This window comes from Pelodiscus sinensis, chromosome 1 (assembly GCF_049634645.1).
Source record: "Pelodiscus sinensis isolate JC-2024 chromosome 1, ASM4963464v1, whole genome shotgun sequence".
In the NCBI taxonomy this organism is placed as follows: domain Eukaryota; kingdom Metazoa; phylum Chordata; order Testudines; family Trionychidae; genus Pelodiscus; species Pelodiscus sinensis.
In genome coordinates, this window is record NC_134711.1 from 135,443,082 (window position 1) to 135,496,883 (window position 53,802).

The window sequence follows — 53,802 nt, forward strand, 5'->3', positions numbered from 1 at the left end:
CCAGCTATGTATCAAATAGATTAAGAGAGAAAGAGGAACTTTCTAAAAGTGCTAGAGACTTACAAGCCAGTGGAAAGTGCTGCACCAACCTCCCATTCCCAGGTCCTGTTCGCTGCATTATGGGATAATCCAATCCACAAGTGACATGACAATACTTTGAACCCCTGTATGGGAACAAATACTATGTCGCTTCAGGTCCATCCCAGGTCATTTCCTGTTAAAATGTCTGAACAACCAAACATGCAAGAAGTTTTGCAATTGATTTATTAAAAATCATGTTCCCCCCTATTTTAAGACACACTCCTTCCCGAGCAGCTCACATTACAGCTACAGCCCTTCTGCCAATGGCTACCTGAAGACTGGCTGGGATTCCTCTGGCTAACGTTAATGAGCAGCCATAGGGCATGAGTGCTTTTGGCCTTTGCTGCTCCTAGGAGAGTGAGATTCCCACATCTCTCATGCGGCCGTGCAAAGCACTGGTCTGCAGAACCTTCCGCAGTGCTTTGCCATTGATTCCTTGAGACAATTGTAAAATGTTTTATTACCTTCTCTAATGTAATGCATGGCCTGCCAAGTTCCCCTAGACTAGAATGCATGGATGGTGTCCCCTTAGGAGTGGCATTATGAGCATGCAATGTAACGCTTGCACCTGTTGCTGCCCCCCCCCCCCCCCCGCTCTATAGCAGCGTTTCCCAAACTATGGTCTGCGGCCCGCTACCGGGCGGCGGGAAAAAAAGGCCGGGCCGCAGCGAATCCTTAGGCCGACTCGACCCATTCACCCCGGAAGAGCCGGGCCCTGCTCCAGCGCTCTGCGGGGCTGGGTCTCTCCCCCGCTCTGCCTGGAGCGGGCCCCGCCCCCAGAGCGTCCCCCTCGGTCCCGGACGTCCCTGCCGCGCATGCGCGGTGTTGCACGTGGGCGGGGAGGACGTAACATCACAGCCCGGGGTTTTGAAGCCCGCGCGAGGCACGTGGTGGGGCCTGGCTGGCTCCGGGTTCGGCCTCCGGGGCCTGAGCGCGGCCCCCGGCCCCGCCCCGTGAAAAGAGAAGGTGGGAACCGGCTCGTGCGGCGGCGAGGAGAGGAGGGGCGAGGCGGTGGGAGGAGAAGGGTCGGGGTGCGGGAGAGACAAATCCCAGGGGGCTAAGTGCAGACTATGAGGGAAAGGGCAGGGGGGGCGATGTCAGTGGGGGGGGACAGGGGGATGCTGGGAGAGGGGAAGGGCACTGGGGGCTGGAGGGGGAGGTGCTGGGAGGAGGCTTGAAAGAAGAGGGGGCACGAGCAAGGTCAGGATGGAGCAAATCGTGTGTGAGGGCTCAGAGGGGCAGGAGGGGAATGGGGCAGAGACTGGTGGGGGGGGTATTAGGGAGAGAGGGCAAAGGGAGGCACCAGGAGGGTGCAGGGCTAAGGGGTGGTGCAGGTGCCAGGGGATTCTGGGGTGGGGAGGAGGGGAGAGCTGGCCACCGGAAGCAGAACTGGACGGGGGAATCAGGGCAGGCTGGGGAGATTGGGGGGCTGGTGGAAGCAGGGCTGCCGGAGGGTGTGAGGTTGGGGGCAGGGAGCTGGCCGGGGAAGATGTAGGCGGGTGGGAGAAGCGGCCGCTGGAAGGAGGGCTGGACGCAGGCAGCTGGGCTGGCCAAGGGAGATTGGGAGGAGAAGTGGGGGAGAATTGGCTGCCCGAGAGGGGGTTGGGGGAAGTGGGGCTGGCCTGAGGCACAGCAAGGGGAGCAGGGGGGAGGAATGAATCAGCCTGCAGGGGGTGGGACTGACCCGACCCGTTCCCCTCTCTACCCCTCCCCCACAAAGCACGAGTTAATCCGGCACAGGGATTCTACTGTCCCTCCGTTTCCCCCTCTCCCCCCCCCCCCACACACACCCCTCGAGTAGTTGTGAACTATCTGGCTGGTAGACACACTCATGCAGCCTGAGCACATTTACCAGCCAGGCAGTTCGAAACTACAAACTGATACATCTAGTAATAATACAACTTACCTACTGAGAAAATACCAGACATGTTATATGTCTGGTATTTTCTCAGTTTGTTTTTCATGTGTTTATATTTTTGGGCTGCAAAAAGCAGAACTGAAAAAAAAGGGTTCCAATTAAAGTAAAAAGTTTGGGAAACCCTGGTCTCACCAGCTTTCTATCTGTTTTACAGCCCATTTATCCAATCCATATTCCTTAACTTGCTGGCAAGAATATTGTGGGTGACCATATCAAAAGCTTTGCTAAAGCTGGCACTGGGAGATTTGAGAGGACCAGAAACAACTTTTTTGAATATTCATCGTTTGATTAATGAATATGCAAATAAACATTACTGATCCTCCAAAAGTTCGTGAATGGATTTACTGGTCCCTGTGTCAAAAAGTTTGGGATCCCCTAATATATAGTAAGACTACAGCTATACTGGCAGTTTTTGCAGCAGAAAATATGCTAATGAGGGGCTCATTTGCATGAATTGTGATCTCATGTGCATGTTTTCTCCTGCAAAAACTGGCAGTGTAGGTGTAGCCAAAGTGAAGAAGGAAAAGAATCATGGGGCTGGAAGAGAGCTCAGGAGACTTTAGCAAGGCTTTTGATACGGTCTCCCACAATATTCTTGCAAGTTAAGGGATTGTGTATGATTAATGTAATGATTGTGTAAGGTTAATGGATTGTGTAAGATGGATAGAAAGATGGCTAGAAGGCCGGGCCCAGCGGGTAGTGATCAATGGTTCGATGTCAGGATGGCGGTCGGTTTCTAGCGGAGTGCCCCAAGGTTCGGTTCTAGGACCAGTTTTGTTCAATATCTTTATTAATGATCAGGATGAGGGGATGGATTGCACCCTCAGCAAGTTTGCAGATGACACTAAGCTGGGGGGAGAGGTAGATACGCTTAAGGGCAGAAATAGGGTACAGAATGACTTAGACAAATTGGAGGATTGGGCCACAAGAAATCTGATGAGGTTCAACAAGGACAAGTGTAAAGTCCTGCACTTTGGACGGAAGAATCCCAAGCATAGTTACAAGCTGGGGACCAACCGGTTAAGTAGTAGTTCTGCAGAAAAGGACCTGGGGGTTACAGTGGATGAGAAGCTAGATATGAGTCAACAGTGTGCCCTTGTAGCCAAGAAGGCTAATGGCATATTCGGTTGCATTAAGAGGAGCATTGCCAGCAGATCCAGAGATGTCATCATTCCACTTTATTCGGCTTTGGTGAGGCCGCATCTGGAGTATTGTGTCCAGTTCTGGGCCCCCCACTACAAAAAGGATGCGGAAGCATTGGAGAGGGTCCAGCGGAGGGCAACCAAAATGATTAGGGGGCTGGAGCATATGACTTATGAGGAGAGGCTGAGGGACTTGGGCCTGTTTAGTCTGCAGAAGCGAAGAGTGAGGGGGGATTTGATAGCAGCCTTCAACTTCCTGAAGGGAGGTTCCAAAGAGGATGGAGAGAGGCTGTTCTCAGTAGTGACAGATGGCAGAACAAGGAGCAATGGTCTCAAGTTGTGGTGGGAGAGGTCCAGGTTGGATATTAGGAAAAACTATTTTACTAGGAGGGTGGTGAAGCACTGGAATGGGTTACCTAGGGAAGCAGTGGAGTCTCCCTCCCTAGAGGTGTTTAAGTCTCGACTTGACAAAGCCCTGGCTGGGTTGATTTAGTTGGGATTGGTCCTGCCTAGAGCAGGGGGCTGGACTTGATGACCTTCTGAGGTCTCTTCCAGTTCTATGATTCTAAGTCCAGCCCCCTGCCCAAAGCAGGACCAACATGAGCCCTTCCAACCACCCACTGCTGAGTTCAGGAACCAGTGGACACCAGAAGCACAGCCCAGAATGCCAAGCTACCCGTGGTGCCTCACTTTGAGTCGATGGCAGGATCCATAATGTGACCACGCTGCTTCAGACCTCATTTGATTCTTGCCCATAGTGAGGCCACAGACCTTCACCTTCTCAAGATTGAGTGCCCAGAAATCGACCATGTTAGATTCAGCCTTATCTCCTGGTATAGACATGCCCTTAGTGAGTTGTCCAAGGTCACGTAGGACATCTGGGACAGAGCAAGGAATTAAACCTAGGTCTTCCAAATTGTAGGCCAGCAGCCTAACCACTGGATTGCTGCTGCTATCCCACTCACCTGTGTACATGTACAGCACTTGCATTACCAACTCTCTGCCGCCCCGCCCCCCCCCCCCCAATGTTCTGCATGTTTCATATGCTCCAGGAGGACTCTGTCCTGTCACTTCCTGGGTCTCTTTCTGTCCCTTTTGTCACTTTGTTGTACTTCTGTCACCCACAGACTTCTAGCTCCCACACCCACCCAAGCTCACTGTCCCCCATCCATTCTCTGCTTCCTCTTCTTTGGGCCCAGTCTCCCTTGTCGGATGTGTACTCCCTCCCACAGCAGTAACATCCTCCTTCCTGTCAGGAAACAGACTGGCACCTGTACCTTCTGACCCGCTTCTGCATGGATCTTCCTCCCTGTTCCCGTGGGTGCAATAAGCAGAAGAGAAGTGAGAGTCTTTCCTCTGGGCCCTTTTGGGGCTCCTCTCCCTGCCAGCTGATGCAAGGAGTTCTTACTTCTGCTCGCCACAGTCCCATGAGAGTGAGGGCTGAACGAGGGCTCCTGCACACAGCAGCATCTGGAAGCTGGGACGGGCCTCCCTGCTCTCCCCTCTCCACAGACTCAAAGCAAAGTGGTGGAAGTGAGCCAGTGAGCTCCACAGCGCTGCTCTGGCAAGAAGCAACTGTCTGGCTGGAGAGCTCTGTTACAGGCAGAGGCATGGCATACTCCCAGCCCAGCTCCAAGGACTCTGCAGGCTGCCATACTAAGCAGCAGGCAGCCTCACAGGTGAAGGGCTGGCTGGGGGCACACACCATCATTTGGGACTGCCCCACCCCCACCCCCTGGTGTTCTTTAGATGGTGGGGCAGAAGCTTCCGTGCCCTCCCCCCCCCCCCAGATTTATACCAAGATGCGGCTGGCTGTTCCCCTTCCTGTCACTGTTAGGGAGTGGGGGGGAAAGTGCACAGTTTGCTGCATTCCTCACTCTAGCTGGGGAGGGCATGGGTAAGAGGAGCTGTAAATTTTCCTCTACTTCCAGGTAGTGATGGGAGGGAGAAGAGCAAGCAGTGTCATAAGAACTTAAGAATGACCATACTGTGTCAGACCAAAGGACCATCTAGCCCAGTATCCTGTCTGCCAACAGTGACCAGTGCCAGGAGCCCCAGAGGGGGTGGACCGAAGACAATGATCAAGCGATTTGTCTCCTGCCATCCTTCTCCAGCCTTTCACAAACAAAGTCCAGAGGTACCATGCCTTACTCCCTGGCTAATAGCCTTTTATGGACCTAACCTCCATTAATTTATCCCACTGGCCGCTTGATTTTGCACAAAAGCACTGACGTTCTACTGTCTGAAATCAGTGCTTCTTGTGCAAATGCTTTGACGTTCTCGTTCGGGCAAAAGCCCTTTTCCGGAAATGTTTTTGCGCAAGAGGGCTAGTGTAGACAGCTAAAAACTGTTTTGCACAAAAAAGCCCCAATGGCGAAAATGGCGATTGGGGCTTTCTTGCACAAAACCACGTCTAGATTGGCACAGACGCTTTTCCACAAAAAGTGCTTTTGCGGAAAAGCGTCCGTGCCAGTCTAGATGCTCTTTTCCGTTAAAAGCATTTGTGGAAAATCATGCCAGTCTAGACGTAGCCATGGAGTCTGCTTTAGGGGGTAAGTGACAGATTGAACCAGTCTTACAGCTCGCAGGTGTAAAGCAGGCTGACTCAAGCCCTTTAGCCCTTTCCCCCCAGCTCAGTTCACTCAACTCTGGAAGGGAAGGAGGCTTTTTTTGACTGCCGCTCCAGTCTGCATGGACTCTTTCAGAGAACTATTCATGATAACTCCAAGATCTCTTTCCTGATTAGTTGTAGCTAAATTAGCCCCTATTATATTGTATGTATAGTTGAGGTTATTTTTTCCAATGCGCATTACATTTCATTTGCCATTTTGTTGCCCAATCTCTCAGTTTGGTGAGATCTTTTTGAAGTTCTTCATAGTGCTTTGGTCTTGACTATCTTGAACAGCTTAGTATTGTCTGCAAACTTTGCCACCTCACTGCTTACCCCTTTCTCTAGATTGTTTATGAATAAATTGAATAGGATTGGTCCTAGGACTGACCCTTGGGGAACACCACTAGTTACAACTCTCCATTCCAAAAATTTACCATTTATTCCTACCCTTTGTTTTCTATCATTTTACCAATTCTCAGTCCATGAAAGGACCTTCCCTCTTATCCAAGACAACCTAATTTACACAAGAGCGTTTGGTGAGGGACCTTGTCAAAGGCTTTCTGGAAATCTAACTATACTATATCTACTGGATCCCCCTTGTGCACTTTTAACCCCTTCAAAAAACTCTAGCAGATTAGTAAGACATGATTTCTCTTTACAGAAACCATGCTGACTTTTGCCCAACAAATTCTGTTCTTCTGTGTGTCTGACAATTTTATTCTTTACTATTGTTTCAACTAATTTGCCCGGTACTGATATTAGACTTACCTGTTTGTAATTGCCAGGGTCACTTCTAGAGCCCTTTTTAAATATTGGTGTCACGTTAGCTATATTCCAGTCCTTAGGTACGGAAGCTGATTTAAAGGATAGGTTACAAACCACAGTTGTTAGTTCCGGAATTTCACATTTGAGTTCTTTCAGAACCCTTGGGTGAATGCCATCCAGACCTCCCCCTGCACACACACACCAACCCCCTGCTCTGAGCCCTCACACCTCCAAGCCTCTGCCCTGACTCCTGCACTCCCTCACCCCCACCCACTGCCCTGAATCCCCCAAAACCAAGACACTCTACAATCCCCTGCCCCTCACATTCCACTCACACTTAAATTTCTTATAGGTACTGTTGTATCACAACCCCCACCCCACAATCTCTTGCCATGAGGCCCCCCCCCCTCCCAGGAGGGTTATTTTGAAATATAATGGGCTTGCTATTCCAACGTCCCTGTAAACCCCGTTCCACGAGGAGTAAGGGACATTTTGGAATAGCGCTTTATTTTCAAATTAGTGCTGTGTAGACAGTGTCAAATTACAAAGTAAACTGTTAGGAAACTGACTCGAAATAAGCTATGCAATTTGCATAGCTCAAATTGCGTACCTTATTTCGAGCTACGAGTGCAGGGTAAACGCACCCATCGTGACCCTGGTTTATTTATATTTCAGTTTCCTAAAGCGCTGAAGTGCTCTTTCCATCTGAACCCTTGTCTAGACTAGAAAATATTTCCTGGTACAGCTATCCTGACAAATCCTCCTAGTGCAGGTGCAATTTATGCTGAGGAGAGTTGGCAGTTTAACAAAGGGACATTGTTAAGGGCCCAAAAGCAAGCTAGTCCACTGCATGGGAAAGATAGAAAATATGGCAAAAGAACGCCTTGGCTTAACCATGAGATCTAGCATGATCTAAAAATAAAAAAGAAGTCATATAAAAATGGAAAGTAGGATAAATTACAAAGGATTAATATAGGCAAACAACACAGGAATGCAGGGGCAAGATTAGAAAAGCAAAGGCACAAAATGAGCTCAAACTAGCTATAGGAATAAAGGGAAACAAGAAGACTTTTTATAAATACATTAGAAGCAAGAGGAAGACCAAGGACAGGGTAGGCCCACTGGTCAGTGAGAAGGGAGAAACAGGAACAGGAAACTTGGAAATAGCAGAGATGCTTAATGACTTCTCTGTTTCTGTCTTCACCAAGAAGTCTGATGTAGGAATGCCTCACATAGGGTATGTCTACACTACAAAGTTAATTCAAACTAACAACCGTTAGTTCGAATTAACTTTAATAGGGGCTATACATACAAATTTAAATCAAACTAGCGGAGCGCTTAATTCGAACTAGGTAAACCTCATTCTACGAGGACTAATGCCTCGTTCGAATTAAGTAATTCGAATTAAGGGCTGTGTAGCCACTTAACTCGAACTAGTTGGAGGCTAACCCTTCCCAGGTTGCCCTGGTGGCCACTCTAGGCCAAACCAGGGAAACTCCTCTATCCCCCTCCCAGCCCCAGAGCCCTTAAAGGGGTATGGTCTGACTACAGTGCTTGTGCCAGTTACAAGCCTGCTAGCACCCAGCCAGCAGACCTGGCACAGCCACCCGAGGCCACCCAACCCTCCGCCTCTTCCCAGGACCAGGCTGGTGGCTCCCAGGAGCCTGCCCAAGGCCAAAGGAGGAGTGCGGCGATTGTGGACCTCATCGAGGTTTGGGGGGAGGCCTCCAACGTCCACAATCTCCGCACTAGGCACAGGAAAGCAGCCGTCGAGGGCAGGATAGCTGCCAGCCTGGCCACCAAAGGCCACATGCGAACCCAGGAGCAGGTTTGCATGAAAATCAAGTTGGTCCAGTGAGACCCCCCCCCCCAACCCTGAGCTTAGAACCGTGGTCAACAACAGGTCCATCACAATCGACTGGTCGATCGCGAGGCCTCGACCAGTTGATCTTGAGGTGTCCTGTCCACCCCACCCCCATTTCCCTCCCATCCCCCGAGAAGCCCCACTACCTACCTCCAGTGAAAACTCTGTTTAGATTTGTCATCCATGTGACGAAATGAAAAGTATGCCGTTTGCAATAAACTTTGCATAAAATAGTTAATTTGCATTTAATTTTAATGGTTCAAAGAATGTCAGGCAAAATGGTCGGCCCTCACGCTTGTTCACTTCATCAAATCTGGCCCTCTTTGAAAAAAGTTTGGGCACCCCTGTTCTACATGATTAATTAAAGCCAGCATTAGAATCCTTTTTGTTGGTGGAGGAGTAGCCAGTGGCCGTTTTTCTGTGTTTCCTAGGGTTGCAACTCTACTGGCAAAAGACTTCTGTACCACTAGGGTTGTAATGTTTCCACATTCCTAACCCATACAGCTTTGCCAACAAAACCTTTAAAGCATAGACCAGACTGGTTACTGGGACTGTTGAAAAGCCAGAAGGAAAGAAAAGACTGAGAGGGCACATGACTGGAAAGAAGTCACAGCAGTTTGAAAAAAAAAGCTAGAAACATTTTAAAATTATTGTAACCAGTTTTTTAAAGAAATGACATATCTCAGGAACCCCTTCCCCAAATGCCCCCAAATTTGGATCTACACAGAGCCTTTGTAAGGCTGACAAATGTCAAGGCAATCTAAGCATGTATTCTGACTCCACAGCAGTTACAAAAATTGGTTGTTAAAACAGTAGACCAGTCTCAAGCTACATTACAGCATTGCTACCACATCACTAAAATCTCTAGCAAATATCTTAACATTGGAAGCACCAGGAACTTTAGGCTGAGATACCTTTGTTTGTTCTTGAAGATTCATGGGTGAAGTCTAAATTCTGAGAACGAAAATTTAAAATGGTGTATCCATCCTCATTCTCCATATCCATTTCTCTGCTCTCACTACTGTCTTCTGAGGTACAGTGTCACGGTCATGCAGTACAATTGTCCTGTTAGAACAGGACCAGCAGAAAAATATTCTTGTGTTTGAAGACAAAAACTGAAACCACACACAGGAAGTTCAAGCTGGTAGTTTCAGATGTCCTGCATTTACTGAAGTCTTAAGAGTGAAAGGATTTTTGTCTTTACAAGTTAAAGTTACATTGTTATGGTTAACAGCTCTAAAATCCAGCCTCTGTTTTTCTTAAACATTTCAGGTAATTTCTGTTTTTCTAAATGTAACACTGTGCTTACTACCATAGTACATGATCAGATTATATATTTTACCGGAAAGGCACAGATTGTGTATTTGCCTTCCATTCCCCACCTCCACCCCCCATGGATGGAAGGAAATATTCATTGTTTGTGTGGGTGACTACCAGACAAAAACTTTTCCATTTCATCCTGAAGGTGACAACATTTGTGGCCTTGCTGATTTAGCTCTGAATTATTCACTCGGCTCTAAAAACGAGTTACAGAGTAACACGGCTGCCCGTCTGAGACATTTTCACTTGGCTCTCCTTGCCCTATTTTTAAGTATCAGAGGGGTAGCTGTGTTAGTCTGGATCTGCAAAAGCAACATGGAGTCCTGTGGCATCTTATTGACTAACAGATGTATTGGAGCATAAGCTTTCGTGGGCAAAGACCCACTTCATCAGATGCATGTAGTGGAAATTTCCAGAGGCAGGTATAAATATGCAGTCCAGAATAAGGCTAGAGATAACAAGGTTAATTCAGTCAAGGAGGGTGAGGTCCCCTTCTAGCAGCTGATGTGGAGGTGTGAATACCAAGAGAGGAGAAACTTCTTTTGCACTTGGCTATCTATTTTTAGGCTGTTAGAGATGTTTAGAACAATTATATAAAATAATATTGGCCTGTTAGACTTAATATCAGAATTCAAGGTGAAATTAGTGTCTGGTGGTCATTAGTAATTTCAGATATCACTAATAATTCTAACTAAAAGTAAACTATGTATTAAATTCTTGTGTGAACAAAAATTGCTCCTGTAAAACCATAAGAGCAGCTCTGTTTCTCACAGATGCAGATATCCACTTCAACATGATAACTTCAGCACTTTGCTGGGATCATTTAAATACTACAAACATTAAAGAAGACTGAGAATCAACTCTAAGCCTAAATCTCCCCAATCCCAGGGCTGTCAGATGCTAACCTTGCCCCGTGCAATTAAAACTGCTGGGCAAGATCCACAGCTGGTATGATTTAGCATTGGAAAAGGTTCAGAAAAGGGCAACAAAAATTATTAAGGGTTTGGAATAAGTCCCATATGAAGAGAGATTAAAAAGACTTGAACTTTTCATTTTAGTAAAGAGGAGATTAAAGGGGGATATGACAGAGGTCTATAAAATAATGACTGATTTGGAAAAAGTGAATAAGGAAAAGTTATTTACTTGTTCCCAAAATATGAGAACTGGGGTCACCAAATGAAATTAATGGGCAGCAGGTTTAAAACAAACAAAAGGAAGATTTTCTTCACTCAGCATGCAATCAACCTGTGGAATTCCTTGCCAGAGGATGTGGTGAAGACTAAGACTTTAACAGGGTTCAAAAAAGAGCTAGATAGATTTGTGGAAGTTAGGTCCATCAATGGCTATTAGTCAGGATGGGTAGGAATGTTGTCCCTAGCCTCTGTTTGGCTGGAAATGGATGACAGGAGAGGGATCATGTGAGGATTCCTGCTGTGTTCCCTCCCTCTGGGGCATCTGGTATTGGCCACTGTTGGCAGACAGGATACTAGGCTAGATGGACCTTTGGTCTGACCCGGTATGGCTGTTCTTATGAACTTTTATTGTCTTCAGTGGCTCTATAGCAGGTTACATCAGCTAGGAATCCAACCCTCCATCTCTTACTGTCTTTTCAATACATGTTAAAAATTTTGGAACAAAGAGGTTGTTGAAAGAGACTGTGAATGTTCCAGAGAATAGGCTTAAACATCTATAGACTGGGACTCTAAATGAACATCCTTTAAGAACTCCAAGAGGAGGGGAGGAGGACAGCTCTGTTTTTCCAACACTTAGCACAAAGCTTCCAAAATCACTAACATACAAAGCCCACTGAATTCTGGAAGAAGGAAATAAAAATAACGGAAAAGACACTTTTTCACCTTTTGCTCTTTGAATTCTCACAGGATTGTATCTATGGAACAGAAGAAGAGATTCCCATGGCCAAACAGCATTCATTCTAAAAGGCATGCAGAGCTGACAGATAACTACAACTAAGTCATCTTTTGAAACCATACACTGTTAACTCATTTGTGTGTGTAAGTCTGTCTGCTTCAGCTTTCTAGTAACACTAATTTCTTCTTAGTCATAAATCCTTAGTTAGTTGACATAGCTGCTATAAGCATTGTCTTTGTGTGATGACCCGGGGTAAGTGATTGGTCTTTTGATACTGGGAGTAACCTGGATACTATTGTGATTTTTGATATAAAGTAACCAGATATCAAATAGACCAGCTTTTCTGGATGGCAAGATGGATTGGAATGTCCCAGGGGACTATCTGTGACTCCATAGTAAGGCTGTCATAGGACTTTAGCAGTTCACATACATTGTGGAGCTGGTGACATCTAATTATAGAACACGCAATCTGTGTGGAGTCTCTGCCCAGCTTCCTGACAGTCTGCCCTGAGGTTGGCATTCACAGGCGTGAGTCACGACAGGTAGAGTTTGCCAAATTCAAGCACTTCATGTGTTTGTCTCAAGCTTTACACCTCCAGTTCAATCCCTGGTCTTAGCCAGATTGCAGTTGCCATAAATGGGAAGCTTGCCTCGGATTCCATTCCAACTAGTGAGAGCCGTAGACATGTGAGACAAGCTTTCTCTGTCCAAGGAAAGCATGTAACCCACTACTAAGTGTATGTCCAGCCCACAGGACCTGTGAGTGGGTTACAGCTGCCAGCCAGGGTGCTAGTTCTCTGACTTAAGCGTTAGCTCTGGACATCCCAGCTCAATCCCCAGACACCAAAATGGTGATTCCCATTACTACAAGGCTGTATCTACTTTGGTTCAATCTTGCGCAAAAACAGCCGCTTTTGTGCCAAAACTTGCTGCCAGTCTACACTGGCCGCAAGTGCTTGAGCAAGAATACTGACGTTCTAATGTATGAAATCAGTGCTTCTTGCGCAAGAACTATGATGCTCCCGCTCAGGAAAAAAGCCCTCTTGCGCAACTGTTCTTGCGTAAGAGGCCAGTGTAGACAGGCAACATGAATTTCTTGCACAAGAAAGTCTTATGGTTAAAATGGCCATCAGAGCTTTCTTGTGCAAGAGAGTGTCTACACTGGCAAGGATGCTCTTGCGCAAAAGCACATTTCTTGTGCAAAGGCACATGCCAGTGTAGACGCTCTCTTATGGAAGAGTTTTTGCACAAGAACTCTTCCGCAAGAGTTCTTGTGCAAAAGCATGCCAGTGTAGACATAGCCTAAATGTTTGTCTTCCTTTCCCATTCTTTTTTGTTGCTGTATAAACCCCATTCACTGTTTTGGTTTGAATTTACACTCCAAGCTCTTTGGGGCAGGTTGTGTTTTTCAGTAAAACAATCAGTTCACCAACCACACTATTTTTGGCAGTGTTTATTAATATTTGTTCTAATGGGCTCTAAAATCAACTCACATCAACCCAAATGGAAATGACACTCATTCGTTGTGGTGGGAGTGCTCTGGTTGGATGGAGCAGATTCCAAACAGGGTGTGCTTTATCATCTGAAACTACCGCCCCTCAGCTTGCAAACAGGATCAGCTAACAGGGAGTTTGGAGAGGGAGTTCTCCAGGTAAAAGAGGAGTAAAAATGGGACCCTTGTGGTAAGTGGCTGTCTGGAGTGTGTGTTTGTGTGTGGGGGAGTTATTTGCTGTGTGCTGTGTGTTTGGTTGGTTGGGTGGTTGGTTGGTTTGAAGGAGCTTCTGAAAGGTTTGTAATCTAGAAGCCTCTGTTAATTGGCTGAGCATCAGTCAGGGGGAGGGGCTACCAGAGCTATATAAGCCTGTGAATCAGCCACCAGGGAGCTTGCAAACAGGAGCAGCTAACAGGGAGTTTGGAGAGGGAGTTTAGAGGGGGAGGTTAGAGAGCGCTAATGACTTCTGACCTTCTTTAAAACATAACTCTTATAATAATCTATATTCCAGAGATTTAAAAGAAGCCCAGTTTATACTTAAACTTCTTCATAAGAAAAATGGAGACAGAAGCCCAGCAGCAGAGTGGGGGCTATCCTGTTTATTGCGTCGAGTGTAACATGTATGATTACCTGCCCTGTGGGCGGGTGGCATATGTGTGCGCCTGTTGCAAGGAGCTCCTGGCTCTCGGAGACCGAGTTCTGGTTTTGGAGGCCAGGGTGGCTGAACTAGAGGAGCTAAGGGAGGTAGAGAGATATGTTGATGAGACTTTCCAGGACACTGTAGTACTGTCCCACCTCCAGTCTGAGAGCCCCAGTGCTCTTAAGGAGGATGAAAGTCTCAAGGGAACAGAGCATTCAATGGGAGCAGAGGGAAACCATCCCATAGTTGGGACCCTCCTTCCAGAGGATGTTGCGATATCCTCTCTCACTGAGGATACCTCTGAGGGGGAGGGAATGCCAGTTGTTAGGAAGAGGCAGGTGTTAGTAGTGGGTGATTCGATCGTTAGAAACATAGATAGTTGGGTTTGTGATGACCGGGAGAACCGTATGGTCACTTGTCTGCGTGGTGCGAAGGTTGCGGATCTCTCAAGGCATCTAGATAGACTTATGTGTAGTGCTGGGGAGGAGCTGGTGGTCGTGGCACATGTAGGTAACAATGATGTAGGAAAGGGTAGGAGAGATGTCCTGGAGGCCAAATTTAGGCTACTAGGAAACAGACTGAAATCAAGGACCTCTATGGTGGCATTCTTGGAAATGCTTCCAGTTCCATGTGCAGGGCCAGGTTGGCAGGTGGAGCTTCAGAGTCTCAATGCGTGGATGAGATGATGGTGTAGGAAGAGGGTTTTGGATTTATTAGGAACTGGGGACACTTTTGGGAGAGGGGGAGCTCCACCTAAACCAGGGTAGAACCAGACTGCTGGCACCAAACATTAAAAAGGCCATAGAGAAGTTTTTAAACTAAGAGATGGGGGAAAGCCGATTGGTGCGGAGATGCACATAAATCGGAGGGGGTATGTCTACACTACAAAGTTAGTTCGAACTAACAGACGTTAGTTCGAACTAACTTTCATAGGTGCTACACTAGCGCTCCGTTAGTTCGAATTTAATTCGAACTAACGGAGTGCTTAGTTCGAACTAGGTAATCCTCATTCCACGAGGACTAAGCCTAGTTCGAATTTACTAGTTCGAATTAAGGGGTGTGTAGCCCCTTAATTCGAACTAGTGGGAGGCTAGCCCTCCCCAGGTTTCCCTGGTGGCCACTCTGGCCAACACCAGAGAAACTCGTCTGCCCCCTCCCGGCTCCGGACCCCTTAAAGGGGCACGGGCTGGCTACAGTGCCCGTGCCAGGTACAAGCCTGCCAGCACCCAGCCAGCAGACCCTGCACCTGGCACGGATCGAGCCACCCACCCGATGCCCCCCAGCCCTCCCTCTCTTCCCGGGACCAGGCTGGCGGCTCCCGGGAGCTTGCCCAGGACAGCAAGAGGCGGGCACCCACCTGGGCTAGTGCGGACATCGTGGACCTCGTCCACGATCTCCGCACTAGGCACAGGAAGGTGGCCGTCTAGGGCAGGAGAGCTGCCAGCCTGGCCACCCAGGAGCAGGAGTGCATGAAAATCAAGGTGGTCCACTGAGACCCCCGACCCTGAGCCCTGAGCTTACAATGGCCGTACTGGGTCAGACCAAAGGTCCATCTAGCCCAGTAGCCTGTCTGCTGACAGCGGCCAACCCTAGGGACCCTGGAGGGGAGGGACTGAAGACAGTGACCAAGCCATTTGTCTCGTGCCATCCCTCTCCAGCCTTCCACAAACCTTGGGCAGGGACATGACTCCTACCCCCTGGCTAATACCACTCCATGGACCCAACCTCCGTGCCTTGATCTCACTTCCCTTTAAACTCTGTTCTAGTTGTAGCCTTCACAGCCTCCTGCAGCAAGGAGTTCCACAGGTTGACTCTTTGCTTTGTGAAGAAGAACTTTCTGTTACTAGTTTGAAGCCTGCTACCCATTCCTTTCCTTTGGTGTCCTCTAGTCCTTCTTTATGGGAACTAATGAAGAACTTTTCTGTATGCACCCTCTCCACCCAACTCCTGCTTTTAGAGACCTCTATCCTGTCCCCCCTCTGTCTCCTCTTTTCTAAGCTGAAAAGTCCCAGTCTCTTTAGCCTCTCTTCATATGGGACCTGTTCCCAACCCCTGATCATTGTAGTTGCCCTCCCCTCTCCCAGCCTCTCTTTTCCCCTCTCCCACCTCCTTTTCCCAGTCTCCCCCAGTTTTGTTCAATAAAGACAGATTCCATTTTTTAACACAATTGTCCTTTATTTTGTACATCAAGAAAAGGGGATAGGGAAGGGTAAGTGGAAGGAGGTGAGGGAGGAATGGGGTACGCGCCCCCTATGGGGAGGACTGGGCTGGCTCTGCGGGCTTTTGGGGTGGAACCTCTCCTGCAGCCCCCCGATTTCCCCCTCTCCCCAGATGGCAGCCTGCGGCAAGTGCCATCTTGGAGTTATCGTGGACAGTTCTCTGAAAACTTCCACACAGTGTGCAGTGACGGTCAAAAAGGCAAATAGAATGCTAGGAATTATTAAGAAAGGGATAGAAAATAAGACAGAATATCTTACTGCCCCTGTATAAAACTATGGTATGCCCACATCTTGAATACTGTGTACAGATGTGGTCTCCTCACCTCAAAAAAGATATTTTGGCCTAGGAAAGAGTTCAGAAAAGGGCAACTAAAATGATTAGGGGCTTGGAACAGGTCCCATATGAGGAGAGGTTAAAGCGACTGGGACTCTTCAGTTTAGAAAAGAGGAGACTGAGGGGGGATATGATAGAGGTATATAAAATCATAAGTGATGTGGAGAGGGCGGATAAAGAAAAGTTATTTATTAGTTCCCATAATAGAAGAACTAGAGGACTCCAAATGAAATTAATGGGTAGCAGGTTTAAAACTAATAAAAGAAAGTTCTTCTTCACACAGCATGTAGTCAACCTGTGGAACTCCATGTCATGTGAAGGCTAGGACTATAAGAGTGTTTAAAGAGAAGCTAGATAATTTCATCTAGGTTAGGTCCATAAAAGGCTATTAGCCAGGGGACAGAATTGGTGTCCCTGGCCTCTGTTTGTCAGAGGCTAGAGAAGGATGGCAGGAGACAAATCGCTTGATCATTGTCTTCAGTCCACCCTCTCTGGGGCACCTGGTGCTGGCCACTGTCGGCAGACAGGATACTGGGCTAGATGGACCTTTGGTCTGACCCAGTACAGCCGTTCTTATGTTCTTGTGTAACATCACAAATTCAAGGGGTTGTGAGTTCTCATTGTCTTTAGAACATCCGAGGATATGAGTCTCATGGATGCTGTGATCCTGTGTTGTTCAGCAGGCTTCAGCTAAGCAGCTCTCTTCTCACAAATATAGCGATATTGTTCAGTACATTTGTAGGTGGCGGCTTCTCCCGCATTTAAAAGTACACAGGACTCTCCAGGCATTTTCTTCTTTATTTGGAACCTGGAGTAGAAATTACATTGAACACAGCTATGCCATTTTTGTAAAATCATGAACGGTGTCATTGCATTTGGCTGCCTAAATATTGGGATGAAGTTATCTTATCTAACAATTTCATTTCATTTCTGAGTTCTGCAAGGTAAGTTATCAAAAGCATTTGTCTGTGATTTAGATTTTTTTTAGTGTGAGGTTGCTAGGTCACCTGAGATGGCCTCTGTTTTATATTTACCAAAATTGTACACTTTCATTTCACTGGTAGGAGAGGTCTCTCTTTTTTCTCAGTAAATGCAGTGATGACATCAGTGTTTCAGCTTTGAAATTTCCCATTTTAGAATATGCGTGATTACCTGTATTCATATGTTGTTCTGTCATAGCGTTACAGCAATAATTGGTACTAAAAGGGAATATTACTACCTCTTTATATTTGTTTATTGAATTGTTTTATTATATTTATTCATTTAGATTCATTGAGTCCAAATAGAACTGCTCCTTCCTGTCAGAATTTGTAAAAGTAAAAAATACACAATAATTCTCCAGGTTCAATGACCTTTAAGCCCTATAACAAAGCCAAAGTGCAAACCCCATAAGAAATGCACAAGGACATAAACCACGAGGGAACAAATTCTAAACATGCCATAGACTTACAAGCCAGTAGAATGAGTTGTGCCATCCTCCCACATCACACTTGTAGCAGCTCCCATACGGGACAGTCCAATCCAGTGAAAACATACCAGCCCGTTTATGAAAACCTGTTTGGGAACAAGAGTAAATCGTTTACAGCAATCCTCACTGATGGGAACGGATAGGAAAGACTGGAGAAGAAGTCAACACAATTTCAGCCAGGGGTATTAGTAATAAGAGACATGAGAAGGTCTCTTCTCACACAGCAAAGATATTAACTCAGTAGCATTCCCAGACTCTGTTACAGAGGGACAGAGCTCGATTTTCTTTCCAGATGGGTTTCATATCATTGACTTAATGGAGAAAAGTCCAAATTCACTGTAGAGAGAGAGGAGACTCAAGCCCTAGGAATGGACTCTCTGACTCCTCGTGCTTCATAAAACAGGCTAGGACATCACACTTCCTTTAATCACGCCTGCAGTCAGTGTTAGAATTGGTGTTCACTCCTGCTCTGGTGCCCAAATCTGCCCAGTCTCTATTAGGGACACAACTCTGAATACAACACAGATCTAGCAGTTCAGAGGGTCAGTTTACCTTGCCAGTGTTATTTTTTATTTTGTGCCTAAACCCCACTTCCTATCATGGGGCTATTGGGCAAGTGCAATTTGGAAAATAAGGCAAAAGCCAAATTCCCTACCAGTTCTTCCTTGTTCTCTATCTTCAGCAGGCGGGAGCCATGAGACCGGCAGTCTTCTTTACTCTCCTGCCACGTTCTCTTTTCACTGATAAAGTGGTAGCACTTCCCTCCATGCTGTATCCAGCCCCCAGGGCAAGAACTGCATCTATCTCCTAGAACAAGAGAGCAATGCAGAGTCGTCATGTTTCAGCATGGATGGGTGTGATGCAGTTGGATGCTGGATGTCACTGGGCACTCGCTAGTGCATACGTGTCTCACTGTTCTGTTCTGTATTGGGCATTTGCAGAAGTGGACTGTGCCCACGAAAGCTCCTAATATTGTTTATATATTTTGTTAGTCTCTAAGGTGCATTGTTGTTTTCTCTCTTTTTTTAGTTACAGACTAACACAGCTAGCCCTCTGAGACCTTGGTTCTGTTTGGGAATGGAGAGTTTGACTTCCCACGCTAGTGTGTGCACCACCAGTCCAGAACAGCCTGGGGTTTAGGACATTAACCACAATTATGGTATACTCAGTTCCAGGCCTCGTTCTAAACCAGGCAGAGCAGGGTCTTAACTCTGGCTCTGTTGCATTCTGCATGAGGCCTCTCAACATCAGGCTACTGGCTTCAATAGGGCTTCTCTGCTTCTCAGGAAAAACTTTAACAAGTCTCTTTTACACCAGAATGAAATGGGAAAATTTTGAATTCTCAAAAATGTTCATGGAACAGGAATCCTGTTTCCCATCCGGCTATACACAGATCACACACCCAATCAAAAACGAAGGTAATGAGAGCATGAGAGGAGAAAGAGAGCAAGTCTCACAGCATTGTGCCCTCATAAAAGGTCTTTGTGCAGGAGGTAGCAACAGTGAGATGTCTTTCTGAACAACTTGCATCCACTGAGGATGAATCATCATCATGGCATTGTTTTCAAAGTTCGGGAAGTAAGGCTGTTAATTGGGATGAAACCTGAAAACCGAGCTAGCACGGTGTCAGCACTGCGTGAGGGAAGTGTATGCAGGTTACTCTGTACCTCAGCTTAACTGAATGTTGCATTAGTCAAAACCCATCTGCTTCTCAGTGTCTTTACCTTGTATTATGCAGAAATGTCACTTGGTGTAGGGGTAAACTGAGGCAGTCCATGGTATCTTGCTGAGAACTGACAACTCAAATCCTAAATTAAGGCCAGGCGTGGGAAACACACAGACAGCAGTTAACTCGACCCTGGTTCCCCTGGCAACTACATTCCAAAGGGGCCTCACTCTAATAAGGCCAGACTGCACGGTTTTCCTTATGGTCTCCTGTAATTTCAGATTAATCAGCTTGGATCCCAAGGACTGTGTCAACACAAGGAAGAAGTCATCTCGCAGTAGACATCACAACTTCCGCAAAACAGGTTAACATCCAGTATGTCCATTTTGGGGGCTTCCATTCAGTTTATGTTGGCTTATTTAGCTTGTTGGGAATAATTATTTGTATTAGTAATAATATGTTTAATTGGTGATGGGCGGGGATCCTATGTAACCTTTATATTTCATTGGCATATGTGCTTATCTCATTTCTGCCGCTAGACCTATCAAATCACTTCCTCTCCATCCATCTGCTGTTTATATAGTCTAATGTATGTTTTTGTTAAGTTAGTGCTCACCAGGCTAACACCTGATGGGCACTCCACCAGCTGTGTGAACCAATAAGTCCTCTGCTTGTTTTCACCTGCACCCAGTGTGTCCAGAATTATTCCCTACACTTGGGAAGGAGCTGCCCATATTTTTGTAATTGGAAGCTAGTGAGCCAGGGATCATGATTAAGGACATCATACTTGAGCTAAGATTTTTGTGGTTTCTATGTAATTAGTACTTAGATGAGGTCCTTGCACATTACGGGCATGGTCTACATTAGGAAATTATTTTTAAATAACAATTCAAAAGGAATTGGGCAGGGGGCTGGACTTGATGACCTTCTGAGGTCTCTTCTAGCTCTATGATTCTAAAATAAAACGAACTATTTCGAAATAGCATGTCCACACAGCACGGAAGCCTTGAAATTAGTCTGAGACAGGCTCCCTTAATGTGGATGCTCTACCTCAACTTAGAGCCCCAGGAAGGACTGGGGAGTAATTAGTCTGAATGACATTGGGGAGTAGTTATTTCAACATAGGAGCAGTGGAGCATTCACACTATTTCTAAACAACTATTTTGAAATAAGCATTAATCCTCGTGGAAAGCAGGAGTTATTATTTTGAAATAACCAGCCCCTCATTTTGAAATAACAGGCATGGTAGTGTGGATGCTCCACTTGTTATTTTGGAATAACTCTGGGTATGTCTACACTACCCCGCTAGTTCGAACTAGCGGGGTAATGTAGGCATACCGCACTTGCAAATGAAGCCCGGGATTTGAATTTCCCGGGATTCATTTGCATAAGCGGGGAGCCGCCATTTTTAAATCCCCGCTTGTTCGAACCCCGTGTAGCACGGCTACACGGGGCTCGAACTAGGTAGTTCGAACTAGGATTTCTATTCCGAACTACCGGTACACCTCGAGGAACCTAGTCCGAACTACCTAGTTCGAGCCCCGTGTAGCCGCACTACACGGGGTTCGAACAAGCGGGGATTTAAAAATGGCGGCTCCCCGCTTATGCAAATGAATCCCGGGAAATTCAAATCCCGGGCTTCATTTGCAAGTGCGGTATGCCTACATTACCCTCCTCATTCGAACTAGGAGGGTAGTGTAGACATACCCTCTCTGGTATAGACTATGTGCACAAAGACAGCAGTATCTTTTTTTTGTTAACAAGAACAGGGAGAGCTTTCTTCTGGTTAAGTAACAATATTACCATGGAGAATATGGTAGAACAATATACCTGTCTTATTCATTACATTTGAGAAATTTGTTTTCTGAGCTTGGAGATCATCTCTTTGCTGTGTGCAGTTTTTCAGAGTTTTCTGCAATTGGGTGAAGTTTTTCTGAATAGCTTGTTTCTGGATTAATTCTTCATTCAGTCTTCTCACTTGATCAGAAGCCTGGAATACTTAAATCCATATCCCAATAAATCAGTTAAAACAAAAATAAATACACTTGTATAAATCAGTTTCCTTTTCCAATATAAGGATGCTAACATCAATAGAAATAGTTGCCCTCAAGGCTTACAATCTTGGGACTGAAATGGAGACCTCCAGAGCTAAAATCATGAGCTCTTATAGCTTGATCTAACCTTGAAAAAATATATCAGCAAAGCTACAGTAGACAGGGGGATGAAAAAAGTACTCCAATAAGTGACAGTTATGCCAGCCTAACCCAAAACATAGGTGCACTAAGTGGAATAATGCTATGGTAGCTACCATCATTTGGTGAGATGGTGTTCCTATTCCAAATGGAAAACTCTTTTCATTGGAGTAGGTCATATCAATACATAGGGGATATGGCAGCATAGCTATGGCAAATTATCTAGGTTGGCATAATCTCCATAGTATAGACATATTCAAATATAAAAACTTACAAAACTACAAATTGTTAGACCTTAAAGACTAACAAAACATGTAGATGGTGTCATGAGCTTTCATGGGCGCAACCCAGTTCTTCAGATGACTGAAATATTGGAAGTCCAGATCCAAGAATAAATAAGGGAAGGGGGAGGGGAAAAGTGGGTGGGGGAAAGAGAGAGAAAGTGGATGATTCAAATAGGTACAAGAGGCTGATAAGAACAATTAGAACCTCCGTCTGTTGGTTGGTTAAGTCATTAGAATCATAGAACCATAGAACTGGAAGAGACCTCAGAAGGTCATCAAGTCCAGCCCCATGCTCTAGGCAGGACCAATCCCAACTAAATCAACCTGGCCAGGGCTTTGTCAAGCCGAGACTTAAACACCTCTAGGGATGGAGACTCCACTACTTCCCTAGGTAACCAATTCCAGGGCTTCACTACCCTCCTAGGATGTGGAAGGTAGCATGTGAGCCAGCCAATGTCCGTGTTCATACCATTTGCATAAGAATTAAACTTGTAAATGAAATTAAGTTCCAACCTTTCCCTGTGTATTGGCTTGTGGAATTGACCTGAAATAACACAGTGAATTGGAGATCCATTAATGAGTGTCCAGGTAGATTAAAGTGTTCTCCAACAGGTTTCTGTGTATTGCCTTTTCGGATATCTGATTTGTGTCTATTAATTCTTTCCTGTAGAGACTGTTCAGTTTGGCCAATATACATAGCAGAGGGGCACTGCTGGCACTTGATGGCATAGATCCCATTAGTGGATGTGCAGTTAAATGAGCCTCTGATTTGGTGGCTGATGTGGTTGGGTCCAGTAATGAAATCGCTAGTGTAGATGTGTGTACTGATAAGGTGGTTCCTGAGTTTCTTTGCGAGAGTGTGGCATAATCGCTGTCTGTGGGATAAATAGATTGCAGTGGGTTTTTCATCCTCAGTCCCTTATGTATTATGTTCATCTGTTTGCACTTGGAAAGGAAGATGATGTCTGTTTGGATCTATGCAAGTTTTTTTGTGTAGTTGATGGTTTGCTAATTGTTCTTATCAGCCTCTTGTAATTATCTGAACTATCTACTCACTATTTCTCTCTTTTTTTCCCCTTGATCCTTTTCTCCCTTATTTAAGATTTTCCAGGTACAGACTAACTCTGCTACCCTTCCAAATATAGAAAGCTCAGTAACAATTCATATCCTCTGTGGATTACTGAGGAACCTGTAACACTCATGCTCATTAATGGATTACACAATGTGGATTTTTCAGTTTTATTCTGACTTTAAAGGAATTAAGGAATTGGTGTAATATTACTTTGCTATTTTACAGAACAAACTCCAAGGTTTTAAATCTAACAAAATATGTGCCAAAGATGTTTTTGAAAAAAGTGTCATTAAAAATAGCTACCTAGTCTCATGATTTACACTGAAGTAACCAAGAACAGAATCAGGCCTCATTCTCTTTTGGACTGGTAAATTGAGCAAACTTTAAAAAAATCAGGAAACCAATCGGAACCAAATACCATTCTATATCACAACTGAAGCTAAATAATTTTGTTTTGTTTTGTTTGGAACTAAAATAATCTGGAAAAATGTAAACAAAAACTTGTTTTTTCAGTTTCTCTTACCAAGGCAACAAAAATAGAAACCAAAACAAAATAAATTTCAGATATAAAAGCAGCCAGAATAAAATGAAAAAACGGAAACAACACAGAAAATTGGGGCATTTTGTTTCACTTTTTAGGCATGCTCTCCAATACAAAATAGTTATGTTTTTCAGTTCTCCCAACAGTTTTGTTTCAGGCATTTTTTATGCTTTTTATTCTGACATCACTGAAACAAATCATTTTACTTTTTAAAAAAAGATTTTTTTCCCCAAAAAAAGCTTTCAACAAATTCTACCTGGATTTACAAATAGTTTCAGTGTATGGAAAAAATACATTTTTGGCTAACAAAATATTCACTGAAAAAAATCACCCAATCCTAGTCATGGTGCCATTTCTAACCACATTTAAACTGTTGACAATAAGGGTGTATCTACATAGCACCCTAAACTCAAAATAAGATACGCAATTTGTGCCATGCAAATTGCATATCTTATTTTGATTGAATTTCAAAATAACACACTATTTCGAGACATCCCTTAACCCCCGTGTAATGAGGGTTACCAGGATACTGAAACAGTGTGCCTGTTATTTTGAAAAATATTTCAAAATAACAGATGGCTTGTTAAGATGCAAGACAGATATTTCAGGATACCGCCAGTATCCTGAAATTACCGCACAATGTAGACATGCCCTTAGTGGCCCAAATCAATTTAAATCTTAACTCAGAAGGATTCTTAAGACCACCCCTCCCCCCAGGTTACAGAACTGGAGTTGCAACACAAAATGTAACTTCAAAGTGCTGCCTATAGGGCTATTTGTAGAGCCTAGTGCAAGCGCCACTAGCCTGAGACTGTTGAGCTAGGCGTTTACACACATCACTTTAACACTTTTCAGAAGTTCCCTTCTAAACTTCATAACTGTTCACAATGTTTTGTTACTTTCTTGGAAAATACTTACACATGGCACCCAAAACCCCTGCAGTTACTAGCAAAGCCAGGCAAAGGAGCCCCGGAATCACTGTAATGACCCATGGTGAAGCTGGAGAAGGAGTTTCTAACAGAAATAAGAGAGAAAATGAAAGCAAACATGGGTAGGTCTTGAGGATCAGACCAGAGCTCTCAACCACACCAGTCTACCAAAGTCAGGAACCACCCAGCCCAACAGTAATAGCCATTGAATATGTGCTCACTAAATCTGGCATGAATTGAGAAGTCTTGGAGAAACCAGTCACTCCTAGCAAAGGCTAGAACTGTAACATCCCAATTTCTGACCAGGCTTTGGCCCAGTGTGGTCCTAAGTGAGTTCCCAGGAATGTGTCATTTCCTGGCACAATAGATAAAATTCTAATTGCATTTTTTTCTGAAATATGAGGCCATAGACAGTTGCTACATCAGGAGGAAGATGTTTGAGTATAAAAACTTTGATAAAAGAACATAACAGCTCAAATGCTTACCTTTGCCCTCTGCACTTGTGGGTGTTTGCTGCCTCTGCTGCTTTGAACGAGCGTGAAACTTCAGATCAGAATAGATTATGTCCTGCTTGGTGATTTCTGATAGGTTATAAGGATGGAGAGTCAACTCTATGAAATTGTCATTACAGCTGGTGGAAACATAGCTTCATAATAAGCAAGGCAGTCAGTCTGGGCTCCTGGTTAATATAATACAGACCATAGAAACTCACTCAGGACACATCAACACTGTAACGTTATTTTGAAATAACAAGGTGAGCATCCACACAGCAAGCCTGTTATTTCTAAATTATATCAAAATAACAGGCTTCTTATTCCAGAATAATAAACCCTCATTTCACAAGGAATAATTCCTATTTCGAAATAGGGTGAGTGATGCTCCACTGCTGCTATTTTGAAATAACTTCTCCCCGGGGCCATTCAAAATAATTACTCCCCAGTGCCTCCTGGGGCTCTAAATTAAGGTAATGCATCCACATTAGGGGAGCCTGCCACGGACTAATTTTGAGGCTTCCCTGTAGTGTGGACATGCAATTCTGAAATAGTTATTTTGGGAGTTATGATTCCAAAATAGCTTATTTTGAAATACCCTTGTAGTGTAGATGTACCCTCAGTTAATTCCTGTTTCCAAAACCAATAACTGTTTGTTGAAGTGAGCTATATCTTTTGGAAAGAAAGAGTCAATCTTCATTGAAAGACTTCAAATGATGGAGATTTATCACAGTCTTTGATAATCTGTGCCACTGGTTAGTTACACACCTTGTTCAAAATTTGTGTCCAATTTCCAAATTGAACTTTATCTGAGTCATCCATTTAGGAAGAAGAAACAACTCTATGTAACTTAGGTGACCAATCACAAAGTTTAAAATAGTGAAGTATGAACAGTGAATTCTTGAAGCAGTAGCCACTGCAAATAGCTGAACATAAAACACACGGGCTATGTCTACACTGGTGCGATCTTGCGCAAAAACGGCCACTTTTGTGCAAAAACTTGCTGCCTGTCTACACCGGCCACGTGTTCTTGCGCAAGTACACTGACATTCTAATCAGTGTTTCTTGCACAAGAACTCTGATGCTTCCACTCAGGAATAAGCCCTCTTGCACAACTGTTCTTGAGCAAGAGGCCAGTTTAGACGGGCAACATGAATTTCTTGCGCAAGGAAGCCTTATGGTTAAAATGGCCATCAGAGCTTTCTTGTGCAAGAGAGCGTCTACACTGGCATGGATGCTGTTGTGCAAAAGCACATCTCTTGCGCAAACGCATATGCCAGTGTAGACACTCTCTTCTGGAAGAGTTTTTGCACAAGATCATGCCAGTGTAGACTTAGCCACACTTAATGATTTCATATAGAAAACCATTTTTAATTGAAGCTTGTTCTTAGATAAGTCATGAACAGAATATGGGGCTGTCAATTCTCTGAGGGCTGATTCTTCCATTATGACTCATGTCACATGTACCTTTGTCTGTGAATATAAGCAAGGGAAGGAATCAGCCCTTTAAAAAAAAATGTTCCATGCAGCAATGGCCTAATAAGGACAGCAGGATTTGGCCCAAGGGCTGTAGCCAGTTAGAGTACGAGGTTGGACAGAAAGCACATGGTGAATTCAACATTTATTTCTTTTTTTCCCTGGTATCTTTACACCAAAAAAAAAATACGGATCTTTCAAAGCTATATCCTGAAGAAAGAGCCATCGATTGGGGTTACCTACTTGCTCTTCGAAACTGCAGATCAAAGGCCTAAGCTGTATAGTGAAACAGTTGGGCTGTGTCTAGACTGGCAAGTTTTTCCGGAAAATCATCTGCTTTTCTGGAAAAACTTGCCAGCTGTCTACACTGGCCATTTGAATTTCCGGAAAAGCACTGACGATCTCATGTAAAATCATCAGTGCTATTCCGGAAAAACTATGCTGCTCCTGTTTGGGCAAAAGTCTTTTTCCGAAAGACTTTTGCGCGAAAGGGCCAGTGTAGACAGCATAGTACAGTTTTCCGCAAAAAAGCCCCGATCGTGAAAAAGGCGATTGGGGCTTTTTTGCGGAAAAGCGCGTCTAGATTGGCCACGGACGCTTTTCCACAAAAAGTGCTTTTGCGGAAAAGCATCCTGCCAATTTAGACGCGTTTTTCCGAAAATGCTTTTAACGGAAAACTTTTCCGTTAAAAGCATTTTTGGAAATTCATGCCAGTGTAGACGTAGCCTTAAAGTATCCATTTGGGGTCTGGCTTCTGACCTTAAAACTGACACCTAAAAGGACAAACTCAATTGTGACGTCTGAGAGAGCCCTGTGAGAGCTCGGAGTAACCCCAAGTAAGCTGTTAGAAAGCATGTAGGTTCTTTTGTTTTTGTTTTTTTAAATGTATTCTCTTTAATGCTTCTGCCCTAACAATAAATGCAGTGTGCTTCATGGAGGTTGTTGTTTGGTAACTGGTATACACTCTTACAGCCTTAGAAAAGAGTTTTGCTGCAGGTGCTGGCCCCTGCTGGGAAATCACAGTGGGACTCTATGATGGGTTTGGTCACAGAGATCTCCATGAGACTATCACCCGGTGTACTCAAAATATCACTAAGCCCTCTGGGATGCCCCATCTCTCTGACCTGGGGCCCAGCTCTCTCTAGTGCACCCATGTTTCTGTGGTATGCTTAGAGGGAGGTGCCCCCCAAATCTACAGGATTTTCTCCATTTGACCATCTTACTTGGAAGGAAAATGAGGAGATGCCTCAGTCTCATTAAAAACACATGGGAAGGGAGCAGTGTGGTGAGGGAAGCACCAGTTACTGAGTATTTTCAAAGTCTCAGAGGGACAGCCATGTTAGTCTGTAACTTTAAAAACAACAAATAATCCTGTGGCACCTTTAGAGACTAATCAGTATACACACACAGTTATCATGAGACTTCATGGGCAAGACTCCCTTCCTCAGATAAACTTGGGAGAGTTTGAGATGAGCATTTTCAAAGGCTCAGAAGGGATCTAGCAGACATGATGGAAATTTTCCAAACCAACCATTGAGGCAGTCAGGCCACCCAAAAGATATGGTATGACAGGAATACACTGTGGCAGCATCAATACCACTCCTGGGCCCCAGACCCCCTGTTCAGCCCACTGTCCCACAATCTAGGAGTCACAGTACATGGCTCACTCGCCCTGATTTGAGGTTTGTTGTCTCCCTGTAGTCTTTAACAATGCCTATGCTCTCAACTCTGTCTCTAAACTCCTTCTCAATTCAATTCAATTCTTTCCCACCTCCCCCTAGGGAGGGTTCTAAAATAGGCCTCAAGGCAGCCGCAATCAGCTTCACCTGGACCTTAATTGATTTGTAGCCACCCTGTCTTAGCTGCCCCTAATTAGCCAGGATTGTTGATTCTTTCTGCCCCTTTCCCCTTCCACCAAGCTGTGGAACCGACTGTATTGCCCCACTCTGTCTCCTGACTGGAGTGGAAAAGGAGCCACTCTTCCACTGATCACGGCAGGCTGCTGGTCTGGGCTTGTTGTGCTTTTTCCTTCCCTGCACCCCTTCCCTCCACTTTTTGGGAGGGGTGTGTGTGGGGGGCCACTGGGGTTGTGGTAGGCAGGCCCTGGCTACATTCTGGGCCAGGTCCCCTCTTCTTTCTGCCTGCTCTGTCTGCAGGCAGCCTTTCCCCACCCCCACCCCTCAGCTGGCTGTAGGAGCTGCTGGGGGTGTGGGGGTGGACAGGGGGGACTTTGCTGCCTCACCCTGGTGGGGGGAGCGGGACCCCCTATTTTCCATCTTTTTGGGGACTGCCTGGCCCCTTTTTTCACAGTTGCAGGCCTGAACTTCACCGTTCCTGCAGCTGCTACTCCCTCTGGAGTGGAGGAGGTAAGGGGGCTGCTTTACAGCAACTCCTGGGGTTCTTAATTCCCCTCCACAAGTTTGTGGGGGGGGTGTGAGTGTTTGTGAGGGGCCTCTTGCCAACTGGGCCCCGAGGTAGCAGCTGGCACAGCTTTTGTGGGGTGCTGGGACTGGAGGTGGTTCCCTCTGCTCCCTGCTGTCTCCCCTGCATTTCTGCTGCTGCTGCTGCTGTTGCTGCTCCCTCCCCAGCCCCAGGCGCTGCAGGGGCCATCTCCTTCCTTGGCCCCACTGCTTGCCTCCCCGCCCCTCTCTTGCTCTGGTGGGTCCTGCAGCAGGTACAGAGAGCCTGCCACTCAGGCGCCCGTGGGCACACTAGCTTCCTCTCCCCCCCCCCCTCCCCCCCGGCCGGAAGTATCTTGCTGCCCTCCTGCATTCTTGAGCAGGCCCCTTCGCACAGCTTGCATCCCCTCTCCTCTACCCGTGTGCCCATGCCCCCTCTGTCATCTCGTTCGGCGCCTGAGCCTCCCACTCTTCTTTAGTTACCCCCCACACACACACACACCGTTTCACTTCCCACATGCCTTTCAATAATTGACCCTCTCACATTCCCAGTGCAGCCGGAGGAGCCGCTCTTACCGTCCTGTGCTGGGAGCTGTATTCCTTACTCCTTCCATTTTCCCCTTTCTGAACAGTCGCCCTCCACCCCACTTCCAGCCTAGTGGGGGGTAGCGGTGAACCTCCTTCCTCCCCTCCCTCTCCCTCCTTGTTCCCTCCCCTGGTGTTTTTGGTCCTCCCCTAATTGTTTGTTTGTTTGTCCTTCCTTCCCACCTATAACCACAATGGAGGGGTTGTCCAGCAACACCCCTGCCAGACCTTCCTCGCCCACCCCTAAAAACAAGAACCCCTCTGAGGCTGCCGGGCCCCCCGTCACTGTGGTAAAGGGAGCGAAAATGGACGAGGACCCCGGGGCCTCGACCGCTTCTGCCGCAGCACCTCCAGTCACCTCTAAAGAACTTCCCCTGAAGGGTAGGAAGGGCCGGGGGACCAAGAAGGGCAAGAGCCCCGCCCGGAAGGCAAAACCTCCTGAGGCGAGGGCTCACTCCCCGGCCGTGACCCACCTGCTGGCCGCGGTCCCCCCTCCTTCCCGCTCCCCTGTTCCTTCCTCCAGCTCTGGGGGCAACGGTGTCCCGGGCCCCAGGGCGTACGCCCAGGTAGCCGCCGCCCTGCCGCCTCCCAAGCCGCCTCCCAGAATACCATCCCCGGCAGCCGCGGCCCCTTTCCCACCCTGACCAGGAGGCACGGGGTCCGTTGTCTCTTGGTGGCGGCCTCGCCCCACGTGGAGACCTACGTGCGGGCGTTGGCACGCATGGTGGGGTCCGCGGCCGTGGTGGCGGCCTCTAGGATGTTCGGGAAGGTGGTATTCTTCCTGGCGTCCGAGGCCGCCGCCCAGGAGGCGGTGGAAAGGGGTTTGGCGGTGGGGGGAGTCCACGTTCCCCTCGAGCCTTTGGAGGATCTGGGTGTACGGGTGGTTTTGTCCTCCGTTCCTCCCTTCCTCCCCAATGCCGCCCTACTGCCTTTCCTCTCCATCCTGGGGAGGCCTCTGTCAGTCCTGAGTCCCCTTCCTCTGGGCTGCAAAGATCCTACCCTCCGCCACGTCCTCTCCTTTCGCCGGCAGGTACAAATCCAACTACTGCCAGCGGGACGTGGCGGAGAAGCCCTCGAAGGGTCATTTCTGGTGCCCCATCAAGGGGCCCGGTACTGGGTATACTACACCATGGGGGAGGCCCGGTGTTTTCTCTATCGGGCGACGGGGCACGTCCGAAGGGACTGTCCCCTGGCCCGGTTTGGAGAGGCACCCGGGACCCCCGACGCCCGGGAGGGCACCGGCCCTACCATCGCCGGTGGCCCTGACGGTCCGAACCCTGGGGTCGCCCCTCCTCCAACTGTGACCGTTGTCAATCCCGCTCGGGTTCCGCAGGGCCCAGACGAGCATGCGGGTGCTGTTTCTGCCACCGCCAAAAGCAGCAAGGTCGGGCCCGCGGAGGAGAGGGTGGCGGGGTCAGTGACGGGACTCGGGCAGGACCTACCTCAGGGGGAGGCATCCCTTTCCCCTGCTGCCCAGCCGTCATCTACCCTTGCCCTCCTACCAGCACCCTTGTCCCCTGGCTCTTCCTCCAATCAGGGCCAGCCCCCTTCTTTCGAGGGATGGGAGCTTACAACAGGGAGGCGCTGAAAGCGTGCTCGGCATTCCACCCCGCCCACTGAGGAGGAGGACAACCTCCCTGCACCTATGGGGATGGACGCTGAAATCGTCCCACCCTCTGAGCCCTCGAACGATTCACAGCACCGCGAAGCGGTTGAGGTGACCGCGGCGGTTGCGGGAGAGGTGAACACCTCCCTCCCGGGGTCCCTGCAAGAGGGGGCATCTGTGGAGGATGCTCCCACTGTTCCCACCTCCGTTGAGGGGGCGACCGCTGACCTCGCCACCGACAAAGATCACCATCTGGTGGCGGGCAGCAGGCTCGCCTTCCTCTCTCAGGAGGTGGAGGCTTTGGGGCTGACCCCGCCTGCCTCAGAGGGGGATCATCAGGTCCTGGAAGGACAACAACAGACCTCTCCTTCCCTTTCCGACTCGCTGCTATCTCTTCTCCCTGCCTCTGAGTTGCCCCAGGGTGCGACTGTCTGCCCGGCCATCGGCAGCGTTTCGGCCGCAGCCGCCGAAACCCTTGAGGCTCTCAGCGGAAGGGAGGTCCCGATAATATCCGTCACCCCCGGTGCTGAGGCCTCTGGTGCTGCACTCTCTGTGGCACTGGAGCCCGGCACTGGGGAGAGTACCACTACCCCTACCGTTGCCACCGATTCTCTGCCCTGCAAGGAGGCACCGCATCCCGATGCCTCCTTTGCTGAGGCTTCTTGCCCTCCTCCTTCTCCTGATCCCTGTTCCAACCCCCTCCCAACTGAGCTTCCTGCCCCTCTTCCTCCTCCCCCCCATCCTTGTCTCTTCCCCACTCCTCCACCTCTTCTTCCCCCTACCCCTCTTCCTCGTCTCCCTCCTTTTCCTGATCCCCTGCCTGAACTCTTCTCTTCCCCTTACTCTGTTACTGCCGCCCCTGGGGTTGCCACGTTTACTCTAGACGGCCCCCGGGAGGCGGCCTTCATTTCTCCTGCTCTCAGCACGTCTGGGGCCAGTCTCCCTCCGCCACTGTCCTCCCAGCAAGGACCTGAGACACACCGCAACCTGGTGTCGATGGGTCACGGGACTCAGGGAGAGGTCTGGCCCCAAGGCGTTGGAGGGCCCGAGGCCCCGATGCCAGATGCGCTGAAGGGCGAGATGCGTGATTTCTTGGAAGACATCCGAGGATCCAAGAACAAAGTCGCTCTCGCCCTTCAGCGCTGGGGAGATTTTCATCTCATCCTACAAATAGTAAGGGCCCTCCTAGGGGAGGGTAAAGGGACCGGGCGGTGGGAGGCCGCGGCTTACCAGCGGGTCCGCAGCTTCCGTGACGCCCTTCTTACCATTGGGCATGGTCACGGTTTGCTGCGAGGCCCAACGGGGGCCGCTGGCACTCCTGCCAATAAGGATCTTCCCCAGCCCTCTTGATGCCGGCACTCATCATTGCCACTCTAAACACCCGGGGCTGCAGGTCCAGCCGCCGTAGGTGTCAGGTACTCTCCTTCCTTCGGAAGGGGAGGTACTCTGTCGTATTCCTCCAGGAGACCCACGTGGCTCTGGCCGCAGAGGCTAGCTGGCAACTGGAGTAGGGGGACAGAGTTTATTTCAGCCACCTGTCGGGCCGTCAAGCCGGGGGGGCTACCCTGTTCTCCCCAAACATGCAGCCCGGGGTGCTGGGGACCGCCAAGGTCATGCAGGGTCGCCTGCTACATCTCCGGGTTCGGATAGAGGGGCTGATATTGAATCTTGTCAACATCTACGCCCCGTCATCCGTCTCGGAGAGGCTCCGCTTCTATCAGCGGGCGTCTGCCTTCCTCAGCTCTTTGGATCCTGGCGAGTGCCTGGTTCTGGGCGGGGACTTCAATTGCACCCTCGAGGACCGGGACCGTACGGGGCCCGAGCAGTGCCCGGCCGCCGCGGATGTCCTTAGGGAGATAATAGACCATCACTCCCTGGTGGATGTCTGGCGTGACCTCCACCTGGGTGAGGAAACGGTTTTTACCTACGTCCAGGTGGTGGGTCATCGGTCTTTCCAATCCCGGTTGGACCACATTTATCTGTCTCGCAATCATCTCTTCTGGGCCCACTCCTCTGGCATTAGGCCGGCCCCGTTCTCGGACCACCATTTAGTGGCCGTGAAGGCCTCTCTTTCTTCGGAGAGACCGGGGCCGGCCTACTGGCATTTCAATAACAGCCTGCTGGAGGATGTGGGCTTCGTAGCGTCCTTCCAGGAGTTCTGGCTGGCCTGGCACGGGTGGCGGTGCGCCTTTCCCTCGGCACGGCAGTGGTGGGAGGTGGGGAAGGTGCGCACTCTTCTGCCGGGACTACACCCAGGGGGCCAGCTGGCGGAGGGATGCGGTCATTGACCAGTTGGAGCGGGAGGTTTTAGAGCTAGAGAGGCGGCTTGCCACCGGCTCCGAGGATCCGCCCCTCTGCGGAGCGTACCGGGAGAAGCGGGAGCAACTCCGGGCCCTCAAGGACCTTCGAGCCCGGAGTGCCTTTGTTCGTTCTCGTATCCATCTCCTTCGGGAGATGGATCGAGGTTCCCGCTTCTTCTATGCCCTGGAGAAAAAGAGGGGGCTAAAAGACACATCATCTGCCTTCTGGCAGAGGACGGCACCCCCCTCATGGATCCGGTGGAGATGCGCGAGAGGGCTCGTGCCTTCTACGCCTCTCTTCTCCCCGGATCCGACCGATGCCGATGCCCGCAGGGTTCTCTGGAACGAACTCCCGACGGTCAGCGCGGGCGACCGGGATGGGCTAGAGCTGCCTCTCTCCCTGGCCGAGTTCTCGGAAGCCCTCCGTCTCATGCCCACCAATAAATCCCCGGGCATGGACGGGCTGACCGTGGAGTTCTACCGCGTGTTCTGGGACGTCCTCGGCCCGGACCTTACTAAGGTCTGGGCCAAGTCCTTGGAGAGCGGGGTCCTCCCTTTATCGTGCAGGCGAGCCGTGCTTGCCTTGCTGCCCAAGAAGGGGGACCTCCGCGATCTGAGGAACTGGCGTCCCGTCTCGCTCCTCAGCACAGACTATAAAATCGTTGCCAAAGCCATCTCCCTAAGGCTAAAGTCTGTGCTGGCGGACGTGGTTCATCAAGACCAGACCTACACCGTCCCGGGCCGAACCATCTTCGACAACCTCTTTCTGGTCCGGGATCTCTTAGAGCTCGGGTGTAGGGATGGTCTGTCGTTCGCCCTCCTGTCCTTGGATCCTGTCCTGCGGGCCTTCGGCTTCGGGCCCCATTTTGTGGGGTTTCTCCAGGTGCTGTATGCCTCCGCAGAGTGCTAGGTCAAGCTCAACTGGACCCTGACCGCACCGGTCAGCTTCGGGCGGGGAGTACATCAAGGCTGTCCGCTGTCGGGCCAGCTCTATGCTCTGGCCGTGGAGCCCTTCCTCTGTCTCCTTCGCAAGAGGTTGATGGGGTTGGTGCTCCGTGAGCCGGAGACGAGGCTGGTCCTGTCAGCGTATGCCGACGACGTGCTCCTCGTGGTCCAGGACCCGGGAGACCTGGCGCGGGTGGAGGCTTGCCAAACCGTTTACTCGGCGGCTTCCTCCGCCCGGGTCAACAGCTCTGGCCTGCTGGTAGGGGCCAGGTGGCAGGCGGGCTCCCTCCCACCTGCGCTTCAAGCCGTCCGGTGGAGCGCAGGTCCGCTGCTCTATCTCGGCGTTTTTCTCTCTGCCACGCATCCCTTTCCGCCGGAGAACTGTCAAGGTTTAGAGGCCAGGGTGGTTGAGCGGTTGCAGAGGTGGACGGGATTGCTCCGGTGCCTCTCCCTGCGTGGGAGGGCACTGGTACTTAACCAATTGGTCCTGTCCATGCTCTGGCACCGTCTCAGCACCCTGGTCCCGCCCCCGGGTTTCCTGGCCCGTATCCAGCAGCTGATGCTGCGGTTCTTCTGGTCAGGACTGCATTGGGTCCCTGCAGGGGTTCTCCATCTTCCCCTGGAGGAGGGAGGGCAGGGCCTGACGTGTTTGCGCACGCGGGTTCATGTCCTCCGCCTCTGGGCCCTGCAGAGACTCCTCTTTGATGCAGGTAGTCCGGCGTGGAGCACGTTTGCGCATGCCTTCCTTCGCCGCTTCCGAGGGCTCCGATATGACTGGCAGCTCTTTTATTTGAGAGGTCTTCCGCGAGACCTCTCCGGGCTGCCGGCCTTCTACCAGGACCTTCTCCGAACCTGGAAGCTGCTTGCGGCAACCAGGTCCTTGGGAGCAGACCTCCTCACGGAGCCCCTGCTACACAATCCCCATCTACATATGCAGGCGGCGGAGTCTCTCTCGGTGCGCCGGAGGTTGGTCCTGGCAGAAACCACCAGAGTCGGAGGCCTCCTGGACTACTGCCGGGGAGACTGGGTGGATCCTTGGGTGCTCGCCCAGCGCATGGGGCTCTCCACCCTACATACTTCCCGGCGCGTACTTCAGGAGGTGAAGGACGCTTTGCCGCCCACTGCTCGTGTTTACCTTGAAAAGGTACTGCGAGAGGGTGCACCCCGCCCATCCCTCACCCCCAGCCCTCCTGAACTCTCCATCGGCCCCAAGCCCTGTGTACCTTCCCGACTGCCTCCCCCTCGTCATCTTAGCTGGCTGCACGCGATGCAGCCGGTCCCCTTCTGAACCGCGCCAAAGAGTCACCTGTACACGCTCATGCTTCACACGCTCCATTTCCCCACCCTCGTGTCCCGCCCAGACACCAAGTGGCGGGACCTCCTACCACCAGTGGAGGGTGGGGAGCCCCGGTGGGCCAGCCTCTATTCAACCTTGGTTCCACAGCCCACTGGGGACGTCTGCTGGAGAATCCTGCACGGCGCGGTGAGCACGGGCGTGTACTTGGCGCGGTTCAACCCCACCCCCGACACGTGCCTCTTCCGTGGCGTGAGGTAGACGCTGGCGCACATCTACATCGAGTGCACCAGGCTACAACCCCTTTTTCGGCTCCTCCAGAACCTCCTCTTGCGGTTCTGGCTGCACTTCCCCCCCCACTTGTTAATTTACACACATCCCATCCGTGGCCCCACAAAGTCGTGGGACCTCCTGGTCAACCTCCTCCTGGCTATGGCCAAATGGGCAATCTTCAAAACCAGGGAGAAGAGGTTGGCCGGGGGAGGGGCCTGCGACTGTGGGGCCTATTTCAGTTCCTGCATCCGTTCATGTATCCGGGCAGAGTTCCAATGGGCAGCGTCCGCTGGCTCTCTCGAGACCTTCGGGGGGCAGTGGGCGCTGTCTGGGGTTCTCTGCTCGGTGTCCCCATCCGGTTCCCTCGTTTTAACCCTTTGACCTTCACACCCGTCCCTGTTTTTTCATTATTTGTCCCCAGTAATTAGTTGGTTTTTCCAGATTCTGTGGACCCTTCCCTCAGGATGGGGGGAGGTCCTTTAGATGTGGGCGGGCTAATGCCTGCCCACCTCCTGGATATCAAATAGTACCAAGCTCTTTCCCCTGCTGTATCTCCTGACTTTAGGTGGAGAAAGGAACCACTCTTCCACTGAGCATGGCAGGCTGCTGGTCTGGGTTTGTGCTTTTTCCTCCCTTGCATCCCTCCCCTCCCCTCCCCTTTTTGGGAGGAGTGGGGGGGGGGCTACTGGGGTTGTGGTAGGCAGGCCCTGGCTATTCTAGGCCAGGTCCCCTTTTCTCTCTGCCTGCTCTGTTTGCAGGCAGCCTTCCCCACCCCTCAGCTGCCTGCAGGAGCTGCTGGGGGTGTGGGGGTGGATAGGGGGGCCTTTGCTGCCCTCACCCTGGTGGGGGAGGTGGGACCCCCCCCTTTCTATCTTTTTTGGGACTGCCTGGCCCCTTTCTTCACTGCTGCAGGACTGGACTTCACCCTTCCTGCAACTGCTACTCCCTCTGGAGTAGAGGAGGGAAGAGGGTTGCTTTACAGCAGCTCCTGGGGTTCTTCCTTCTCCTCCACAAGTTTGTGGGGGGGGGAGAGTGTTTGTGAGGGGCCTCTTGCCATCTGGGCCCCTAGGTGGCAGCTGGTACAACTTTTGTGGGGTGCTGGGCCTGGGGGGTGGCTTCCTCTGCCCCCTGCTGTCTCCCCTGCATTGCTGTTGCTGTTGCTGTTCCCTCCCCAGCCCCAGGTGCTGCAGGGGCCATCTCCATCTTTGGCCCCACTGCTTGCCTCCCTGCCCCTCCTTTGCTCTGTTGGGTCCTGCAGCTGGTGCTGTGAGCCTGCCACTCAGGAGCCTGTGGGCCCACTAGTTTCCTCCCCTCCCCCCTCAACAGTGTCTTGCTACCCCACTGGTTTCTTAAGCAGACCCCTCCTTGCGGACAGCATTCTCCTCTCCTCTTTTTGTGGGTCCATACCCCCCTTTGTCATCTCGTTTGGTGCCTGAGTATCCCACTCTCCTTTAGTTATCCCCCCCAAACACATACAACATCTCACTTTCCACTTGCCTTTCAATAATTGACCCTCTCACGTTCGGAGTAATGGTAGTTTGGAATAGAGAGCCTAATTCGAACTACCTACTCTGTGCCGCGTGTAGCTGCGGACACGGAGTCTTCACTAAGGGGGATTTAAAAATGGCAGCGCCCGGCAAGATGCAAATGAAGCCCGGGATATTTAAATCCCGGGCTTCATTTGCAACTTCGAATGCCTACATTAGCCACCCTAGTTCGAACTAGGGTGGCAGTGCAGACATACACTTAATGGTGCCGGAGCCTGGTGCTCGGGAGACACTAACTTCCCCCACCACTACCACTAATCCCCCACCCTGCGAGGAGACACCGCAACCCGGTGCCTCTACCACTGAGGCTTCTGACCCTATTCCTGCTCCCTGTTCAGCCCCTCTCCTAACTGAATTTTCCCGCTTCTATTCCTGCTCCCCCTCCTCCTTGTCTCTTTCCTAATCCCCCACCTCTTCCTCCCCCTACTCTTCCTCCTTTCCCTGATCCCTTCCCTGATCTTTTTTCCTTCCCTTACACTATTACTGCCACCCCCGGGGCTGCCACGTTCAGCTCAGACGGCCCCCGGGAGGCGGTTTTTGTTTCTCCTGCTCCCAGCACATCTAGGGCTGTTCTCCCTCCGCCACTACCCCTGTCGTCATCCCAGCAGGGACTTCAGAGTCCCTGCTTTCCCGCATCAGTCGGTCGCGGGGCACATGTAGGAGTCTGACCCGGGGCCCTGACACCCGACGTGCTGAGGGGCGAGATGCGCAGCTTCTTGGAGGACATTCGTGGCTCCAAGAATAAAGTGGCTCTCACCCTTCAGCACTGCGGGGATTTCTATATCATCCTCCAGACCACAAGGGCCATTTTGGGGAAGGGTAAAGGGACTGAGCAGTGGGAGGCTGCGGCCTACCAGCGGGCCCGTGGCTTCTGTAATGCCCTGCTTCCATTCGGGAATGGTCAGTTTGCTGCGGGGCCCAATGGGGACTGTCAGCACTCCTGCCAGCGAGGATCTTCCCCAGCCCTTTCAATGCTGCCGTTCGTCATTGCCACTCTGAACACCCGGGGCTGCAGGCTGGGTCTCCGCAGGTGTCAGGTACTCTCCTTCCTTCGGGAGAGGGAGTACTCTGTCATCTTCCTGCAAGAGACCCATACCTCATCGGCCGCCCGAAGCTAGCTGGCAGCTGGAGTGGGGAGACAGGGTGTACTTCAGCCACCTGTCGGCCAATCAAGCTGGGGTGGCAACCCTGTTCTCCCCGAACTTGTGGCCTGAGGTGCTGGGGACTGCTGAGGTTGTGCAAGGCCGCCTGCTGCACCTCCGGGTAGAGGGACTAACATTAAATCTCATTAACATCTACACCCTGGCATCCAGCCCGGAGAGGCTTCACTTCTACCAGCAGGCTGCTGCCTTCCTTGGCTCTTTGGATCCTCACGAATGCCTGGTCTTGAACGGGGATTTCAACCGCACCCTCGAGAAATGGGACCGCACGGGGACCGAGCGGTGCCCACCCGCCACGGATGCCCTCAGGGAGATTGTAGACCAACACTCCCTGGTAGACGTCTGGTGTGACCTCCACCCAAGCGAGGATGCAGCATTTACCTTCGTCCGGGGGGAGGATCAATGGTCATTTCACTCCCTGTTGGACCACATTTATCTCTCACGTCATCATCTCTTTCGCGCCCACTCCTCCAGCATTCAGCCAGCCCTATTCTCGGACCACCACTTGGTGGCCATGACGGCCTCTCTCTCCTTGGAGAGGCCAGGGCCGGCCTATTAGCATTTTAACAACAGCCTGCTGGAGTACGTGGGCTTTGTAGCGTTCTTCTAGGAGTTCTGGCTGGCCTGGCACGGGCGGCGATGCACCTTTCCCTCGGCGTGGTGGTGGTGGGATGTGGGGAAGGTGCACATGCGGCTCTTCTGCCGTGACTACACCTAGGGGGCTAGCCGGTGGAGGGTTGCGGTGATAGAGCAGTTGGAACGGGAGGTTTTAGAGCTAGAGAGGCAGCTGGCCACCGGCCCCAGAGATCCACCCCTCTGCGGAACGTACCAGGAGAAGCGGGAGGGACTTCAGGCCCTCGACGACCTTCGGGCCCGGGGTGCATTTGTTTGTTCCTACATCCACCTCCTTAGGGAGATGGATCGCAGCTCCTGCTTCTTCTACGCCTGGGAGAAAAAGAGGGGAGTGAGAAAGCATATCGTCTGCCGGCTGGCGGAGGACAGCGCCCCCCCTCTCAGATCCGGTGGCGATGCTTGAGAGGGCTCGCGCCTTCTACACTTCCCTTTTCTCGCTGGATCTGACCAATGCAGAAGCCCGCAGAGTCCTCTGGAACGAACTCCCGATGGTCAGCGTGGGCAACCAAAACCGGCTAGAGCTGCCTCTCTCTCTGGCCGAGTTCTTGGAAGCCCTCAGTCTCATGCCCACCAATAAATCCCCGGGCATGGACAGACTGACCGTGGAGTTCTACCGCGTGTTCTGGGACATTCTTGGCCCGGACCTTACCAAGGTCTGGGCTGAGTCCCTGGAGAGCAGGTCCTTCCTTTATCATGCAGGCGAGCGGTGCTCGCCTTGCTGCCCAAGAAGGGGGACCTCTGTGATCTGAGGAATTGGCGTCCCGTCTCGCTCCTCAGTACGGACTATAAAATCGTTGCCAAAGCCATCTCCCTGAGAATCAAGTCCATGCTGGCGGATGTGGTCCATTCAGACCAGATCTACGCCGTCCCGGGCCGTACCATCTTCAACAACCTTTATTTGGTCCGGGATCTCCTAGAGCTAGGGTGTAGGGATGGTCTGTTGTTCACCCTCCTATCCTTGGATCAGGAGAAGGCATTCGACCAGATGGGCCACAGGTATCTCCTGGGCACTCTGCAGGCCTTCAGCTTCGGGCTTTGCTTTGTGGGCTTTCTCCAGGTGCTGTATGCTTCCGCAGAGTGTTTGGTCAAGCTCAACTGGACCCTGACTGCACCGGTCATCTTCGGGTGGGGAGTACGTCAAGGCTGCCCGCTGTCAGGCCAGCTGTATACTCTGGCCATTGAGCCCTTCCTCCATCTTCTTCACAAGAGGTTGACGGGGTTGGTGCTCTATGAGCTGGAGATGTGGCTGGTGCTGTCGGTGTACGCTGATGATGTGCTCCTCGTGGTCCAGGACCCGGGAGACCTGGCGCAGGTGGAGGCCTGCCAAGCCATCTACTCAGCGGCCTCCTCCACCCGGGTCAACTGGGTCAAGAGCTCTGGCCTGGTGGTAGGGGCCGGGTGGCAGGCAAGCTCCCTCCCACCCGCGCTTCAGGCCATCAGGTGGAGTGTAGGTCCGCTGATCTATCTTGGCATTTTTCTCTCTGCCATGCATCCCTCTTCGCCAGAGAATTAGCAAGGTTTAGAGTCCAGGGTGGCTGAGCAATTGCAGAGAGGGACAGGACTGCTCCAGTGCCTCTCCGTGCGTGGGAGGGTACTGGTGCCTAACCAACTAGTCCTGTCCATGTTCTGGCACCGTCTCAGCACCTTGGTCCCGCCCCAGGTTTCCTGAATCAGATCCAGCAGCTGCTGCTGCAGTTCCTCTGGCCAGGACTGCATTGGGTCTCTGCAGGGGTTCTCCATCTTCCCCTGGAGGAGAGAGGGCAGGGCCTGATGTGTTTGCACATGCGGGTTCATGTTCTCTGCCTCCAGGCCCTGCAAAGGCTCCAATTTGATGCAGGTAGTCCGCTTTCCTTCACCGCTTCTGAGTGCTCTGATATGACAGGTAGCTCCTTTATTTGAAAGGTCTTCCGGGAGACCTCTCCGAGCTGCCAGCCTTCTACCAGGACCTCCTCCGGGCCTAGAAGCTGCTAGAGGCAACGAGGTCCTTTGGAGCCACCGTGGGGGCATACTTCCTTGCGGAGCCCCTGCTACACAACCCCCATCTACGTGTGCAGGCGGTGGAGTCCCCCTCGGTGCACCAGAGGTTGATCCTGGCAGAAGTCACAAGAATCAGAGACCTCCTGGACTATGACTGGGGAGACTGGGTGGATCCTCGGGCACTCACCCAGTGCATGGTGCTCTCCACCCTACGTACTCCCCAGCGCGTACTTCAGGAGGTAAAAGATGCTTTGCTGCCCACCGCTCGGGTTCACCTTGACAAGGTCCTGCGAGAGGGTGCACCCCACCTGCCCCTCACCTTCGGCCCGCCTGATCTATCCGTTGGCCCTAAGTCCATGAACCTCCCTGACCGCCTTCCCCTCATCACCTGAGCCAGGTGCACACGTTGCAGCTGGTCCCCTTCCGAACTGTGCCAAAGAGTCACCTGTACACTCTCGTGCGTTACACACTCCACTTCCCCACGCTCGTGTCCCTCCCAGGCACCAAGTGGCGGGACCTTTTACCATCAATAGAGGGTGGGGAGCCCCAGTGGGCCAGTCTCTATTCCACCTTGGTTCCATGGCCCACCAGGGACATCAGCTGGAGAATCCTGCATGGAGCTGTGAGCACGGGTGTGTATTTGGCACGGTTCACCCCCATTCCCGACACTTGCCCCTTCTGTGGCAAGAGGAAGAACCTGGAGCACATCTACCTCGAGTGCGCCAGGTTACAGTCCTCTTTTGTCTCCTCCAGAACCGCTTGTTGAGGTTGTGGTTTCACTTCTCCCCTCACCTGTTTAATTTACACACACCTCATCCGAGGCCCCACAAAGTCGCGAGACTTCCTGGTCAACCTCCTCCTGGCTATCGCCAAGATGGTAATTTATAAGACCAGGGATCAGAGGTTTGCCCAGGGAGGGACCTACAACTGTGGGGCCTATTTCCGTTCCTGCAATTGCTCACATATCCAGACAGACAGAATTCCACTGGGCGGCGTCCACTGGCTCTCTCGAGACCTTCAAGGGGCAGTGGGCACTGTCCGGGGTTCTCTGCTCGGTGTCCCCATCTGGTTCCCTTGTTTTAGCCAGATGGGGACACCTTTGTCCCTCATACCCTTCCCTGTTTTCTTTTTTTTGCCCCAAGTAATTACTTGGTTTCCTGGGCTCAGTGGGCCCTCCCCATAGGCTGGGGGGAGGTCCTTTAGATATGGATGGGCTAACACCCACCCACCTCCTGGACTCCAATAGGTACAATGTGTAAACACACTTTTGACTTAGGAGACTTAGTGATGGGCTGAACCCTGAAAAAAGGCTGAAAATTCAAAACTCCTATGAGGGGCCCTTGGAGGTGGTGGACATGGACCAGCTGAAAGCCTGTCACAGTTGAGAGACCAGGATAAACATGACCTGCTAGGTTGGAGGAAAACTGAGGTGCATCCCCTCAATGATTTGTTGGTTGAATGACGAGGAATCATCTGTGAAGAATCTGCAATGAATAGACACAAGCTGAAAAAAGTGAGGTGCTAATAGTGCTGCAAATGTACAGTGGGGTGTTTTCCAGCAACTCACAGAAAACACATTTACTGTCCCATAAAATCCTCACAGTAGAGGCACAGCCTTCCCCTTCCAGACCTTACTGGGCCTCTGGCAAGGAAAAAGAGCAAATTTATCCAGAGACGGGGTATGTTGGGAGTAATCACAGAATCTGGCAGCTCCTGTGATCTTGGTCCCCCAGGGTGATAGCACAATGAGATTTTGTTGGGATTATCGGAAGTTTATTGATGTTACCATAACAAATGCCTACCCCATGCCCAGAATCGATGACATGCTTGGATGTGCTAAGCCATGCCAAATACATCAGTACTTTGACTCAACCAAGCGATACTGGCAGATTCCCCTGGAAGATGAGGCATGGCAGAAATTCACTTTCGTCACTGACATAAGACCTATGAATTCACGGTGTTACCTTTTGGCTTGTTAAATGCAGGGGTAACCTTATTGGACTAGTGAATAAAGTGTTAAATGGTTTGCAGAGCTTTGCAAGGGACTACATTGATGACAGTGCTGTATTCAGCAACATCCAGGATAGCCACAAGAAGCACTGGCAGGTGGTACTGACAAAGCTCAAAAAGGCTGGTCTGACCATAAATCCTTCTGAGTGCAAGATAGTTCAGCTGAAGTCCCTTATTTAGCACATTGGGGGAAAACGACCTCTGACTCTCTTAGGGCACATCTACCCAGCAACATAATATCTACACTGACATTATTCCGTAATAGCCAAGTGTGCATCTACACTACAAGCCCTTATTTCGAAATAAAGTCGAGGTGGAAGACTTCTTACTCCAACTCCTGTAACCCTCATTTCAGGAGGCATAAGGGAAGTCGGAGGAAGAGTGCTTTCCTTTCCACCTTTTGCTGTGTAGTCAGCACCAGAAGCTGAATTTAGCTATTTTGACTTCAGCTACATAATTGATAGAGCTGAAGTTGCATAGCTTAATTTGACTTTAGCCCTGCTGTATAGACGTGGAAGCCATTGTTAAGTGGTCTATGCCTCAGACTAAAAGGCAGCTCTAATCTTTCAGTGGTATGGCAAATTATTAGAGGTGGCTTGTATGGGGAGAGAGGAGGTTCAGAGTCACTGGAGCCCCAATCATAAACTTGTGTAAAAAGAACCCACCTACAAAGGTGATTTGTTCAGAGGCACACTAGAAGGGTTTTGATAATGTAAAGGACTCTTTCTGCAGAGCCCGTGCTAACCAGCCCTGGCTTTCACACGTCTTTGACTTGTGTACTGATGTATCTGACATTGCATAAGTGCTACACCCAAGTCAAACTGAGAAGGACAACAAGAAGAATCCTAGTGTCTCCCTAAGGAAAAAGCTGTCCCCTACAGAAAGATGTAGTTAAGCCGAGAGCCATGATAATGGTTATTCTCAGGTCCTAGAGACATTGCTCATGAGTGATGGCCCTAAAGTCTGCCAATTGGTAGAAAGGCTCTCTGGTAAGGCTGAAGGCCATGGTAGTTCTGGAAAACCAGAACTAACAACATATATTTTTACTGACCTTTGAGAAAAATTCCAGCACAGATTCTTGCTCTCTAATGTTAAGTGTCATGGGACAAAATCCAAGAAGGAGATCTGGGTAGAGCAAAACTAATAATGTTTTGACATGTATTCAGATTAAAAATATACAGTACCTGTGACCCTGGTGGGCTTGCCTCTTCGTTTTCTCTTCTGCTCTGCCAGAGTTTGAGATCGGAGGTCCACGTAGGTCACTGACTGTTCACTCATTTCTGGTGGGTTGTGGGACAAATTCCAGAGATGGAATTATTGAACCAAGAAGAATGTTTGGATTTCTACCTAAGTAAAACAAGCCGTTAGAGTTGGTAAGAGCATCGGCCTGATCAGGAACAATATCCCAGAATAGCCTGCTCAGAGCCTGAACTTCCTCCTCCCCTGTGTTCCTCTCAGACACTTAACTTCATTCAGAAAGGCCACAAGAAACATTCTACCTCTCTTGGCTGGCCGGCCAGAACATTCCATCCCATACAAGTGGATGATATGGCCTCAGTTATACACACTTTTGCCACCTTCTATCTAGACTAGCAAAGCTCTTTGCTGGGCATGAAGCCTCAGGACTTCCAACTACAACAGAATGATACAGCATGTCTCCTCAGAAACACATGCTGCTGCAAGCACATCATACCAGTTCTCTCCTCCCTGCCCTGGCTCCCTATAGAATATCCGGTCAGATTAGAGATCTCAGTTCCTGTCTTCATGATGCTCAGTGCATGGCCCCAGGGTTCCCAAAAGCTTGCCACAACAGAGTGTTCTATCCAAGGACAAAGCTGGTCTATGCAGGAGACATAACTTCTCAGGGGGGACAATGGAGCAAATTTTCCAAAGGAACTAAGAACCACCACAAAGATCACCAACTTCTACTTCAAGTGCCAGGCATACCTCTCAACCTTTGTCTTGGCTAACACAAATGTATAAGGTAGAGTAGATATAATTGATTTTAAAAGCAAAGCAACTTTTTCCAAAGGGACAGTACCCAGGGAAGAGGAACAGAAAAGAACAAATTGTATGTGACAGGTATTAGTCACCTCCCTTCGTACACTGTTGAAACGTACTTAGATTGATCGTAATGGGGATGGCATACGAGCATGTGAAGAATAGAGTAGCCACACTTTTTTACCTTCGTGTGGTACTTGTAATTGCAAGTCTTTATAAAAATAACAAATATTATGGAATGACACTGGCCCTATCTATTTACAGCTGCAATTTAGTTTCCATTTGAAGTTCAATTTGGGGGCTCCACATACATCGCGAAAAAGGAAAATTTGACTTAAATTAGTAGGAGAGAACTTGATTCTAGGTAAAAATTTTCTGTAAAACTCAAAGGGTGCGTCTACATAGTATCCTAAACTCAAGACATGGAATTTGCTCTAAGCAAATTGCATATCTTATTTCAAATCTATTTCAAAACAGCTTATTTTGAAATTTGGCACATCTACACAGCACCAAATTTTGAAGCAACACACTATTTCAAGCCATCCCTTAACCCTCGTGGAGTGAGGGTTACTGGGATGCCAAAATAGTGCACCCATTATTTCAAAAAAATATTTAGATCTAGACCTGGAGATTTTTTCTTTTCTGCAGAACTCTGCTGGAATGAATTCGTCCCCCTTCCCATTCTCTATATAAGTTCCCAGTTCTTGCTCTTTCTCCCCTTCCACTCAGCACTTCAGCATTGGCTCTCCTCAAGTCCTATAAAGGAAGTAAGACATGCTGCTCGTTGCATGTGGGAGGAATGTGAACATGGTAAGGAATTCTGGAGGAACTGGTGGAGAGAGAAATCAAAAGAGCATTCCTCATTCCAGGAGACCTAGTAAGATATGAAGAAGAAGCCTTCTGAAACTCATTGGATACTCTCTCAAGCTTCTGCATATACTGGGATTCCAGTGTGTGATGTTTCTTTTGTATGAAGATAGTTTAATTCTAATGTTCTTGGATAATATTCATCCATGTTCCTGCAACTTTAACTTCACCTTAAAGTTCTTGTGTGAGAGTGACTATACTTTGGTTACCCTCAACACTTTCTAAAAGGATGTTGAAGACTAAGCAACTAAAACACTCTGGGTATGTCTACACTACAAAGTTAGTTCGAACTAACGTCCGTTAGTTCGAACTAACTTTAATAGGTGCTACACTAGCGCTCCGCTAGTTCGAATTTGAATCGAACTAGCGGAGCGCTTAGTTCGAACTAGGTAAACCTCATTTTACGAGGACTAACGCCTAGTTCGAACTAGCTAGTTCGAACTAAGGGCTGTGTAGCCCTTTAGTTCGAACTAGTGGGAGGCTAGCCCTCCCCAGGTTTCCCTGGTGGCCACTCTGGCCAACACCAGGGAAACTCTATGCCCCCCTCCCGGCCCCGGACCCCTTAAAGGGGCACGGGCTGGCTACGGTGCCCGTGCCAGGTGCAAGCCTGCCAGCACCCAGCTAGCAGACCCTGCACCTGGCACGGCACAGAGCCACCCACCCGATGCCCCCCAGCCCACCCCCTCTTGCCGGGACCAGGCTGGCGGCTCCCGGGAGCTTGCCCTGGACCGCAAGAGGCGGGCACCTTCCTGGGCTAGTGCGGACATCGTGGACCTCGTCCACGATCTCCGCACTAGGCACAGGAAAGTGGCCGTCTAGGGCAGGAGAGCTGCCAGCCTGGCCACCCAGGACCAGGTGTGCATGAAAATCAAGGTGGTCCACTGAGACCCCCGACACTGAGCCCTGAGCTTACAATGGCCGTACTGGGTCAGACCAAAGGTCCATCTAGCCCAGTAGCCTGTCTGCCAACAGCGGCCAACCCTAGGGACCCTGGAGGGGATGGACCGAAGACAATGACCAAGCCATTTGTCTCGTGCCATCCCTCTCCAGCCTTCCACAAACTTTGGGCAGGGACACCACTCCTACCCTCTGGCTAATAGGACTCCATGGACCCAACCTCCATGACTTGATCTCACTTCCCTTTCAACTCTGTTCTAGTTGTAGCCTTCACAGCCTCCTGCAGCAAGGAGTTCCACAGGTTAACTATTTGCTTTGTCAAGAAGAACAACTTTCTCTTACTAGTTTCAAGCCTGCTACCCATTCCTTTCCTTTGGTGTCCTCTAGTCCTTCTTTATGGGAACTCAGGAAGAACTTTTCTGAATGCACCCTCTCCACCCAACCCCTGCTTTTAGAGACCTCTATCCTGTCCCCCCTCCATCTCCTCTTTTCTAAGCTGAACAGTCCCAGTCTCTGTAGCCTTTCTTCATCTGGGACCTGTTCCCAACCCCTGATCATGTTAGTTGCCCTCCCCTCTCCCAGCCTTTCTCTTCCCCTCTCCCACCTCCTTTTCCCAGTCTCCCCCAGTTTTTTTTCAATAAAGACAGAGTCAATGTTGGAAGAAATGTTATCTTTATTTTGTACATCAATAAGAAGGGGGGCTAAGGAAGGGTAAGTGGAAGGAGGTGAGGGAGGAATGGGGTACGAGCCCCCGATGGGGAGGACTGGGCTGGCTCTGCGGGCTTCTGGGGGTGGAAGCTCTCCTGCAGCCCCCCAATTACTCCCTCTCCCCAGATGGCAGCCTGCGGCAAGTGCAGCCGGGCTGATGGCCGAGTGGTGTGATGTGCCCAGTGTGGGCACTCAGGGCACTCCAAGCCAGAACTTCTTTGCAAGCGGGGCACCCCTTAGAACTGTGTGTCCGGGGTGGGGGTCGGGACCCTTTAAGCGCAGCCCTCGGCTAGCCTGAGACAGCATCTCCATGCTCTAAGTCCTCCTTTTATGCCCTGCCGGCACTGCTTCCGGCCATCCTTAAGCCCTGTTCAGAGTCCACTCAATGTGGACTTGCTAGTTCGAACTAGCAAAACGCTAGTTCGAACTAGTTTTTAGTTCTAGATGCGTTAGTTCGAACTAGCTTAGTTCGAATTAACTAAATCGAACTAAGTTAGTTCGAACTAGCGCTGTAGTGTAGACGTACCCTCTCTTATTTTTATTGAAAAAGGCAAATGAAATGTTTTAATTCTCATATTTTGCTCTACAAATCTTTGTCTATCTTTATGGAATGTTAGAGAAACCACTTATAATTTGACTTATATCAGAAGAAGCCAATAAGAGACTGTTACAAAGTTATGAAGATACTACTAATGCTACTTATAATTGTAGGCTAGGCTTCCGGCACTTGAAAAATTCTGAGTCTTCTCCTTAAAATACTTTATGTAAATTTTGAGGTCCTCTAAAATCATGAATAGGAATGAAAGGAAAGGAAATTCAGAGAAAAACCAACAAAATACAGTACATCTATTATCTAATCAAACGTTGGTTGATGTAGCTAAAGTATTTAATTTTCCATCATGGTGCTATGGTTAAGGGGTGAAAGAATTGACAGATGAGGAAAGATTAAGGGCTTGATGTAGGAACTGCATAAAAACCCTAATTCTTGTAGAAGTAGTGTGTGCTTTAACAATAACTAAGGATCTGTCGTGGAGAAAAGAACCGAAATAATTCCCTAGATGTAGCATGATTGCTACTTAAACAACAATAGAGTCTCAGAGAATGTACATACTGTTAACTTTAAAAAGAACCAGAAGGATCAGAGGTAATGTTATTCAAGCCAAAGGAGTTAATTCAAAAATTGAAAATCTGACCTTACTGAAGACAATAAACAGGATCATAAATTACAGCCAGCAATAAGTAAAAAGAAAAATAGAAGAATCAAAATGCATTTGGGAAAACATGCAAGAGAGCCTTAAAGCCAGCAGAAATAGGAAATCTGTAAAAGAACCTGTGGGTCTGGAGTTATAAGGAGTGATTAACAATGAGAAGTTGCTGAGAAGTTAAATGATTTATTTACATTAGTCTTCACATCAGAGGTTTTTGGGGAGATTTCTATCCTGGCCTGCCATTTACTGGTAACAGAGAAGTGGTCACAGAGATTGAACTGTTGGAAGAAGACATGCTGGAGCCACCTAACTATTTAAAAATCAGTAAATCACCAGGGCCAGAGTTCTGAATGAGCTCAAGTATGTATTAGCTGAGCAGCTGCAAATTAAAATATGCCACCTGCCATTAAAAACAACAATCCAAGGGTAGTAAATATTATTCCTGAATTTGAAAAAGTCTTTTGCGGAATCCAGGAAAATATAGATCAGCAAGCCTTGTGGTAAAATGGTTGTAAAGATATTTAAAGCAATAGCAAAACACCTGGAAGATCATGATTTGATAGTAACCAGCACAAATTCTGCAAAGGAAATCATGTCTAATAAAAATTTTAGAATTCTTTAAACATGCCAGACTAGGTACCTTTGGAAAAATGTTGCCTCTAGTCCATTCCTTTAGCCAATATAATATTGTCTCTGTAATATGAGAGATAGGGTTAAATAAAATTAATATAAAGAAAGAAAATGAAAAAAATGAACTGTGAGGGCAAAAAAAATTAGTTAATAAGGAAGAAGAAAAGAGCAAATAGAGGAAACTAGACAAAATGTCAAGGTTTACAAACACAACAAAAACACAGAGACAAACAGGGAAATCTTAGAAAGAACCCAATATTATGGAAGAAAGAAATGCAGGAAAAGAAAATGCTATTTGAATGCTTTTTCTTTCTCTCTGCTGTAATTAGGTTACTTGAGCTACAGGGCAGGGAATTCTCTTTTTTTCTCTGGAATCTTTCCTGCGCATTGATGGTGTTATGTAAATAATAAATAGTGATTCATTAGCACTGATCTACACTTCTCATATTTTGACAATAAAACATTTTTCAAAATTAAATTATTTTTTAATTTTTTTCATATTTCCCCTCTTGTATTTCAATCATTTGTAAAGAATTTTTGTGCATAACAAAAAGCTTTTCACAAAACTATTTGTGTCCATCTAGTACCTATATCCTACAACATACAATGCATCGATGGATAGATACGCTTTCATGGAGCTCCAGTAAATGCAGCTGGGTTGTGCAAGGGCGCCTCAGTCAACCCATGCATTAGCCATTGCCATAGCATAGCTACAGAGTCCAATTCTGCAACATGCTAAGAACACTCAGCTCCCACTGGCTTCATCGCCGCCTCATATTTCCATGTGCTTTGTCCCAGGCTGCTTGATACTGTTTAGCCTCAGTCAATAAAGGGGGGAAACGTCAGATATTAAATGAATACGAGACAACAATTGCAAGTTTTATTAAACTCTGTCTAAGATTGTATTAAACTTATCCAAGGAGAAAAACTATAATGTGTACACGCACACCACACACACATAGACTTCTTCCATTATGTTCACTTCTATTCCTCTCCTGAATTACAAGATAGATAAGGGAGGCAATCTATAGGAGTTACCCAAGTAAAAAGGAAAGTAGACAGAGAAAAGCTGGCATTACCTCTGTTTGCGTTGTAGGGTTTGCAAGCCGAGCTTTAAATCTTGTACTTGCCTTGTCTTTGCCCGCTGGGAGAGAGATGGGCAGTGTGATATCACCATCCGCGTGTCCTGTTATAAGTGTAGCAGCACCAGCCAAGAGAGGGATAATTATTTGTTCTGCAATGTTCCAGATGAAACCGCACAGGAAGTGCTCATATTTCTGAATAAATGGTCTCTGCCCTTGTCCAAGAGCACTGAGAACAAAGGGACTTTCCTCTTCAGCTGACTGAGCCAGAACTGACAACACTTGTTGTTTTAACCTCAAGGGCTATTTGGTGTTACTTAAATTCTGAAGTTCAATAACTTTTAGGAAAAAATACTTTTAGGAAAGTCCATTTACATGCTACCCTGGCTTCCACTCTTGGGGGAATCTTTCATGGTCACTCTCCAGAGAAGATACATGTCAACAGAAGGATTCACACAGACTTCAGTGGTCTTTGGTTTGGGGTATAAAAAGGGGTCACCAATATTAACATCAGGACTCCTGGGGCTGCAGCATCTTCCCCCCTGCAAGCAGCTTCCTATTTGGCAGTCAAGCATGGAATGTGAGCAGATGCAGGCAACATTCATCTTGGCAGACTCTGCAGATTCTGGAATATGATGCCTATTGTAACATCAGATCAGGAATCCAGCCTTCTCCTTATCCCACCCTTCGAATGGGAAAGACAGAGGAAGAGCTTCGGAGGAAACCTTTCATTGATGGCATCATTGGGTCTGGAACAGTATGGACTGTGGCCTCTCCTACATCTCTCAGCTCTGAGCGTGTGCAAGAAAATGCAAAACAGCTATTCACATCTGAAAAGGGGCAAAGATAGATGATGATCATGTCAATTTAATAAGTGCTGGCAGGTCACAGCCCTGTACAAGACACAGACATAGAAGCAAACCCTTCCCTGAGGCTAACTCCACTCAGACATAGAGCACACAGGGAAGCTTAGGGGAAGCCATTATTCTGGAGGTTTGGAGATACTTTCTGTGGGGAAAAGGCATGAGCCAAATTCCACCCTCATTTATACTCATGCAAATGAGAATTATCACCACCCATGACAGTGATCTTTGGCTCAGTCCTCCAGGGAAGACCATACGAGCTGGCTAGCTCATTATGCAATGCACACAGCATAGTCATAGCCGCAAGAAAAAGTAGCAGATACAAACACAATGGAACTTGACATTTTAGGCTCTTCTCATTTATTTTCTGTTTGGCAAAGAATCTAAACTTTGGTTTATTAGAACATGCTAGAAAATGGAAGCTTGAACCTTGATGTTGGTAGCTGTTTTCATTGCATGTAGCTTTAACAATGAAACGGAAGCTACTAATCTCTACCCTATGCTTTGCAGAAAACCAACTGCTGTGGAAAACAGCAACCACAGCTCAGCTCAGCTACCTCAAGGTGTGAACTTCAACAATTAGCTGGACTATTTTAAGGCTGAAATATTAAGAAATAAAATCTTTAAAGTGAACATTTTGAACATGTCCAAGCACATTTGATACAACTAAATATGGATTCAATCCAACTCAAAGGGCCAAATCCATCTTTAGTGGAGGAGTCAAAAAAGGGTGAGACTTAGATTCCCAATTATTTTTTATTGCCTATATATATTTTATAAAGGGTATAAATCATCATGCTTCAGGGCAGAAGCCTGCATTACCTGACAGGGGTTAGGAAGTAATTTTCCCTATAGGCAGGTTTTTCTGGTAAGGAGCTCTTGTATTTATCTCTGAAGCATCTGGACCTGGTCACTGCCATAGACAAGACACTAAATTAGCTGAACAAATTTTGAACCAAGTTACAAAATAAGAAATACCTTGTCCTCCTACCCACTTCCTCTTTGTACTGTGAGCTGAGTCCTGCAGTGTGCATAATGCCCATGGTACTTGCTGAAAACGCATACAGCCCTGCCAGGAGAACACACGCAGCCCAAAGGAGAGCGAGTGGCGGGATGGTTCATTTGGATGTTGAGGGAGGGAAGCAACTTTAATTTCCAGAAGGGAAAGCTAGCCCCCAGCCAGCATCAGCCACTTTTCGGTCTGTCCTGGAGACCTGCTGGTGCCCTAGTATAGAGGAGGTTGCTGATTCTTTGCCCCACTGCAGTCTCTCCCCCATGGGTTTTCCCTTGATGGTGCTGTAGGTGCCCACATACTTTATCCTCTAGGATCTTGTAGTTGCAGTTTATGTGACACGCTTAACAGAAGAGTCCAGCAAATGCCTTTGATCAGGCACTACTAAAAGCTAATTATCAGTGGGTCCAATTGGGGCTCTGGGGGAGCCAGGGGAACAGATTTCAAGATATAACCAATCCAGTTATTGAAGTTAGGAAATCAGTAGTATCCATTCAAAATTTGGTATTTCTAGCTCTTATCATTTCGGAGATCTTCCGTTTTGGAGATCTTTCAGAATTATCAGTGGGCCCAATTGGGGTTCTGGGGGAACCAATTTTGAGATATAACCAATCCAGTTATTTAAATTAGGAAATCAGTAGTATCTGTGCAAAATTTGGTGTTTCTAGCTTTTACTGTTTCAGAGATCTTTAGGGACAAACAAACACCCTCTTCCCCTCCCCCACACACAAACAAATTTTCAAAAATATGAATAAGATAACCAAGTAAGGAAAGCAAAACCCAAGGCCCATGAGTGAGGGGGGCTGATAGCCCGAGTCCTGCCACTGAGTGGGCTCCAGCTCCTACAATGAGGGCTAACAGCAACAGCTCCATTCCCTACTGCAGATGTGACAGCTGACAGTTCCCGCCCCTGCCACAGCAACAGGGTCTGCAGCTGAAGAGGTCATGGATATTCATTAAAGTCACAGAATATGTGATCTCTCTGGCTACATCTACACTGCATGGCTATTTTAAAAAAAAGCTATTCCAGAGTAGTTATTCTGATATAGATTATTTCAAAATAGCACGTCTACGCTGCAGGGAAGTCTCAAAATTAGTCCGAGGCAGGCTTCCCTAATGTAGATGTGCTATCTCAATTTAGAGCCCCAGGAGGCACTGGGGAAGAATAACTTAGCATGACTGGTGAGGGGCTATTTTGAAATAGCAGCAGTGCAGCATCTTCACACGCCTTATTTTGAAATAGTTATTTTGGAATAGGCAGTATTCCTCATAGAATGAGGTTTACAGATTTTGGAATAAGCTGTCTAATATTTTGAAATTATTTTGAAATAACAGGATGGCTGTGTAGACACTCACATTGTTATTTTGAAATAACGCTAGTTATCTTGAAATAATGATGCAGTGTAGATGTGTCCATTGACTAAATTCTAT

General features: G+C 48.7%; 1 protein-coding gene and 1 long non-coding RNA gene across 3 annotated transcripts; one reads left to right on the plus strand and one right to left on the minus strand.

Moving 5' to 3' along the window:
* Window positions 1-932: 932 nt before the first annotated feature.
* On the plus strand, window positions 933-51,992 carry LOC142819012 (uncharacterized). Of its 2 annotated transcripts, XR_012896695.1 has the most exons (5): window positions 933-1,047; window positions 4,398-4,820; window positions 11,582-11,713; window positions 19,671-19,753; window positions 51,870-51,992. It is a non-coding gene; the product is annotated as an uncharacterized LOC142819012 (long non-coding RNA). The 2 variants fall into 2 exon arrangements; XR_012896694.1 differs by lacking the exon at window positions 4,398-4,820 and having other exon boundaries at window positions 946-1,047.
* On the minus strand, window positions 15,903-44,435 carry LOC112547648 (natural killer cells antigen CD94-like). The gene is made up of 8 exons (XM_025190363.2): window positions 44,288-44,435; window positions 37,114-37,124; window positions 24,893-24,977; window positions 24,397-24,492; window positions 21,220-21,387; window positions 18,379-18,530; window positions 17,706-17,809; window positions 15,903-17,063 (listed from the first exon to the last, which is right to left on the minus strand). The coding sequence occupies exons 1-8, from the start codon at window positions 44,379-44,381 to the stop codon at window positions 16,946-16,948; spliced, it is 828 nt and encodes a 275-aa protein (XP_025046148.2). The 5' UTR covers window positions 44,382-44,435; the 3' UTR covers window positions 15,903-16,945.
* Window positions 51,993-53,802: the final 1,810 nt, after the last annotated feature.

Bases quoted from the DNA above. Each gene is read 5' to 3' on its own strand.
- LOC112547648 (XM_025190363.2), bottom strand. From the start codon at position 44,381: ATGAGTGAACAGTCAGTGACCTACGTGGACCTCCGATCTCAAACTCTG. The intron at 24,493-24,892 runs GTAAGCATTTGA...TATTTCTGTTAG, and splicing joins CACAAGTGCAGAGGGCAAAG to AAACTCCTTCTCCAGCTTCA. The intron at 17,064-17,705 runs GTAAGTCTATGG...TTTCTACTCCAG, and splicing joins ACAACTCATTCTACTGGCTT to GTTCCAAATAAAGAAGAAAA.